General features: G+C 47.0%; 3 protein-coding genes across 6 annotated transcripts in view; 1 reads left to right on the top strand and 2 right to left on the bottom strand.

Annotated features, from left to right (window-relative positions):
* The window catches only part of CNPY3 (canopy FGF signaling regulator 3), a 17,558-nt gene extending 17,187 nt beyond the window's left edge, over positions 1 to 371 (bottom strand). The window contains exon 1 of one of the 2 annotated variants that reach the window (XM_066587762.1): positions 315 to 371. The gene's annotated coding sequence lies outside the window, so the exon portion shown is untranslated. Of the gene's footprint in view, positions 1 to 292 lie in introns of both variants that reach the window. The other variant, XM_066587763.1, reaches the window with a different exon arrangement.
* A 42,160-nt stretch (positions 372 to 42,531) lies between these two features.
* Positions 42,532 to 54,044, bottom strand: RPL7L1 (ribosomal protein L7 like 1). The gene is made up of 7 exons (XM_066586434.1): positions 53,948 to 54,044; positions 52,056 to 52,161; positions 49,075 to 49,238; positions 47,248 to 47,385; positions 45,835 to 45,944; positions 44,005 to 44,215; positions 42,532 to 43,155 (listed from the first exon to the last, which is right to left on the bottom strand). Exons 1-6 carry the CDS (start codon positions 53,956 to 53,958, stop codon positions 44,007 to 44,009), a joined length of 738 nt encoding a protein of 245 aa, XP_066442531.1. The 5' UTR covers positions 53,959 to 54,044; the 3' UTR covers positions 42,532 to 43,155; positions 44,005 to 44,006.
* A 9,724-nt stretch (positions 54,045 to 63,768) lies between these two features.
* Positions 63,769 to 72,089, top strand: part of MAPK8 (mitogen-activated protein kinase 8) — a 47,606-nt gene continuing 39,285 nt past the window's right edge. For all 3 annotated transcript variants that reach the window (XM_066588080.1, XM_066588082.1, XM_066588081.1), the window contains exons 1-2: positions 63,769 to 63,962; positions 70,951 to 71,131. In XM_066588080.1, coding sequence (XP_066444177.1) covers positions 71,010 to 71,131 — 122 coding nt within the window. In that variant the 5' untranslated portion in view covers positions 63,769 to 63,962; positions 70,951 to 71,009. The remainder of the gene's footprint in view (positions 63,963 to 70,950; positions 71,132 to 72,089) is intronic.

Raw genomic sequence — 72,089 nt, 5'->3', positions numbered from 1 at the left:
TCCATGCTGCACAGTGGGGGGCGCTGTTAGCTCTCCGGTGTGATTAACCCCTGTGTGGCATTCAGCAGTCAGCGGGCCCCACCGGTCATCTGTTGATAGGTCATCAGTAGTTCGGTCCCGGACATCAGGATCCGGTACACCGAGGCGTCAGCCGTGCTGCAGTACCACACAGCGCTGGAGGAGTACTGCACGGCCCCGATACACAGCGCCCACTAGTGAGGAGACCGGAGAACAGTACATCCCCCGTATAACACAGCACGAGCGCCCAGCGACCGGTAACGGCAAAACGTACACATATAAACACTCCACCTCACCCGTCCCGCTGATCCTCTCCGGTAACTTCCGCTTTCTGGTGTCACGTGGCGCCGCAGCCAATCACAGAGCTCGCCGTGTTGTCCTGTCACGTGACACCGCTTCTGTTTTTCAGCGCGGTAAACTAGGTGTCATTGAGTGTAATATGCTCCTCGGGTGTTCGGACAGTCCTGCCGCTCCGTATAACGGGGGTCCTCGTGATAGAATCCTGCGAGAGGCGCCGTGTTTGTACGGAGTCCGAGGCGTTGTGTGGAGGAGACCAGAACTCTGACATGGGTCTAAAAAAAACTGCCGTAGTTACCCCTAGCAACCAATCACAGCGCAGCTTTCAGTTTGTATTCTGCTGAGGTAAAATGAAAGCTGCGCTCTGATTGGTTGCTAGGGGTAAGTACGGCAGTTTTTCTTTACGGCACCTTAGAGAACACTGTTTTCTTTGGATGTGGGGAAAATCCAAAATAATTTGGTGATGCGGCATAATTAGTTTCATCAGTTCTATTTACCTGCGCAATTACAGGGGAACCTGGAACACGCTGCATGTTATTCTGCATAACAGAGCTGCTCACGTAAAACACGCGTGTGAACGCGCCCACTGACATCCGTGGCTTCTATCTCAGGCATATTGTGCTCAAAAAATGTTTGTGCGCAAATACACGTGTGTGAATCCAGCCTAACGTTTATTATATATATGGGGGAGGAGATAGAGGAAGCCCCACCCCTCGGGAATCCCGCCATTGTTTGGGGGTTTTGTTTCTACAGCGCTCACCATTCGGTAAACATACCCTGATACCTTTCGGATCTGATCGGCACGATTACGCCGCCCGCACACGGGTGGATCCGGAGCAGTTACCGCCCATAGCATGCTATGGAAAATCACTTCATTGTCCACACGCGGAAATCTGTTGTAATTTTCGGCTCGCGGAGGGAAAATCGCTGCATGTTCTATTTCGGCGCGGATGGCTTCCGTTGAAGTCAATGGAAGCCGGACAGTCTGTGGAATCCGCGTCATCGCCTAGCGACGGCACCGCGTCATCAGTATTGCGCATGTGCGGCGACCAGCACCTCTGCATTACTGATAGGTATGCAGGGGGCACCGGCCGGGCACCAGATCGGATTGTGCTGCGAAATCCGCCCCGGCCGTGTACATTCAGGCTTACTGCGATACCGAGTTTATAGAGGTTTTTTAATTTTTTTACTACTTTTGCACGATAAAAACATGTTTTTAATGAAAACTAATTGAATCTGCATCGCCGCGTTCTACGGCCGCTCTCACACGGGCATATTGTCACGCAATGCCAGTTGCCAATTGATTTCTATTGGGCATTTTTGCACATATTACTTGTACAAAGCAATCGCCGCCGGCTCTGTCTTGGTGCCTATTACGCCCGCATACACGCCAAGTACATATGTCCATGTGAGGCACACCAGCTCACCCGGTCGTGTGTGCCCGGCCTTAGGGCTTATTTACACGAGCGTATATCAGCTGGCAGTTCCCTCACTGCCTCTCTGCTCCATCCGGCGTTTGCAATAGGAGGGGGCGGAGCTAAGCACCGCTCTGCCCCACCCATTCCTATTGCTGGGGAGGGGAGGGAGCTTAGCTCCGCCTCCACCCCGCCCACTCCCATTGCAAACTGCTTAGATGGAAGCGTATATCAGCCGGCCGTGAATATACGCCCGTGTAAATAAGCCCTCAGACCCAGAGCATTTACATTTTCCCGCAGCGGAGCTCTGTGAGGGCTTGTTTTTTTGAGGAAGAATTGTAGTTTTTGATACAATTTTGATGCACGTGTGATTTATGGATTGCTTTTTTATTGCATTTTTTTGAAGACAGATCAAAAGAAAAATAGCATTTTCCAGCCTTTAACGACATTTTCCAGCCTTTAACGACACGCAAAAATTAGCATTTTCCAGCCCTTAATGACACGGCCTATTTTGGTGTTGAGGACCAAACGATTTTTGGTATTTTTTCATCTCCATATTTCAACAGCCATAACTTTTTTATTTTTCCCTCGATACGGTTGTTTTTTGCGTGGCGAACTGTAGTTTTTATTGGTACCATTTTTGGGTACATAGAGTACATTGTAAAACTTTTATTATTTTTTTTATGATCGTCGGGAGAGAAAACGCATCAATTCTGCCATAGATTTTTGGGGGGGTTTTTTAGAGCGTTAATTATGCAGCATAAATGACACACTACATTTTTTCTACGATACCAAAATTCGTATTTTTTTTTAGGTTTTTCCACAATAAAAGCCCTTTTTTTGGAAATTATTATTTTTTTCTAAATCACTGCATTCAAAGTCCTGTAACTTTTTTTATTTTTCCATGTATGGAGCTCTGTGGGGGCTTATTTTTTGCGAGACAAGCTGTAGTTTTTATTGGTACCATTTTGAGGTACACATGTTTTTTTATAATTCGTTTTATTGCATTTTTTTGGGGTGCAAAATGCTAAAAATTAGCATTTTGCCTCAGTTTTTAAGCTTTTTTTTTAACGCTTTTTGCCGTGCAGGAGAAAAAGCATGTTCAATGTATTGTACGCGTTGTTACAGACACGTCGATACCAAATACCGTATATACCGGCGTATAAGGCGACGGGGCGTATAAGACGACCCCCCAACTGTCACCTTATACGCCGGTATACAGTGGAGAAAAAAAAAAAATCATTACTCACCTCCCCCGGCGTTCTGTCGCGCTCCGGCAGGATGTCGCTCGCTCCTCGTCCCCGGCGCATTTCTGAATGCGGGGCTTGAAATCCCCGCTTCCAGAAAGCTAATACACACGCCGTCAGCCATGACATCATTGAATGGCTGTGATTGGCTAAAACACACGTGGCTTCAGCCAATCACACTATTCAATGACATCATTGAATGGGTGTGATTGCTAACACGTGCGCCTTCAGCCAAACACAGCCATTCAATGCTGTCATGGCTGCCGGCGTGTGTACTAGCTTTCTGGAAGCGGGGATTTCAAGCCCCGCATTCAGAAAGCAATGCTGCGCCGGGGACGAGGAGCGAGCGACATCCTGCCGGAGCGCGACAGAACGCCGGGGGAGGTGAGTAATGAAATTTTTTTTTTTACACTTTTTTTTTTTTGTATTACCGGCGCATAAGACGACCCCCGACTTCAGACCCGATTTTTCGGGGTTCAAAAGTCGTCTTATACGCCGGTATATACGGGTATGTGGAATTTTTTTTCATGTTAATATAAGAAAAAGCATAAAAAAAGGGTTTTTTAACTTTTTTTTTACATTTTTATTTTTTGATCTTTATTTTTCTCTTTTTTTTTTACACCATCTGTGTCCCTCTGAGGGACTTACACAGCAGGACTGCAGATCGCTACGATAAGGCATGGCAGGACTTCTCTCCTGCCATGCCTTATTGCTTATTACAGCGATCTTAGGCCATGGCAATACAGGACACCGGTATGCGGCGTCCTGTTGCCATAGCAACCAGCCGGGCTCTCACGATGTTATCGCGAGAGCCTGCTGGAGTCACAGGGGGAGCGCGCTCCCTCTGTTAACCACCTTCCCTGCCGCGATCTACTTAGATTGCGGCAGGGAAGGGGGTAACGGCGGGTGGGTGCGACTCTGATGCCCCCCGCTGTCGCAGTGGGACGCCGGCTATCACTGACAGCCGGCTCCCGCTGCGGGATAGCGCGAGATCTGCTATAATCTCGCGCTATCCGTATGACGTAAGGGTACGTCATTTTGCGGGAAGTACCCCGCTCCCATGACGTACCCTTACATCATGGGGTGGAAAGCGGTTAACCCCTTCGTGACGCAGCCTTTTTTTTTTCCATTTTCGTTTTTTTCTCCCCCCTTAAAAAAAATCATATCCTTTATTTATCCATCGATGTAGCTGCATTATGGCTTGTGTTTTTTTTCGGGGCGAGTTGTATTTTTCAATGATGCTATTTAGGCCTTAGTCAGACGGGCGTTTTTAGCCGCGATTTGCGCATGCGTCCGGCGATTTTATAAAACCATTGCTTTGCAATGGTATCGGACACATGAGCGCTTTTTATGCGCTCGTCCGATAAATTATAGAACAGAAATCGCAGATCGCACCTATCTGCGATTCCTGTTCTCTTCTCTATATGCGCTCAATGGGCCCGGCGGCAGCAGCGCCGACCCCATTGAGAACATATAGAAGACAAATCCTTCTTCTCTGCCACAGCTGTAACAGCTGTGACAGAGAAGAACGATGTTTGCCCATTGAATTCAATGGAGCCGGCAATACAGCCGCTCCATTGAAAGCAATGGGCTGCCGGCGTGCGCGGGGTGAATTGTCGGGAAGGGGTTAAATATATAAGCCCTTCCTGGCAATTCATCCTAAAATGTGTTAAAATAAAAAAAAATTGTATACTCACCTTTCCGCTGCAGCCGGAGTCCAGCCGCGGCCGCTGTCAGTTCTCCTGAACTGCTTCTCGGCACTATTCAGCCGGCGGGGCTTTAAAATCCCTGCCTGCTGAATGATCTGCCTCTGATTGGTCACAGCCCTGACCAATCAGAGGCTGAAAACACTCACACACCCATTCATGAATTCATGAATGGGTGAGTGACTGCTGCCTCTCAGCGCTGAGCCAATCAGGGGCAGGTCTGACTCACATCCATTCATGAATTCATGAATGGGTGTGAGTGAGACATGCCTCTGATTGGCTCAGCGCTGAGCCAATCAGGGGGCAGGTCTGACTCACACCCCCTTCACACCCACTGCAGGACGGCCGCGCGGAGCTCCGGCTGCCGGGAGAAGGTGAGTATATATATATTTTTTATTTTTACACATTTTAGGATGAATTGCAGGGAAGGGCTTATATATTTAAGCCCTTACCGACAATTCATCCCGGGCTCGCCCGCAGCGCATTGCTTTAAATGGAGCCGGCTCTATTGCCGTCTCCATTGAATGCAATGCGCTGGACAGCTCCGGCCCGTTTCTAATGAAACGCGGCTAGGAGCAGATTTTCGGGCGCTTTGCGGGCAACTTGCGCTCACCGGTCACGCGATTTGCGGATGCGCATCCGTCATGCGATCCGCAAATCGCGTGAAAAAACGCCCGTGTGACTAAGGCCTTAATGTACCATAAAATGTACTGAAACTTTTTAAAAAGTCCAAGTGGAGTGAAATGAAAAAAAAACAACATTCCGCCATTTTTCAGTGCGTCTTGTTTCTACGGCGCACAAACGGCAACAAAAGCGACATGATAACTTCATTCTACGGGTCGGTACGATTACTGCGATACCAAACTTGTATAGGTTTTTTTTACTATACTACTCTTTTTTTTTCAAAGACATTTAATTTATTCGTATTATTTTCTGCGGTCATTTTGATCGCGCAATAACTTTTTAATTTTTTCGTCGACGTAGTTCAGTGAGGGCTCATTTTTTGCGGGATGTTCTGTAGTTACCATTAGTATCAGTTCAGAATATATACCACTTTTTAATCGCTTTTTATTGCGTTTTTTCTGGGAGACAGGGTGACTGAAAAAGTGCATTTCTGGCGTTCTGTCTTTTTTTTTTCGGACGACGTTCACCGTGCGGGGTAAATAATGTGCTACTTTGATAGATCGGACTTTTACGGACGCGGCGATACCAAATATGTATTTTTATTTTATTATTTAGACTTTTATTTATAGATATGGCAAAAGGGGGGAATTTAAATTTTTATTACTTTTTTTTTTTACAATTAAAAAAACTTTATTGCTCTTTTTTTTCACTTTCCTTTTAAGCCCCCTGGGGGACTTTAACATGCGATGCTTTGATCGCTCCTGCAGTATGACGTAATGCTATAGCATTACGTCATACTGCATTTTGACAGGCAGTCTATCAAGCCACCCCACCTGGATGGCTTGATAGGCAGTCTCTTACGGCAGCCCTGGGGCCTTTCTGAAGGCCCCTGGCAGCCATGACACCTGCACGGCTCCCCAGATCTCACCACGGGGGGGGGGGGGGCGTACGGGACCCCCATGTTCGGGGGCTTGAAAGCTGTCAGAATAGACAGCGGCATTTAAATGGTTAATAGCCGCGATCGGCCGATCGTGGTTATTGCCCGCGGGTGTCAGCTGTAGTAAATAGCTGACGCCCGCGCTGTATGCAGAGGGGTCGCCCTGTATCTCTCTGCATACATACCCCCACGCTCCAGGACGTAAATGTACGTCCTGGACCGGGAAGGGGTTACAATTCTTTTTACAGTGTTCCCCATGCACGATAAATAACAGGAGGTAATTGTTTGGCTCGCTGCGAATCAGTTACTACCTATTATGTGTGGCTGTTTAATTTTTTTTGTATTTTATCCATTTGAAATGAGTTTTTGTGGGGAAATTTTTGTAATTTTTTTCTTAAACTGATTTTTTTTAACGGATCTTTATTGAACTTTTTAGATTGTATTTTTGAGTCCCTGAACGGGACCTGAAGATGCAATTATTCGATCGCTGGAATAGTTACTGCATTCCCTATGTAGTGCATTCTACTAAGCCTGTTAGAGCGACCCATTAGACTCCGCTGGAGGCCGGCCTCACTTGTTATATTGACCCTGCAGTATAATCTGCAGGCAGCATGCTTTATAAAGCAAGACGAAATTAGCTGATTGCGGCAAATGTAGATTCCAGCCCGACGAATGGCGCAAAAATAAAAAAGAGTGCGGCAGCACAACCAAAAACCTGTAATAAAATATAACTTTTATTAGATATGTCTTAAAAACAAGAAATCCACCAGATATATATGCAATTATATCAGAAAAAAACGTTCTGGCTCTGATACTAGCAGTCACACAGGGATATTGTACATGCAGAAAACCCCTAGCTGATCACTTTCTCGTAGCGCTGGGCGATTTTGCCTAAAATTAAAATGTCATTTTTCCCACTTTATGGATGATGTCTGGATAATCTTAATTTTTTTAATGCTAAATGAAAGAATATTAAGAAATAATTCAATTAGTTGTTTTCTTTATATAAATAACTTTAAAAGGCTTATATCAAAACCTGGTTATGTTATGTCCACCGGGGGGCGTCTGACTGCTGGGACAGATCCTGCCACGCTTGTGTGACACTGTTCCATTCATTTCAATGGCAATGTTGTCATTGAAACGATTGAAGTGGCCGTATGTATGTGTGATCACCGCTTCATTCATGCAGAGACTGTTGGGACCCCCATTCTTGGGATTGTGGAGATCCCAGCGGTCAGATTCACACCGATTATAAAGTTACCCCATTAGTGACAAAGCCTGTTTGCGCCTTAATGACCAATTAATTTTCTTACTTTTCTTCATTATTGCATTCCTGGAGCCATAACTCTTTAATTTTTCCATCAGCGTAGCCGTATGAGGGCTTGTACTAGCAGTGATCGATAGCCTGCCCTGGATGGGGGTACACACAGACATAGCTGTAACCACTGATAGGACTATTAAACCCACAATGAGGAGAGGGATAAATGAATATAACTTTACACTTACTGGAACTTTTCTAACAAACTATATATGACACTGCTCAGCTCAAACCGACCAATAGGTACCTGCATGACGCAGCGGCCACACCCACCTCTGTAAGCTCCTCCTGCTCTGAAAATGCAGTGCAGTCTGCAAACTGCATTTTATAGTGTGAGGGGTTTCCTTTAGGGTGCATTCAGACGACTGTATATCGGCCGCGTTTTCACGCCGGGTGCCGATGTACGGCGTCCCTCTCTGCAGGGGGAGGAGGCTGGAAGATCCAGGAGCAGTGCTCTGAGCTCCCGCCTCCTCTCCACCTCCTCTCCGCCCCTCTGCACCATTTGCAATGATGGGGGGGCTGAGCTAATTCCCAGAATTTAGTCCCACCCCACCTCCTCTCATTACAAATAGTGGAGAGGGGGCGGGAGCTCAGAGCACTGCTCCTGGATCTTATAGCCTCCTCCTCCTGCAGAGAGAGACGCCATATATCGGCTGGGCGTGAATACCCGGCTGATATACGGTCGTCTGAATAAGCCCTTAAAGGGATTGTCCAGGATTAAAAAACAGGAATACTTTCTATCAAAAATAATGCCACACCCCCACAAGGTTTTGTCTGGTACTGCAGTTCAGCCCCGTTTACTTTTGTGAAGCCTAACTGCAATACCAGACAGAACCCATGGGCAGATGTGGCACAGTAATTATGTATGTGTGTGTGTGTATGTATATATATATATATATATATATATATACCCTGTTTCCCTGAAAATAAGACATACCCAGAAAATAAGACATAGCATGATTTTCCAGAATTTTTGAGGATGCAAAATGATTTTTCAGGCTTTTTTAGGATGCTTGAAATATAATCCCTACTCCAAAATTAAGCCCTGCTAACAGTTAATTAAAAAAGTCAATTTAAATAGTGTCCAGGCAGCTATACATGTACAAAAGTTAAACCCTTTTGAACAAAAATTAATATAAGACACTGTCTTATTTTCGGGGAAACACGGTGTGTGTATATATATATATACATACATATACACACACACACACCGATAGTCCCCAACCTGCGAACGTTTCAGTTACGAACAATCTGTCCTGCACAGTATGATGTAATGCCATGGCATGGGAGCCTTCTGAAAGGGCTTGATGGGCGCTCTGCATAGGCAGCCCTGGGGCCTTTCAGAAGGACCTTGCTGCCTAGCAGCCACACAGCGTACTGCGATCTTTTCGCGGGACACTGTACAGGCCCCCCAAACGTCGGGTGCAGGCTGTTTCTTACAGAAGACACCTGGCGGCAGCAGTTCAGACGAGCGGCGCGGCTCATTGGAACTGTTAACACTTTAAATACCGCTGCCTATTCTGACAGCATTTAAAGTGTTAACAGTCTTGACGAGCGGCGCGGCTCGTCGGAACTGCTGCTGCCAGGTGTCTGCTGTAAGAACAGCTGGCACCCAACGTTAGATGGAGCGGGACCCACATGCGATTTCCTCCATACACCCTTTGTTCGGACATACGAATAAATGTACTTGCGAACAGGTTCCTAGAACAGAACCTGTTGGCAAGTAGGGGAGTGTCTGTATATATATGTGTGTGTGGGTATATATATATATCTATATATATACACACACATACATAATATCCTATATACTTTGCTAATAAAACAAGAGCAGGCCTCCTCTAATACATCAATCTGTCTGCTCTGTATATTTAGAGGTGTGATGTATTCTGCGACATGTTTCCACAATGGCGGCTCCTGTTATCAGCAGGTCAAAGATGATGAGCTTGACGGTGATAATCTTCATCACTAGTAGAAGGACGACATTCTGCATCATGTGGTGACCTAAATGTGAGAAATAAACACATTTATATGGACAAGTCTCCTGTACTTCCATTGTGAAATTAACCAGACCCATCAATGCTGGGAATAGCCTATTAACCCCTTGAGTGGTGGGTTTCCTACCACCCTGTCGTGCCCACCAGGCCAGGTTTTTTAAAATGGTCTAATCATTGAATTTCAACTAATTTTGCAGTTGCGTCTCAAGAGCCATAACTTTTTCATTTTTCCATTGACATGGCCATATGAGGGCTTGTTTTTTGCGGGACAAGTTGTGATTTTTTAAACAGGGGGGGAGGAAAAAAAGAAATGGGGTAAAAAGAAAAAAAGGGGCCATGTCATTAAGGGGTTAAATAATGCATTAACTTCCTTCTCTGGGTCATTACAACGCATGGATACCACATGTGTGATTGTATTTTAGATTTTTTTTACAAAGTAAAGGGAGACAAGTGTTTTTATAATTTTTTTTAGAATTTTTTAACTTTTTTTTTTTTTTTTTTTTTTTGTCCCTTTAGGGGACTTCCACAGGGACCCATCAGGACCCCTGATCACATTCCGGGGGTCCGATGCTGACAGCCCTTTACATGCTGCGGTGACAGCCCTTTACATGCTGCAGTCACATAGCCTGCCGCATGTAAAGGGTTAACACAGCAGAGATCGGAGGTTTTCTCTGATCTCTGCTGTAAGAGCTGGTACCTAGCTGTCCTCTGACAGCTAACAACCAGCTCTCCCTGCCACAGAGACCATCGGCTTGCTTCTGACAAGCCGATGGTCTCTATGGCAACCTGTAAACAAAGCAGGAGATTGCCGACATATCGGCAATATCTTCTGCTGGTTTTTCAGAGCCCTTGCTTTGTTCTCTGTGGGTCTGTGCAGGCAGAGCACAATGCTACAGCTTGTGGCATTGTGCTCTGCAGCTCCCATAGTGATACATAGCCCGGAAATCTTCCGGGCTATGTCGCTATGAGCAGTGGAGCTCGTCCCGGAAAATTTCCGGGCGTGCCACTCAAGGGGTTAATAGTACTGTGGGTGGCGGCATTAGAACTCTGAATGGCAGCACTAATGGCTCCCGCACACTTGCGTTTTTACGCAAAAGTCAATAGGACTTTCTAATGTTAAAAACGCATCGCACAGAAATCGCAATGCGTTTTTATAACATTAGAAAGTCTTATTGACTTTCGCGGAAAAAAAAATGTGAGAGAAAAATGTAAGTGTGCTGGAGCCCAAAAGGGGCGTCCCGGGCGTTTAGTATTGGTGTATGGTAGTATCCTCGGATGCTACCTCATTAGAATACATAGACTCCACACTGAATATCCGCAGCAATAATTGACATGTTGCGGAGTTACAATCTATACCACATCCCGGGGTTAGCCAGCCATGTGGATGAGATTTGTCAAAAAATCTCGTCCACACAGGGCGGACAATCCGTGGCAGCAAAGCTGGTATTAGGGTGATTTTTCGTGATCACGATTTTAACATTACAAGTCCCATAGACCCCTGCAGGAAAAAAACGCTGCGAATTCCGCAGTGAAGACAAACTGTAGTGGGGAGTCACCCTTAGCATGGATTCCCGGGATGCAGCATGTCATTGCTTTTTTTTTTTCTCTCTATGAGAGAGCCGGCCACAACAGAAAAGCATCCGGCGAAGCAGCTTCAAACCCCGCAGCACTGAGCACTGCGCTTATCCCGCCGAAATCATGCGTTTTTTCGCTGCAACAAAACCGCAAGATTTCCGTGGTGAAAGCGCCCCGTGGGAACTCAGCCTAAGTGCTGTGGATTTTCCATGTGAGACTAAGAGACTGCAGTCATGATTTGGCCATGTGATTGGTCCAGACGGCAGTGTCTGATAGCGGAAGAGGGAAGCAGGGACCATGCGGTATATGCTGCAGGTATGTACTGCATATAATCATGTATAAGCTAGACATCCTGTATATAGTGATATGGCCCATGCTGGTAAAGCCTGGGGATGTCCTGTATATAATTATATATGTACAGCTGGTATAAGCTAGACATCCTGTATATAGTGATATGGCCCATGCTGGTAAAGCCTGGGGATGTCCTGTATATAATTATATATGTACAGCTGGTATAAGCTAGACATCCTGTATATAGTGATATGGCCCATGCTGGTATAACCTGGGTATCTCATGTATATAATTATATATATGTACAGCTAGTATAAGTTATACATCCTGTATATAGTGATATGGACCATGCTGGTATAACCTGGGTATCTCATGTATATAATTATATATATGTACAGCTAGTATAAGTTATACATCCTGTATATAGTGATATGGACCATGCTGGTATAACCTGGGTATCACATGTATATAATTATATATATGTACAGCTAGTATAAGTTATACATCCTGTATATAGTGATATGGACCATGCTGGTATAACCTGGGTATCTCATGTATATAATTATATATATGTACAGCTAGTATAAGTTATACATCCTGTATATAGTGATATGGACCATGCTGGTATAACCTGGGCATCTCATGTATATAATTATATATATGTACAGCTAGTATAAGTTATACATCCTGTATATAGTGATATGCAGCATGCTGGTATAACCTGGGCATTTCCTGTGTACAGCTGGTATAAATTATACATCTCCTGTATATAGTGATATGGACCATGCTGACATAACCTGGGCATCTCCTGTGTACAGCTGGTATATATTATACATCTTTTGTATGTCCTGTATATAAACTTATTTATACAACTGGTATAAGTTAAACATTCTGTATATAGTGATACCGACTATATTAAATATGGGTGCGTGGGGGGGGGGGTGCTAAACTTTAGCGCCCGGGCTCCTGAGCCTTTAGCTATGCCCCTGTGGAGCAGCATGGCATAGCACCTTTTTTGTGTTTTTCTCATAGCCTATTTTAGGACTTGGAAACACCAGAAAAAAAAACATGTTTTCAATGTGAAAAGTTAAAAAAAAATAAGCCACCAAAAATTCCATGAAAAATGCTTGCAATGCATGGCGTTTCTGTCATAGGCTTTTTTTAAAAAAAACACTGCAAAAATAGTGTACATGAAGGAGCCTGTAAGTGAGTTTCCACCACAAAACTTCCTGATGCATATGACCATAAACTTATAGGCCCAGTGTAGACAGGGAGGTGTAGTGTACTAATACTAGAGGCTATGTGCTGGCCTGCAGAGGGATGCCTTCTGGCTTGGGTATAAGGGCGCATTCACACAAGTGAAAATAGTTTTTAACCACGACTGCTGCAGTTTTACAGTTAATTTACTGACTACACGATTTTTAACCCTTTCCAATCCACTGTCTGACGTCTGAAGACATTATGATTTAAGGCTGTACAGCTCTGATGTTGGAAGACGTCCGTTGGGGTTCTCTTACTGTATATTGCCAACCTCTCCGCTGTCGAAGCCTATCCAACGTGTCACCTCATGCAGTACTGGCTTTAGCCAGCAGATAGCACCATTGTATAATGGCAGAAAAAGAGTAAGCCCCCTAGGAAAACCAGGATACCAATTGGATTGGAAAGGGTTAAAGGTGAGACGTAAAGTAAATGAGTGCTTAAAAACATTTCTTGTAAATATATCCTAACATGTGTGAGCAGCTTTAGCTTGGCTCGCTAGAAGGGGCTGTGGGCACTAAAAGAGCCTAGAATACCATGATCGCTAAATACAGCCCCGTGTATGGCCAAAGGTCATGCCAGGCAGAGTTCTTTCACAGGCAGTCGGTCAGGGCAGGCAGAAGACGAAAGATGTGGGCAGAAAGCAATCCAGATCAATACCAAAGTGATTCAGAGCAGAGTAACACCTTAGTAAGTGCAGGGGCCTAAAGGACCTTATTGCTGGGACCCAGAGCAATGGGAAGAGGCCAGCAGACGGGCACACACATGGTCAGCAGGAGAGAGATGCAACAGCAGAGGCTCAGAAAGGAACGCTGTTCACAGAGGCTGGAAGGTGAGTGCGGTGTTACCATGCTGTAGGCAAGACGTATATCTGTAATCAGGGGCTTGGCTATAGCGGTGCAGAGCTAACAGTCTCACCCAGGCAGTACTGCCTAACAGAGCCTAATGGTCTATGGCACAAGGTAGGGGAGGAACCCTATAACACAATTAGCATTGGGGCCTAGGAGCTTCAAATTACATTTCATTGGGTGATGATATACACTATAAACAGAAAAATCATATCCCAAATCATTCCGCAGTTTAAATAATAGCAAGCGTATTTGCTCTGGAGAATAATTCATTACTTACCCAACTCTACAGAAAGTTTCTCTTTATTGCAGGACTGATGATCAATTCCCCCTACGATGAATAAATATTTGACACTGTTTTAAATTAATCATTTTAACAATTGCAATTGTATAGGTGACCAAGTTGTAGGGGCCCCAGAAAGTAGTTTGCATGCATGCACAGAGGCTTAGCATACATTGGGGGGGTACTATTGTATCTTGACGCCTCCCGGAGCTAGGGGTTTGACAGGGCTTGCATGGAGGAACGGCCCTAGCTCCGGATTGGCTGTGGAGTGTAGATTGGGTTCCCAGCTTCCCCACATGCCACATTTGTGCCTCACCGCCCAGCTCCGTAGATTGGTTTCCCCGCTTCCCCACATGCCGCAGGTGTGTCTCGCGTCCCACCTCCGCCGCTCACACTTTCCCCGCTGCTGTCCTCTTCCTGCTGTCACTCTCTGCGGCTCCCTCACATCACTTCTGCCTGGCATCCTGGCTCCACCGCTCACACTTTCCCGGAGGCTGCTGTCCAGCTCTGGTGTCACACTAGTCCCTGGCCGCGTCGCATCTCCGCTTTCAGCGCCACTGTCACAGTCCCTGGGGGAGGGTTTGCATCAGATGCCCCAGTGCATAGTGTCACCGTCGATCCTCCCCCCAGCACTCTTGGGCCTGGGAGCGGAGGTGGGTGGACCACAGCTGCACAAACTATAGCGGCGGCCCGGGGAGCTGAGGTAGCGCCTTCAATGACAGCGGCGCAGCAGGAGTAGGGAGATTATATGTGAGGCCGAGCGCTGGGATCAGGCAGGAGAACTCGTGCTGTTGCCACCTCGGCTCTCAGTGTCCTCCCTGCCGCTGTATGAGCCAATCAGAAGCTAGGGGTTTCACAGGGGGCATTAACCCCAGCAAAGCCAGATCAGCCCCTAGCTTCCGGTGGCGTCAAGACACAACAGGACCCGTTGGTGGCTCAGTGTGTCATACAGGCAGACAATGTTTCTGTATGACACTGGTTGGACAGCTGCCAAGCAGCGTCAGATACAGGTTAAATCTGGCTTTTCCCTTCAGGGCAGTGTCCTCTCTGTGGCCAGAAAGTACCTGAGCTTCTCTTAGGCACCAGTGCACTACTGAGGGAACCATGTAGTCCCTGCACCACCTGTGCCGAGAGAAAACAAGGTACATTCAAGTAAATTGCAGGAGTTTTCCACTATAGAAAGTGATGGCTTATTGCTGGGATATGCCATCACTTCCTACGGGTGGAAATCTGACATCCAGGACCCTAAAAGTTCCTAACAATGAACGGGCTGGTCGCAGCACTATTAAAGCTTACTAGTTTTTTGGGATTAAAAATGGATTACCTGAGATAACTTCATGATTTCCCAGCATGTCATCATGCCCTGTTTCGGCTACAAAGCACGTCAAGGCATCTGGAGATTTGTCAGTAGGAGAAGATGATAAGAAATGGAGAGTTTCTGGAGTTACAACATGACTTATTTGTCCACCAAGATCCTGTATGTGTAATGAAGGTAGAAGAAGAGATTTGATGGTCTCATTGAAATTTGGTGAGCGATTGAGACTACTCAGGTGTCCACCTACTGACGGAATGAAAACCTTATCAATACTTGATGGAATGGAGAACTCCCAAGACCTGAGAAGTGTATTTGGCAGAGAAGACCAGTAGATAGCTGTAGGGCTTTTACTTGATGAACGAGTTTGAAAATTCTTCGAGAAAGGAGATAAACTATGATTTAGGACTAGTGGAATATATGCTCTTGTAACTCCATACTGAAGAAGGTACTGACGGTTGCTGGATATCCAGATTGTAGCTGCATTCAGTCTTGAAGAATGCAAAATGTTGGACTGATTACTAGTTAGGAACCACACGGTTCCAGCCACATCATATACTCCTTGAACGAAACAGAGAAAACTGGACTGATTTTGGCTGTCATCCCGAAGACTCCACACCAAGGTGATAGAAGATGGAACAGGTAATGACCAACACCCTGGAAAAGAAGAGAACTCTCAAAGAACTATGCATTGTCATCAGCAGGACTAATTCTACTAGAGGTAATACAATCAATCACAAGATCAATACACTTCATACTATTCAGAGGCATAGATAGGAGACTGGTGGTGCAACTTTTATGGATGCTGGGTGCCTACAAGCCATTCTGTCTTGGCCAAGGTAGATATAAGGCAGGATAGTGCTCTGAAGCTTTGCCATGGGTGAAGAAAAGCCTAGCCATTCCTATGATATTACTAACCTCTGATAGTAACCAGTAGTAGTAGAATGATTGAGTTGGAGGTTTCAACATGAAACATCTCTCACCATCGGAAGATGCCACCTGCTGCACACTGATGAGGGCAATCACCCCGAAACAGCTGTCTGTGTATGGTTTATCTTTTCCTTCTGGAGAAGACACTGGCTTTGGTTTATATTCTCAGTCTTTGTTACAAGGCTTTTTAAAAAGGTCAGACATTACCTTACAGGAATGTTACCTTTTAATAGGTGGCGCTGTAGAGGCATTCTTCCATCTGCCATTTGCATGGATAAATTACCAAAATGCTTTTTTTTAAAAACAGCACATAATAGGTATTAGCACGTTTATAACGACCCAGATAATTAAAATATTTTATTTATCGCACATGGTGAACGATGTAAAAATAATTTACTACAATAATGCCAGAATTGCTATTTTTTTTTTGTTCGCCTCCCAAAGAACACAATAATGAGCAAACCAAATTCACATGTACCTCAAAGTGGTACCAGTAAATACTACAACTCTTTCTGCAAAAAACAAGCCCTCACAGAGCTCAGCTGCTGGAAATATGAGGATGTTATGGGTCTTAGAATTCTGTTACACGGGCATATTTGCTCAGTGTTTTGCGCATGCAAAATTTGCATGCACAATACGCAGTGAATAGAACCTATTGATTTTAATGGAATTGTTCGCAAGTACATTTTGTTCGCACAAAAAATACAGCATGCACTACTGTGTTTCCCCGAAAATAGGTCCTACCCAGATAGTAAGACCTATTGGGTTTTCGGGGGAGGCTTGAAATATAAGGCCTTCCCCAAAAATAGGACCTAGCTAAAGTGCCCAGTAAAAAAAAATCCATACTCACCTGGTCTGCGGCGTCCCGATGGTCTCCGGCGGCGCTGCAGCAGCGCTGCGTCCTCTTCTCACAGCTGATCTTCTCCTGGTGACGGGGCTTTGAATACCCTGCCTCCAGCAAAGCGAGCGCTGTGATTGGCTGATCGAGCGCGGGCAGCTAGTCACAGCCAGTGCTCGATGAGCCAGTCACAGCCATTGAGTGAATTACATCACTCAATGGCTATGATTGGCTGATCGAGCACCGGCTGTGATTGGCTGCCGCTGCTCGATTAGCCAATCACAGTGCTCGCTTTGCTGGAGGTGGGGTATTCAAAGCTTCGTCACTAGCAGAAGATCAGCTGTAAGACAAGGAGGATGCAGCGCCGCCGCGGACACCATCAGGAGGCATCTGGATGCCATGGACCAGGTGATTATAAGCCCCCCAAAAAATAAGACACTGTGCCCTTTTTGGGGCAAAAATTAACATAAGACAGTGTCTTATTTTCGGGGAAACACAGTATTTTCTTGCACATTTGCACAGAGAAATAGCACATATTGAACTAATTAACTTTGCTGCCAACTGCAAATGTGCTCAATGGCACACGCAAAAAATACAGTAAAACATATACAGGCATGTGCAAAAATGCAACGCCCATCACACATACGCAGCGCAAAAGTGCCCATAATGCTGTTACGCCCCTGTGACACCAACCTAAGAATGCAGTGATACAGATTCAATTGTTTTTCTTCAAAAACATGTTTTTATTGTGCCACAGTAGTAAAAAAAAAAAGTTAAAATCTCTATAAATGTAGTATCGCATTAATCGTGCTGATCAGATAATTAAGTTATCAGGTTATTTCTACCGAATGGTGAAGGATGTAAAAACAAAACACCAAAACAATGTTGGAATTTCTGGGGCGTTCCATCTCCCATCCAAGAAAGTGTACTAAAAGTTCTACAACATATTATATGTACCCTGGAGTGGGGCCATCAAAATATACAACTCAGCCCCCAAAAATAAGCCCTCCTACGATTATGTCACTGAGTTATGGCTCCTGCAATGCAACATTAAAAAATGCTTGGCCCTTAAGGCAAAAAATTGACTGGTCAATAAGGGGTTAATATAAGATAAAACATGAAAAAACATACATACTTTTTACACTCTGCTCATTATGTACTACAAAATCATACCATAACACACATCCCCAAACCCACACAAAAAACAACTTGCAAACAGCAGCCCAAGGGCTCCTTCAGGTGAAAGTATCTGCGTGCACAGAGAATAGAGCCCATTGATTTCAATAGGTTTGTTCTTAGTTCCGTATTTTGTGCGCACTTGACGCGCTCTTGGAAATAATAGGACCTGCTCTATTTTCCTGCATACATACACACAAAGGGCCCCTTATAAGTGTATGGGAGGTTCGAAAAACGCAAGAACATGCACAATATGCTGCGCAATTCCGTGAAAAAGAGAACACATCTGGACCGCATTAGCCTTTTAAATCAGGGCAGCGGTGAACTGCATGTGAGCAGGCCCTGTGTGCGCAAAAAGTGCTGTATTATGCACCTATAGAGCGCAAATCAAACTCGTTCACTGCACAAATACCTTGCCCTGAAGCGTGCGCAATTGTGTATGCAGCCCTCTGAAGCCACCTGGATTCACATGGTTGTATGTGAATTCTGCTTGAAAAACTTTGGCGCAACTCCCATTGGGCAGTTCACAGATACCTGTCCGCGTACTGGACGGTTTCCATGGATAATTCGCATTCCACATCCTCTCCGCTTTTGTGAAGATGGATGAGAATAAGATATGCAGCAAATGTTTTCAATGTAGGCTCTAATGGGGCTGTATGTGGTCCGTGGGTGCATGGACAGCACATGGCCCAACTATACAACTATGTGAAGGGGTCCTTACAGCCAAAAAAAGTTATAGTGCTTCGGAGAGGTGAAAGTGTATCCTAAATAGGTCCTAGATGAAGGTCAGACATGACTCTACATACTGATCCTGTTATTAGGGAACACAACCTCAGCATACGATCCATAGAATAAACTCTTCATACAAGGACGCCTCCAGTCAGTCCTCTGTAACCCGCCACTCACACCATATGCTGAATAGGCACAGTCCAACGTCATCAGTCAGTAATATGTGAGGACATACACTGCTGATGGGTTCCAGAGAGTTATTTTAGTAATCTACTTACCACCTATTCCAACAATCAGAATGGGATAGAAGCAGGACATGATGTACAGGACAAGGTCTACAGCCCGTGCCCTCATGAGAGCGCCAACAATTGTTTCTGCACATATTCTCTGCCGTTAGCCCACACACATCTGGAGAGGAACCTGCCACACAAACCACACTTATTGTTGCTACATAGTAACTAGAATTGTAAGAAAGAACTTTTATTGTGTGAGATAGATAGATAGATAGATAGATAGATAGATAGATAGATAGATAGATAGATAGATAGGAGATGGATAGATAGATAGATAGATAGATAGATAGATAGATAGATAGATAGATAGATAGGAGATGGATGAATAGATAGATAGATAGATGTGAGATAGATAGATAGATAGATAGATAGATAGATAGATAGATAGATAGATAGATAGATAGATAGATATGAGATAGATAGATATGAGATGGATAGATATGAGATAGATAGATAGATAGTAGATAGATAGATATGAGATAGATAGATATGAGATAGATAGATATGAGATGGATAGATATGAGATAGATAGATAGATAGATAGATAGATAGGAGAGAGATAGATAGTAGATAGATAGATATTAGATAGATAGATATGAGATAGATAGATAGATATGAGATAGATAAATAGTAGATAGATAGATATGAGATAGATAGATAAATATATAGGAGATAGTAGATAGATAGATAGATAGATAGATATGAGATAGATAGATAGATAGATAGATAGATAGATAGATAGGAGATAGTAGATAGATAGATAGGAGATAGATAGATAGATAGATAGATAGATAGATAGATAGATAGATAGATAGATAGATAGATAGGAGATAGATAGATAGATAGATATGAGATAGATAGATAGATAGATAAATAGGAGATAGATAGATAGATAGGAGACAGATAGATAGATATTAGATAGATAGATAGATAGATAGATATTAGATATATAGATATGAGATAGATAGATATTAGATAGATAGATAGATATGAGATAGTAGATAGATAGATAGATAGATAGATAGATAGGAGACAGATAGATAGATAGGAGATAGATAGATAGAAGATAGATAGATAGATAGTAGATAGATATATATGAGATAGATATGAGATAGATAGATAGATAGATAGATAGATAGATAGGAGATAGATAAAGTACTGTTGTACCTTGCCGACACCGGAAGCTAAAGGTGTGGCAGCATTTTGCAGGAGGGAACGCCCCTGTCACACCCCTAGCTTCCGATTGGGTAGTACTGCGGCAGGGAGGTCACTGGTCCCGCTGCTGAAGCCGGGACTGCTGTCATGTGGCTCACCACTGCCACTGCTGAAGCTGGGACCGCTGTCACTGATCTCCTCCCGCTCAGCCTGCGGCCGCTGCTGTAGCCAGGACCGCTGTCATGTAGCTCACCGCTGCTGAAGCCAGAACCGCTGTCACTGAGCTCCCCACTGCTCTCCTCGGTGGACTGGCACCTCCACTTCTGTCCCCCCGGTTGGCCACTGCAAATGTTCTCCAGGCCGCACTACTAATGTGGGCTCCACCGATGCACACTGCAGCCAGGAGCGCTATCACTGGGGTCTCCACTGCTCTCCCCACCATACTCTCATCTCCGGTACTGGTCCCCCTGTGGTGGGGACCGCTGTGAGTATGCTTCACGCTCCTCTCCCCGCCACACAGCCATGGACAACAGCTGTCGCCCGACATGATGGTAGGCTGCCTGGGACAGAGATCTGCCTTGTATGGAGAGTTAGGGTTAGTTTCAGTGTTAGGCTTACATTATTAGGTGTAAACAGCTAATAACGTAAGCCTAAAGGCTTATTCAGACGACCGTATATCGGCCGGGTATTCATGCCGGCTGATATACATCGTTCCCCTCTGCAGGGGGAAAAAATTGTGTAAAGGACAGCTCTCCAACCCACTAAAAAACTTGATGGAATGGAAAATACCAACAATGAGGCAAAAAGGACTTACCCGCTGTAGGTGGGAAAGCCCAAGAGTGGGCCATCCACCTCACACCTCCATGTCCTAGAATGCATGTAGATCAAACTTGTGGAAGTCCACGTCTTGGTTTCTTTACCCCTGTACTGAAAGGGAGGGGAGCCAGCCACAACCTGTCGCACCCGTGGTGGGGGATGCGGCCATTAAACAAAAAGTATAAAATGAAAGAAAAAAGGCCCAGCGCTCCAAGAAACAGTCCAGCTAGAACAAGCTGAAGATCAATTTGGAATCTTTAATATAGATTATGTAGACGCGTTTCGTCGTGCTACCGCGACTTCATTAAGTACATAATAACATAACACAAAGCACAGAATATAAAAGTAGTATGTGGGACTTACATTGATGACACAGCCAATGAGAGGCGGCGATTGGTACTGACACATGGACAACGTGGTGGTCTGATGGAGCGACCCAGGTCAATCCAGTCATGGGAAGAACTTCCGGAACACGGAACTCGAGATGCGACGTGTATCCGGCGGAGAGCCCAGCCATGGCGTGTGTCCTGTGATGTGTAACGTCACATGGCAGACTTGTAAGCTCCCGGAAGTGGTATCCCATATTAACGTAAACACGCACTGTTGGAACGCATGTGGGCCAGGAAATGGAACGCATGTGTCAGACCTTCTCAATATACTAATGGTTTATTCAAAAACCATTGTAATATATAGGGAAAAAGCTAAACGCTTCTACTATCAATCGCCTGAGAACACTTTAAACAGCCAATAAAACAAATCAAGGCCTTGTAATCTAATTGTGCCAAAAAAGGACTAAAAACGTGCACTCTTCATACTAAAATACAAAAATATATATGCACATTAAGACCGAATAAATACATAAATAAGTACAATGATAATAAAAACTTATTAAATATCATATCCTCTAGATCATAGAAAATTCATGAAGCAACATTAGTTCATGTTAATAACAATAAATCCCATGATAAATACAGTTAGGGCCAGAAATATTTGGACAGTGACACAAGTTTTGTTATTTTAGCTGTTTACAAAAACATGTTCAGAAATACAATTATATATATAATATGGGCTGAAACGCACACTCCCAGCTGCAATATGAGAGTTTCCACATCCAAATCGGAGAAAGGGTTTAGGAATCATAGCTCTGTAATGCATAGCCTCCTCTTTTTCAAAGGACCAAAAGTAATTGGACAATGGACTCTAAGGGCTGCAATTAACTCAGAAGGCGTCTCCCTCGTTAACCTGTAATCAATTAAGTAGTTAAAAGGTCTGGGGTTGATTCCAGGTGTGTGGTTTTGGATTTGGAAGCTGTTGCTGTGACCAGACAACATGCGGTCAAAGGAACTCTCAATTGAGGTGAAGCAGAACATCCTGAGGCTGAAAAAAAAGAAAAAATCCATCAGAGAGATAGCAGACATGCTTGGAGTAGCAAAATCAACAGTCGGGTACATTCTGAGAAAAAAGGAATTCACTGGTGAGCTTGGGAACTCAAAAAGGCCTGGGCGTCCACGGAAGACAACGGTGGTGGATGATCGCCGCATACTTTCTTTGGTGAAGAAGAACCCGTTCACAACATCAACTGAAGTCCAGAACACTCTCAGGGAAGTAGGTGTATCTGTCTCTAAGTCAACAGTAAAGAGAAGACTCCATGAAAGTAAATACAAAGGGTTCACATCTAGATGCAAACCATTCATCAATTCCAAAAATAGACAGGCCAGAGTTAAATTTGCCGAAAAACACCTCAAGAAGCCAGCCCAGTTCTGGAAAAGTATTCTATGGACAGATCAACCTGTACCAGAATGATGGGAAGAAAAAAGTTTGGAGAAGAAAGGGAACGGCACATGATCCAAGGCACACCGCATCCTCTGTAAAACATGGTGGAGGCAACGTGATGGCATGGGCATGCATGGCTTTCAATGGCACTGGGTCACTTGTGTTTATTGATGACATAACAGCAGACAAGAGTAGCTGGATGAATTCTGAAGTGTACCGGGATATACTTTCAGCCCAGATTCAGCCAAATGCTGCAAAGTTGATCGGACGGCGCTTCACAGTACAGATGGACAATGACCCCAAGCATACAGCCAAAGCTACCCAGGAGTTCATGAGTGCAAAAAAGTGGAACATTCTGCAATGGCCAAGTCAATCACCAGATCTTAACCCAATTGAGCATGCATTTCACTTGCTCAAATCCAGACTTCAGACGGAAAGACCCACAAACAAGCAAGACCTGAAGGCTGCGGCTGTAAAGGCCTGGCAAAGCATTAAGAAGGAGGAAACCCAGCGTTTGGTGATGTCCATGGGTTCCAGACTTAAGGCAGTGATTGCCTCCAAAGGATTCGCAACAAAATATTGAAAAAAATATATTTTGTTTGGGTTATGTTTATTTGTCCAATTACTTTTGAGCTCCTAAAATGTGGAGTGTTTGTAACGAAATGTGTACAATTCCTACATTTTCTATCAGATATTTTTGTTCAACCCTTTAAATTAAACGTTACAATCTGCACTTGAATTCTATTGTAGAGGCTTCATTTCAAATCCAATGCGGTGGCATGCAGAGCCCAACTCGCGAAAATTGTGTTACTGTCCAAATATTTCTGGCCCTAACTGTACATCAATAGCTACAATTACAATTTATTTTAAAATTTCTCCAAAACTTCATTGGGCTGCATTCCTACGAACGTATATTGGCTCGGTTTTCACGCCGAGCCGATATACGTCGTCCTCATCTGCAGGGGGGTAGGATGGAAGAGCTCCCGCCACCTCTCTGCCTTCTCTCCACCCCTCTGCACTATTTGCAATGAAAGGAGGCGAGACGGGGGTGGGGTTAAATTCTGAGAATTAGCCCCGCCCCTGTCCCGCCTCTCCCCATTGCAAATAGTGCAGAGGGGTGGAGAGAAGGCAGAGAGGTGGCGGGAGCTCAGAGCACTGCTCCTGGCTCTTCCATCCTCCCCCCCCCCCACTGCACACGAGGACAACGTATATCGATCGGCGTGAAAACCAAGCCGATATACGTTTGTGTGACTTCACCCTTAAGACCATGGGGCGTTAACGTATTTAATTTAAAAATCCAATACATCTCCTTGACACATAATTTTCTTACTGAACGAGTGGAGATTAGAGATGAGCGAGTATACTCCCTAAGGCACATTACTCAAGCGAGCAGTGCCTTAGCCGAGTATCTTCCCGCTTGTCTCTAAAGATTCGGGGGGCGGCGGGGGGCGGGGAGTGGCGGGGGAGAGCGGGGAGGAACGGAGGGGAGATCTCTCTCCCTCCCCGTTCCCCGCCGCAACTCACCTGTCACCCGCGCCAGCCCCCGAATCTTTTGGGATGAGCGGGGAGATACTCGGCTAAGGCACTACTCGCTCGAGTAATGTGCCTTAGCGAGTATACTCGCTCATCTCTAGGGGAGATGCATTCGAGTGGGGTAACTATTAATCCTGAAGGGTCGCAATCATGATGCGTACTAAAATGTCTTGAAACGTTGTGTTTAGCGAATCCTTTCTTTATATTGCTCTTATGTCTGGAGACCCTAGCTCTCAACATATTGATGGTTCTACCGATATATCTTTTTTTACACGGACATTCCAATAAATAGATTACATATTTAGTTCTACACGTGAGGTGTTGTTTAATTTGAATTGTTTCTTTGTCTTCTGTTTCTATTTCAACTGTAGCATTAGCAATATGTGCACAGCTTTTGCATCGTTTAGTGCCGCATTTAAAAACACCCTTCCTACGGTGTCCCTCTGTGCAGGGGGAGGAGGCTGGAAGAGCCGGTAGCAGTGCACTGAGCTCCCGCCCCCTCTCTGCCCCCTGCCTCTATTTGCAATGAGAGGGGGCGGGCGGGGTGGAGCTAAGTCACGGGACTTCGCCCCGCCCCCTCCCATTGCAAATAGAGGCAGGAGGCGGGAGCTGAGAGCCCTGCTCCTGGCTCTTCCAGCCTCCTCCCCCTGCACAGAGGGACGCCGTATATCAGCTGGGCGTGAATACCCAGACGATATACGGTCGTCTGAATGCGCCCTTAGGTTGTATGTACCCAAAAATCGTACCAATAAAAGTCACCTCACAAAAAACAAGCCGTCACGCCTCCAGCTTTACGGAAAAATGAGAAAGTTGTGGGTCTCATACTACAGAGACAGGATCCATTTTTTTAAAGTTTCTTTTCTATTTTGTAAGTGATAATTCATTAAAAAGAACTGAATACATTTATTATGGCCACATTTGTACGAAGTCACAGAATAAGGTTACCATGTCAGCGCTGAGAAGTGTGACAAGATGTGGGGTAGCCGGAGCTATGCTAACCTTACACTACTAACCCCACATGGGTGTAGATCTACTGGGCACCTAGGATGAGTGGGATTAACAATTGCCTCTTCCTTTCCCCTCCACGGCTTGTCTCACATGTAACGTGTAATTGCTGCGGCACATAATCGGCACTTTTGCTGTTTTGATATGCAGCACTTAATGTCTGATTGTGGTTTGATTTTATTCTGCAAGGTTAAAAAGACTCTGTCGCCATGTTCTTGCAGCCCTCACTGAGAGCACTATGTATGTATCTGTGCAGTAGTTTCTGAGAAACTTGCATTTAATTAGTAGCACCCAGACACAGAACATGAGCTAGCAAACTAAAACCTTCGGGCAGACCCCTGAAAGGGGGAGGGGCTTATCCCCATACACTTCGCGCATGGAAGCTGTCTCTTAGTGGTTATGCGCTCGTTGCTTCACTACTGACTTCATTTAGGGCATCGGGCCTCCTACTCAGCGCTCGCACTGCTTTCTCCAAACAGCGCTACAAGCACTCCTATTACCGCTGCTTCCGTGTGTTTACCTTCCGGTGCGCTGAACGCTTCTGACAGACCTTCTCTCTGCCCAGTCAGAGGGGACAAAGCTTAGCACGGCCATCGCACCGCTTGAGCAAGAGGAGTAGCGTAGCGCCATTCATCCCTTTTACAAGTGGCTATATCATGAAATAGCCTTAAATTCAATGAGGACAACTTCTATTTCTGCCCTTGGAGGGAACCCATAAAGAACATGTTGTGACCCCCATCATTCACACGGGCTGCAGACGAACAGATCTGTGACTGTACAACGTGCAACAGAACTGTGATGCTGTGAACCGTCTGATCCAGGTTGGAAATTGGACCTAAACTCACATAGGCTCTTACTGCAGTTTTTGATGTGGTTATTCCAGAAACTCACAACCATGTGATAGGGGTGGGCACGGAGGCTCTAGGACCCTGTTGTACCACCTCTAGCTTAGATATAAGATTTGATATGGGTTTGCATGGAGGCTCTAGTACCACCTCTAGCTTGGATCCAAGATGTGATACGGGTGGGCATGGGGGCCCTAGTACCCTGTTGTACCGTCTCTAGTTTAGATACAAGATGTGATACGAGTGGGTACACAGGCTCTAGGACCCTGTTGTACCGCCTCTATCTTAGATACAAGATGTGATACGGGTGGGCATGGGGATTCTAGTACCCTGTTGTACCGCCTCTAGCTAGGATACAAGATGTGATACCGGCGGGCATGGAGGCCATAGTACTCAGTTGTACCACCTATAGCTTAGATACAAGATGTGATACGGGCGGGCATGGAGGCTCTAGTATCCTGTTGTACCACCTCTAGCTTGGAAACAAGATGTGATACAGACAGGCATGGAGGCTCTAGTACCCTGTTGTACCACCTCTAGCTTGGATACAAGATGTGATACAGACAGGCATGGAGGCTCTAGAACGTTGTCGTACCACCGCTAGCTTGGATACAAGATGTGATACTGCACACATGGAGGCTCTAGTACCCTGTTTAAATATATATAAGTACATCGCTGTTTGTTCTATTGTCGCCCATTTTCACAGACATGAATAGCGCATGTAACGCCCTGAATGTTGCGGTTACAGACACATCCGTGTGAATGCGGCCTTACTTCGTATAGCGGTGCAGTACTTTGTCATCATATGACAGTAATAAGTGGACACTATGGGGGGATTTATTAGTATTAGCACACTGTCAGGCCACAGACCCTCATTATTAACCCCCTCAGTTATTTGGGTCTTGAACACTTAGCAGTTTTTTTCAGTCTTTCCATAATTTCTTTCTTTGTGCCATAATTATTTAATTATTTCATCGACGTAGCTTATCATGCCCCAATCACTAATAATGCCCCCCTTGTGCCCCCAGTATTATTAAGGCTTCCTCTTGTGCTCCTTTTGCCACAATGCCACAAGTATATCTTGGGGGGTTAGGGTGGTTTTACATGTGCCGACTGCTGGGCACATAACCGTCTGGCAGCCGTCCCAAGATGTATTGTTCCTGTACGTTCACACGACAGTCAAACAGTGGATGGAGGTGGAGCGCCGCTGATTTCTTCTGGCCGTCCGGCACAATCAGGTGGGTGCGGGGCCCAGATCACAGGGCACAATCTGGTGGCTGCGGGGCCCAGATCACAGGGCACAATCTGGTGGCTGCGGGGCGTAGATCACAGGAGGGTCCGGCACAATCTGGTGGGTGCGGGGCCCAGATCACAGGGCACAATCTGGTGGGTGCGGGGGCCAGATCACCAGGCACAATCTGGTGGGTGCGGGGGCCAGATCACCAGGCACAATCTGGCGGGTGGGGATGTGGTGATAGACTGCAGCGGAGACAACAGTATTATGTATAGTTTTATATCCACCATCGTGAGAGCGGCTCATCTGCCCCATAAGTGACTGCTGGGACCCCATTGTAATTGTGTATAGTTATAGCCATCAGTGTGGCCGGCGCAGTATCAATTATGGCTGTAACCCTTTCAAAAAGAAAAAAAAAAAACAACCAAATGCATCAGATTTTAATAAATTTGGCGCAAATCACTCCAAATATCCCCTTTACTTAGATTGGCATTATATATACCAGTTTTAGTAAATGCGCACCATTGTTTGCCAGTACCGGTCATTGCTGAGTGGCGCTCCCTGCCAAATTCTGTTATCGGGCCGCGGCTTCTTGTTGCACCCTGTAGATAACCCTTTTTTAGTGTGTTTGAATTTTCATACGAGACCCCTGTGTCTTCTGTACTCAGTTGTTCTTCTTGTCGCAGTCTTTAATCGTTTTCAGAAAGCAAGTTGTGTAGATATGAGGACACAGTGTTAGCGCCCCCATCAGAGATTGAACCCCATAACACGTGTAATGTGACTGGGGACAGGAGATGACGTTACAACATCACTATGGGTGAAGATATATGTTCTCTGGTCTATATGGCGCCCCCTATATTCCTTGCCCCGCAGCAGCTGCCGCCGTGTCTTTGGGAGATGATACACTTGATACTACTGGAATATCGGGCGGCAGCGATTGCTCCCATCATGGCCGCCGTTTAAGGAGAAATCCAGACAAAAGACAAACACCGCCATGTAGATTATAGAATTCTTTATTTATTAGAAGAGCAATAAGCAACATTGTAATGAAATATTACCGGCCCTTTAATAAATGACACAATGATCACAGTGACTCTCAGGTCGGCCCGGTGGAGACCACAGAACTTGCTGCAATCCTTCTGACCAGTCCACCAATGTCCTGAGATGAGAGCCACCGGACCCAAAGATCCAGAGGAAGGCGAAAAAACTCCCCGGAGAGTTCTACCTCAGGGGGCCAAAAAATTCCTTCCTGACCCCAGATGTGGCGATCGGCTGTGACCCTGGATCCAATCTGTCCTGCTGCATATTGCTGTATAGATGGAATTATAGGCTCAGGAGAGCCGATGATGTAAAGAAATATACAACCTGCTCCGAAGAGCTTACAATCTAATGTACAATAGACTACATGCTCCTAAGAGCTTACAATATAACATACAATAGGCACTCTGCTCCGAAGAGCTTACAATCTAATGTACAATACACACTCGGCTCCTAAGAGCTTACAATCTAATGTACAATAGACTACATGCTCCTAAGAGCTTACAATATAACATACAATAGGCACTCTGCTCCGAAGAGCTTACAATCTAATGTACAATACACACTCGGCTCCTAAGAGCTTACAATCTAATGTACAATAGACTACATGCTCCTAAGAGCTTACAATCTACGGTAATATACAATGGACTACCTGCTCGTAAGAGCTTACAATCTAATATACAATAGGCACTCTGTTACGAAGAGCTTACAATCTATTGTACAATAGACACTCGGCTCCTAAGAGCTTACAATCTAATGTACAATAGACACTCTGCTCCGAAGAGCTTACTATCTAATGTACAATAGACACTCTGCTCATAAGAGCTTACAATCTAATATACAATAGGCACTCTGCTCCGAAGAGCTTACAATCTAATGTACAATAGACACTCTGCTCCGAAGAGCTTACAATCTAATATACAATAGACAATCTGCTCCGAAGAGCTTACAATCTAATGTAGAATAGAAAAGTAAGAGTTCCAGCAAACTGTTACCGCACGTCCCCCGCTAACCTCCCTCAGTCTACTGTAACGCTGCGATAATTCAGTTTACAGTCTAGTGTAAATGCTGCCATCATCCAGTCAACAGTCCAATATCAAGCCGTAGCCAAAAAAGTGCAGGTCCCAAAAAGCAAAGAAAGTGATGCGGATGACAGAGGGGGACCGTCGCAAGAAAAGGCTAGTACCACCAAAAAGCAAAGAAAGGGATGCCAACGGAAACAAAAGAGCGTCACCAGAAAGGGCCAGCCCCGCCCCAAAAGCAAAGAAAGGGATGCGGATGGAAGCGGGGCACCATCGCCAGAGAGGGCCAGTCCCGCCAAAAGCACAGAAAGGGATGCGGAGGACAGTGGGGGGCCGTCACCAGAAAGGTCCGGTACCGCCAAAAAACAACAAAAAGGGATACAGACAGAAGCGGTGCACTGTTGCAAACAAAAGGAGGTCGCGCCAAAAAGCAAAGTAAGATATGTGGTCGGAAGCGGGGGGCTGTCACCATAAAGGGCAGGTCCCGCCAAAAAGCAAAGAAAGGGATGAGGACGACAGTGGGGGATCGTTGCAAGAAAGGGACGGTCCCTTCCAAAAGCAAAGAAAGGGAATGCGTCGGAAGCAGGGCACCGTCGCCAGAGAGGGCCAGTCCCGCCAAAATCAAAGAAAGGGAAACGGACGGAAGTGTAGGACCGTCACCAGAAAAGGCCAATTCCAACAAAAAACAAAGAAAGTGATGCGGAAGGAAGTGGGGCACCATCGCCAGAGAGGGCCGGTCCCGCCAAAAGCACAGAAAGGGATGCGGAGGACAGTGGGGGACCGTCACCAGCAAGGTCCGGTACTGCCAAAAAACAACAAAAAGGGATACAGACAGAAGCGGTGCACTGTTGCAAACAAAAGGAGGTCGTGCCAAAAAGCAAAGTAAGGTATGTGGTCGGAAGCGGGGGGCTGTCACCATAAAGGGCAGGTCCCGCCAAAAAGCAAAGAAAGGGATGAGGACGACAGTGGGGGATCGTTGCAAGAAAGGGACGGTCCCTTCCAAAAGCAAAGAAAGGGAATGCGTCGGAAGCAGGGCACCGTCGCCAGAGAGGGCCAGTCCCGCCAAAATCAAAGAAAGGGAAACGGACGGAAGCGGAGGACCGTCACCAGAAAAGGCCAATTCCACCAAAAAACAAAGAAAGTGATGCGGAAGGAAGTGGGGCACGGTCGCCAGAGAGGGCCGGTCCCACCAAAAAACAAAGAAAGTGATGCGGACGGAAGCTGGGGACCATCGCAAAAATGAGCCGATCCCACCAAAAAGCAAAGAAAGGGATGCGGACGGAAGCTGGGGACAGTCGACAGAGCGGGCCAGTCCCACCAAAAAACAAGGAAAGGGATACAGACAGAAGAAGGGCACCATCGCCAAACAAGGACAGGTCCCACCAAAAAGCAAAGAAAGTGATGCGGATGACAGCACAAGAAAGGGACAGTTCCTTCCAAAAGCAAAGAAAGGGATGCGGAGGGAAGCGGGGGACCAACGCCAGAGAGGGCCGGTCCCACCAAAAAGCAAAAAAAGGGATGTGGACGACAGCAGGGGACCATCGCCAGAAAGGACTGATTCCACCTAAAAACAAAGAAAGGTATGTGGACGGAAGCTGGGGACTATCGCCAAAAAATGGTAGGTCCCGCCAAAAAGCAAAGAAAAGGAAATGGACGGAAGCAGGGCACCATCACCAAACAAGGGCAGGTCCCACCAAAAAGCAAAGAAAGGGATGCTGACGGAAGCTGGGCACCATGGCCAAACAAAGGCAGGTCCCATCAAAAAGCAAAGAAAGGGATGCGGACAGAAGCGGGACACCGTTGCCAAACAAAGGACGGTCACACCAAAAAGCAAAGAAAGGGATGCGGACAATAGCAGGAAACCGTCGCAAGAAAGGGACGGTTCTTTCCAAAAGCAAAGAAAGGGATGCGACGGAAGAAGGGCACCATCGCCAAAGAGTGCCGATCCCACCAAAAAACAAAGAAAGTGATGCAGACGGAAGCGGTGGACTGTCGCCAAAAAATGGCAGCCCCGCCAAAAAGCAAAGAAAGGGATGCGGACGACAGTAGGGGACCATAGCCAGAAAGGGCCGATCCCACCAAAAAACAAAGAAAGTGATGCAGACGGACGTTGGGGACCATCGCTAAAATGAGGCGGTCCCATCAAAAAGCAAAGAAAACGATGCAGGCGGAAGCAGGGCACTTCCGCCAAACAAGGGCCGGGCCCGCTAAAAAGCAAAGAAAGGGATGTGTCCGAAAGCAGGGCACCATCGCCAGAATAGGCTGGTCCCACCAAAAAACAAAGAAAGTGATGCAGACGGAAGTGGAGCACCGTCGTCAGAAAGGGGCGATCCCACCAAAAAAACAAAGAAAGGGATGCGGACGAATGAGAGGGGCCGTCGCATGAAAGGGACAGTCACTTCCAAAAGCAAAGAAAGGAATGCGCCGGAAGCAGGGCACCGTCACCAAAGAGGGACGATCCCGCCAAAAAGCAAAGGAAGTGATGCGGACGGAAGCTGGGCACCATTGCCAGAAAAGGCCAGTCCCGCCAAAAAGCAAAGAAAGTGATGCGGACGACAGAGGATGACTGTCGCAAGAAAGGGACAGTCCCTTCCAAGAGCAAAGAAAGGGATGCGCTGGAAGCAGGGCACTGTTACCAGACAGGGCCGATCCTGCCAAAAAAGAAAAGAAAGTGATGCGGACAAAAGTGGGGGACCGTCGCCAGAAAAGGCCGATCCCACCAAAAAACAAAGAAAGGGATGCAGACGGAAGCTGGGGACCATCGCCAGAGAGGGCCAGTTCCACCAATAAACAAAGAAAGTCATGCAGACGGAAGATTGGCACCATTGCCAAAAAATGGTAGGTCCCACCAAAAAGCAAAGAATGGGATATGGACAGAAGCAGGGCACCGTCACCAGAAAGGGCCCACCCGCCAAAAAGCAAAGAAAGGGAATAGGACGGAACTTGGGGACCGTCGATAGAGAGGAGTGGTCCCATTAAAAAAACAAAGAAAGGGATGCGGACGGAAGCAGGGCACCATCGCCAAACAAGGGCAGGTCCCACCAAAAAACAAAGAAAGGGATGCGGACAGAAGCAGGGCACTGTCGCCAAACAAGCGCTGTACGCACTAAATAGCAAAGAAAAGGATGTGCTCGAAAGCAGGGCACCATCGCCAGAAAAGGCTGGTCCCGCCAAAAGCAAAGAAAGGGATGCGGACGGAAGCTGGGGACCATCACCAAACAATTGCAAGTCCCACCAAAAAGCAAAGAAAGTGATACAGACGGAAGCTGGGGACCATCGCTAGAAAAGGACGGTCTTGCCCAAAAGCAAAGAAAGGGATGCAGACAATAGCAGGGCACCATCTACAAAAAATGGCAGCCCCACCAAAAAACAAAAAAAGGGATGCGGACGACAGCAGGGGACCATCGCCAGAAAGGGCCGATCCCACCAAAAAACAAAGAAAGTGATGCAGACGGAAGCTGGGGACCAACGCCAAAATGAGCCAGTCCCACCAAAAGGCAAAGAAAGGGATGCGGACAGAAGCAGGGCACTGTCGCCAAACAATAGCCGGACCCGCTTAAAAGCGAAGAAAGAAATGTGCCCAAAAGAGGGGCACCATCGCCCAAAAAGGTTGGTCCCGCCAAAAAGCAAAGAAAGTGATGTGGACGACAGCGGGGGACCGTCGCAATAAAAGGGACGGTTCCTTCCAAAAGCAAAGAAAGTGATGATGACGGAAGTGGGGCACTGTCGCCAGAAAGGGACGATCCCACCAAAAAACAAAGAAAGGGATGCTGATGGAAGCTGGGGACCATCGCTAGAAAAGGATGGTCCCGCCAAAAAGCAAAGAAAGGGATACACACGGAAGCGGGAAACTGTCGTTAGAAAGGGCCAGTCCCACCAAAAAGCAAAGAAAGGGATGCGGACAAAAGCAGGGGACCATCGGCAGAGAGGGACGGTCCCACCACAAAACAAAGAAAGTGATGCGGACGGAAGATGGGCTCGATTGCCAGAAAGGGCCAGTCCCGCCAAAAAGCAAAGAAAGTGATGCGGACGACAGAGGGGGACCGTCGCAAGAAAGGGACAGTCTCTTCCAAAAGCAAAGAAAGGGATGCTTCGAAGGCAGGGCAGAGTCGCCAGAGAGGGCCAATCCCGCCAAAAAGCAAAGAAAGGGGTACGGACGAAAGTGGGGGACCGTCGCCAGAAAGGGCCGGTCCTGCTAAAAAGCAAAGAAAGGGAATGCAGACGGAAGCGGTGGATGGTCACCAAAAATCGGCAGGTCCCACCAAAAAGCAAAGAAAGGGATACGGACGGAAGCAGGGCACCATCGCCAAACAAGGGCAGGTCCCGCCAAAAAGCAAAGAAAGGGATGTGGATGGAAACGGGGGACCGTCGATAGAGAGGGCAGGTCCCACCAAAAAACAAAGAAAGGGATGCGGACGGAAGAAGGACACCATCGCCAAACAAGGGCAGGTCCCACCAAAAAGCAAAAAAAGGGATGCGGACGAAAGTGGGACACCGTTGCAAACCAAAGGCCGGTCCCGCCCAAAAGCAAAGCAAGGGATGCGGAAGACAGCAGGGTACCTTTGCAAGAAAGTGACGGTTCCTTCCAAAAGCAAAGAAAGGAATGCGGACAACAGCAGGGGACCATAGCCAGAAAGGGACGATCCCACCAAAAAACAAAGAACGTGATGCAGACGTAAGTTGGGGACCATCGCCAAAATGAGCCGGTCCCAACAAAAAGCAAAGAAAGTGATGCGGACGACAGCGGGGGACCGTCGCAAGAAATGAACGGTTCCTTCCAAAAGCAAAGAAATGGATGCGGAGGGAAGCGCGGGACCATCGCTAGAGAGGGGCGGTCCCACCAAAAGACAAAGAAACTGATGCAGACAGAAGCGGGGCGCCGTCGCCAGAAAGGGCCGGTCCTGCTAAAAATCAAAGAAAGGGATACGGACGGAAGTGGTGGACCATCACCAAACAATTGCAAGTCCCATCAAAAAGCAAAGAAAGTGATGCGGACGACAGCAGGGGTCCATCGCCAGAAAGGGGCGGTCGCACCAAAAAACAAAGAAAGTGATAAGCTGGGGACCATCGGCAGAAAAGAACCGTCCTGCCCAAAAGCAAAGAAAGGGATGCAGACGGAAGCAGGGCACCGTATCCAAAAAATGGCAGGCCCTGCCAAAAAGCAAAGAAAGGGATGCAGACGACAGCAGGGGACCATCGCCAGAAAGGGCCGACCCCACCAAAAAACAAAGAAACTGATGCGAACGGAAGCTGGAGACCATCGCCAAAATGGGCTGGTCCCACCAAAAAGCATAGAAAAGGATGCGGACGGAAGCAGTACATCATCGCCAAACAAGGGCCGATCCCACTAAAAAGCAAAGAAAGGGATGTGCCCGAAAGTGGTGCACCATCGCCAGAAATGGATGATTCCACCAAAAAGGAAAGAAAGGGATGTGAACGACAGCAGGGTACCATTGCCAGAAAGGGCCGATCCCACCAAAAAACACAGAAAGTGATGCAGGCGGAAGCTGGGGACCATCGCCAAAATGAGCCGGTCCCACCAAAAAGCAAAGAAAGGGATGCGCACGGAAGCAGGGCACTGTCGCCAAACAAGGGCCAGGCCTGCTTAAAAGCGAAGAAAGGGACGTGCCCAAAAGCAGGCACCATCGCCAGAAAAGGCTGGTCCCACCAAAAAGCAAAGAAAGTAATGCGGACGGAAGCTGGGGACTGTCACAAGAACGTTTCCCATGATATCTAACAATCACCTGCTCAGTATATAAGCATGAAAACACAATCAGTCTAAACGGTTATCTGTCACTTATCTGTGAGCGCCCACCAGAGCGTCCAGAAGCTCCTCTCGAACAGGAATGATGTACGCAGCCAACGCGAGGAGAAGTTATGGGATGTAGCAGAGGCCGCAGAGCGCACGTGACTGCTGTAGTGCCGATGCTGCAGGAACTACCTGTGTGGACGGGTTCTATCTGCACCTAGAACTGCAGACAGCTGTGACTTCACAAGATCTCCATGGAAACCCCTGCGACCACACATACAAACACCTCCACATGCGGACAGGACCGGCCGGAGGCCCCTCAAACCGGGGATTTCACACATAATACGTGAATCTGCACTGAAAGTTTGCACCAAAATCCACAGCAAATTCTGCACATGATTTTTATGAGGATTTTGGTGCAGATTTAATTCGTATTAAAATGAAGAAAATCTGCCTTAAAATATCCACTACATCCATACATGCTGGGAAGGTGAAAATCCGCAGCGAGACTCCAATCCACGGCAGACTTCTTCCGCTATTAGTGCATTTTACTGCACAATCAAATTGATGCAACCAGCACACAATAAGTTAACCCGGACTTCCTCCAATATTTGGCTAGAAGTACTAATGTAGCGCCCCCTATGTAGACCAGCGTTATGCAGCTTATGTCTCCATACTTGGGGAGGGGTCTGTAATAGGATTTCTTCCAGAAACCTAAAAAATACAAGACTGAGAGATTTCACAAGATCAGATCCGCATGACACTGCAGGTACAGAGTCAGTGCAATGCATTCCTGTAGGCCGACGCTGCAAGGAATATCACAGCGCAATGTAGCATATATATGTGATAATCACTCTGGAGTTACCTCTCTCCTGCCCACAATGTTGGCGCTTTCAGGGTCCTCCACCGCTCTCCTGCCCACAATGTTGGCGCTTTCAGGGTCCTCCACTGCTCTCCTGCCCACAATGTTGGCGCTTTCAGGGTCCTCCACCGCTCTCCTGCCCTCTGATGTTGGCGCTTCCAGAGTCCTCCACAAGTCTCTTACCCGCAATGTCGGCGCTTCCAGGGTCCTCCACCGCTCTTCTGCCCCCCGATGTCAGCGCCACGAGGGTCCTCCACCGCTCTCCTGCCCCCCGATGTCAGCGCCACGAGGGTCCTCCACCGCTCTCCTGCCCCCCGATGTCGCCGCTATCATGCTCCTCCACTGCTCTTCTGCCCACAATGTCGGCGCTTTCAGGGTCCTCCACCGCTCTCCTGCCCCCTGATGTCGGCGCTTCCAGGGTCCTCCACAAGTCTCTTACCTGCAATGGCGGCGCTATCAGGGTCCTCCACCTCTCTCCTGCCCACAATGTTGGCACTACCAGGGTCCTCCACCCTTCTCTGGGATCAAAACTGTCTAAAAGCAATTCTGTCCTTGTTGCCCATAGCAACCAATCACAGCGCAGCTCTGACTTCTGAGACTGCTCTAGTAAAATGACATCTGCGATCTGATTGGTTGGTATGGGCAACAAGGCCAGTTTGTCATCTAGATAGATTAGATAAAAGAGGGCCTCTGTGCTTCCTGTTCTGGCGCTGACATGTCCGCACCACACGTGGCGTCTGCGTGCATGCTGTAGCCGTGACAGGTCCGCACCACACGTGACCTCTGCATCCATGCTGTAGCCGTGACATGTCCGCACCCTGCCCTATATCTGATTTGATATGCTGTATCCTCCCTGTATATGCACTTTGGATTTGTTTTTACATTTACCATATACTTATATTTGTGTATTTTAGGCCCCCTGAGAAGAGCCATGGCCGTCGTTGGCTTGATGATCAGATACATAATTGATCAGAGTACCTGACCAAATTTGTGGTGTCACTTTGGAATCCGCATATATACATCTATAATATCCGTCTCTTATCAGCAACTGAGCGAGCTCCCGGCGGCATGAATGCACTCTGTGGCTATATCATATATGAGGCAGGACTAGTTTCAGCCCTTAGGTGGCTATTGGTAGTCCCTTCAACATGTATGGAATATATGTGATTCTGTTCAATAAGGCCTCATGTCCATGGGGAAAAGAAGAATTAAAATCCGCAGCGGATTTTAACTCTTCTCCCGCACACGGATCCGCACCCCATAGGGATGCATTGACCACTCGCGGGTAGATAAATACCCGCGGATGGTCAATAAAAGTGAATTAAAAAAAATATGGAGCATGAAAAAAAATGGACATGCTCCATTTTCATGCGGGTCTCCCGCACGGACATATCCCGCAGGCTTCTATTGAAGCCTATGGAAGCCGTCCGGATCCGCGGGAGACCTAAAATAAGAATAACTTACCGCAGTGGTCTTCTCTTCTTCGCGGCCGGATCTTCTTTCTTCGGCCCGGTGGATGTGCCCAGCGCATGCGCGCGGCACGCCGCCGACGTGCCGAGACATCCGCCGGCCGAAGAAAGAAGATCCGGCCGCGGAGAAGAGAAGATCTGCACGGGCCCCTGCGGGTAAGTTTATTCTTATTTTCAGCGCTCATGTCCGCGGGGCAGGAGGGACCCGCTACGGATTCTCCATGGAGAATCCGTAGCGGGCCTGATTTTCCCCGTGGACATGAAGCCCAAAAGTACAAAACGATGACATTTATGAAGCGTACCTTCTATTACTTCCTTGTCCCGCACAGATGATGGATTATTATAAAACTAGGGAGTTAGTAGTATTGCAACAATTGACAATTTTGTTTGTGACAGATGTGACCCATTCGGATTTGCAGAACAACATAATAGTCTATCCATATAGCACACACATAGGAAGGGCAATTACTAGGCCTATCTGGAACGGTGATTCGGCCCGCGGGCCTTGTGTTTGACATGTGCGCATTATATGTAACCCAAAATGATGTCATTACAAAATACAACTTGTCCCGCAAAAAAACAAGTCCTCATACGGCTATGTCGACGGAAAAATTAAAATGTTATGGCTCTAGGAATGCGACGATGGAAAAAAAACTGAAAAATTGGTTACTAAGAGGGTAAGAGACCTAGTTACAGCAGTAGCACTTCATTTTAAGGACTTTTTCACACGAGTATTGCGAATTTCATGGGCGAAAATTGCATCAATGAGAAAAAGCCCATCGCACGGCCAGATGCGGCATATAGATGCCACAGCCTGGGCTGGGCTTTGGCCGGGAGAAATCTTCGAAAAGACTTCTACTGGCTCAATAGGGCCAGCTGACATGGTTTAGCAGCACTAGCCGCTGCTAAACTCCCTACCCCTCCCTTCGCCAGAAGCTTATGGGAGCCACCAGCTGATCACAACCGAAAGATAAGACAAGACCTATCTTTTCCAGCCGTGTCAAAACATCGGCAGGCGTATTTGGCCGCTTATATCCTATCTTGGCCGGCCGTTTTTACCCAGCTAATAATCGGACATGTGAATGAATACATTGGAATCCAATGCTTCACGTGGTCGTGATTATTTATCGTGGCTAAATTACCCACGTAAAAACGTTTGTGCGAATAAGGCAGAAGGGTACATTCAGACGACCGTATATCAGTTGGGTTTTCAAGCCCAGCCGATATACGGCGTCCCTCTCTGCAAGGGGAGGAGGCTGGAAGAGCCGGGAGCAGTGCACTGAGCTTCCGCCTCCTCCCCACCCCCTCTCCGCTATTTGCAATGGGAGGGGGCGGGGCGTAGCTCCACCCCCATCCCACTCTCTCCCATTGCAAATAGTGGTGAGGAGTGGAGAGGGGGTGGAGAGGAGGCAGAGCTCAGTACACTTCTCCCGGATTTTCCAGCTTCCTCCCCCTCACCGTATATCGGCTGGGCGTGAAACCCCAGCCCATATACAATCGTCTGAATGTGCCCTTAGGCTGTATTCACAAGGTGCATGGCCTCATGTCCACGGGCTTTAAATCCACAGCATTTCTCCCGCACGCGGATCCGCGCCCCATAGGGATGCATTAGACACCCGCAGGTAGTTAAATACCTGCGGATGTCATTTTTCCCGTCAGGCGCGGATCCGCGTGCGGGAAAAAAAATGGACATGCTCCATTTTCGTGCGGGTCTCTGTACCAGAATTAAACTCATCTGCTCTGGACGATGCGGTTCTTCCCTTCTTCGCGGCCGGATCTTCTTTCTTCGGCCCGGCGGATGTGCCTTGCGCATGCGCGTGGCATGCCGCCGGGCCAAAGAAAGAAGATCCGGACGCGAAGGAAGGAAGATCCGCATCATCCGGAGCAGGTGAGTTTATTCTGATTTTTAGGCCTCATGTCCGCGGGGCAGGAGGAACCCGCTACGGATTCTACATGAAGAATCCGCGGCGGGCCCGATTTTCCCCGTGGACATGAGGCCTAAGTCAGTGGAAAGCTGTCTGTTTTATCTGTGGTTTCCCGATTTACATTCGTTTTTCGCACACATGAAGACAAATATTGTAGGTGGTTCCAATAGTAAAATACTCTAAAACCAGGTGGCACTCACATGTGAAGCATTCCGCAAGGACAGTGCAATGTGGTTTTTTTTTTTTAATGCTCCTATAGAAAATAATGGGCGATTCTTGAAGAAGAATTGCCAAAAAAATAGGACATGCAGCGATTTTTCAAACTCAGACCAAGTGAAAAATTGCGCGTATGAATTAACTCTTTTAAATGAATGTGTTCTTTTTCCATGCAAATTCTGTCCGTCTCAGAATAGGACAAAACCTGCGAGGGCCAAAAATATAATCGCTCGTATGAAGAGTCTAAAACCTCCATCTTTAATGGTTTGATAGAAGACAGAGAAGCATTGGAGCGCTAGTTCCTGCGCCACAGGGATTGTTTCCTCGTGGAAGAAGGGGCCGGACACTTTCCTGCAGGATATAGCGCAAAACGCACACACCGCGGGGGAGTCGGTCATCCGCTCCTTGTATACAGGTGGGTTTCCCTCCCCCACATTCTGACACTACGTTTGTTGCCCGAAAGGTGGAAGGCGGCTTCACTAAACACTGAAGACTCCATTAAGCCATCGGCTTCCATTACAGTTTGCATCCAGTCGCAGCAAGACCGGCGCGGCGCTGTGTTGTCCAGTTTCATGTCTGTAACTATTACAATCGGTAGGAATATCACAAACATTTGCGCAGAATCTTTCACACAGTTGGCGGCGGGACGTCCAATTCTTTGTGGGAGACTAACACAGACGCTCTGCTCACGTTTACTGGTGGACAGACGGACAATTTTCACTTACTAATGTAATCATTTTCCTTACTATTGGAGAACCACTTATGTAGTGTGCGCCCGCTGGGGGGATCCTCACCAAACTGTGTTCAAAGAAGATGCTGCCCACGAATAACAGACTGGTGGACATGATCATCAAGGACACAAAACACTCTTCGGTTTTCGTTGGCTGCCATTTTGTCTCATATTCCCCTAGTGACGATTACGGCAGAATAAAACTTCTTGGGCCTCATTTAGTAAATCTGTCTACCATAAGACGTCCTTAAAGACATCGCATGGTGCTCACTAGGTTTCCCATTGAAGTCAATATGCGCAATACATGAAATTAATGATGAGATTTGATGCATCCGGACCCAAAGTCTTACAAGACTAAAAGGAAAATAAAGAGCATGGCTATAAGAATGACACTCCACAGGTAACCTCTGCTAATGTACAGTAAATGGGTACCCTACACCAATCAAAATAGGATCCTTCAACATGCAGAATACCAAACACACGCTAATTCGACCTGCGAGTGATCGCGGAAATGAATTGCGAATGGTCGCATATACGTGTGCGTTGGTGTACACATATAGACAGCTCGCAAGCAGGGAATGACATCAGAACCCTTTCCTTCCTGACGCCATAATTTTGAAGCGCTCTGCTCCATTTTGGGGAGTTTTAGCGCACCTAAATCACCTATCACGGTAAAAAACGCTGTAACATGCTTTGAAAACGCCACACGAAAATGCAGTAAAATGCCGCGGTTTTACACTGCACTATCTCAATGAATGTTTAAGAGGAGCCCAAGGACTCCTTCATACTGACGAGGGCGAGATCGAGCCGCGATTTACAGCCCAATATTGCCCTCGCAATTTTTCTTAAGACCCCTGGATGCAAGGAGTTCCACAGGGAACAGGCTGGCATCCCTGCGGGGGCTCCATCTCCGCCACGGCAGTCACAGATATCCTTCCATTGTTTTTAATGGGGTCGGCGCTGCTGCTGCTGCTGGCCCCATTGAAGGCAATGGGCGATATTGCAAACAGAAAGGACATGCTGCGACGCATTTCCTGCATTGCAACGCTGTGCCATGCAGGAAAACATCGCATATGTGAATGAATCTATTCAAAAGACTTGGGTTCATATTTGTGCGTCTCGCATGATTTCCTCGCCAGTGTGGAGCCCCAAGTCAGCCAAAGAGTACCATTGGGGAGACAAAATACCTGGTGGTTCAGCGCAGCGCTCCAGAAACAATTCGGTTTAATTTCTCCCTAATTGGTGATTAAGACAACCAGCATTAAAATGACACATTTCGGGGTGAGACCACCAATGCTGCTTCATGAAATGCATATTTGAATGCCGTTGTCTTAATACCAATAAAAGAGAAATTAAACCTAATCATTCTAGTAATGCGATTGCTTCTGGAGCGCGGCGCCGAACCACCATTTTTTTGCCTCTCTGTTCACTTACGCCCACTTTTGTGCAGCAGTATCTGGTCCGTAATACCCTGTACACTTTTAACCTTTATGGCCCTTGGCTTTTCTTTGGGCCACTTCTACATGGGTTTTGCTACACCTATTTTTTTCTATTCTGCATCTAGAGTAGCATTGCCCTGTGACATGATCATTGGGCACAGTAGCAGGTTTGATAGGATGCCTCATTGAGAACTCCGAAACTTGGGTTCTTCTCCATCCCGGTTCGGCCATGTCTCATTTTGCACATCTTTTAAATGGTCGCCTAGATGACCTCCTCAGTTATTTGCACTGCCATAATGCCAACATCCAGCAAACCTTCTTGGCATCCAATGTCCTAAACTTTTTGGCCCACTTACCAGTCATCATTGGTATGTTCCATGAATGTAAGGTGCTTAGCTCCTCCAATTCATTTCATTGGCTATTACTTTGCCTTTTGCATGTATTACTATACAGCTAGTGGCTTCTGGTGCATTTTGATGTACCCTTTATCATATATTAAAATGGCACAGCCATATACATCTATTTGTGACTAAAGATACTATTGTTTTTATAGTCTGGTGCCAGCAGTGCCCACATCCACACTTTTTGTCCTGTGACGTTATTACTGGAATATAATTTAGAAAAGTGCAGCCTTCAGAGTTTGCATAACATTTTTTATTTCCTTATAATATATACAAATCCGTCCAATAGACTTCTGCATAGAAGCTTCCATTTATAGAAAAAAAATATCAAATAATCAAAAATTCCTGCTGTGACTCGTCCCATCACATTTATGTACACAATGAAAGTCCTCTAGATCGTAGTCCATGGCCATGCTAGTCAATGGAGTAAAGATTCTGACATTTTACTTTGATCTCTGTTAAGATGCAAATGCAGCACAAAACCCTGGAGTAGTGCAGCGTGCTGCGCCGTTCCATCTTGGAAAACTTCGGGGGGTTTGGCAGAAGATTGACAGACTCCATGGTGGTCAATGGGGTTTGTCTGGTGGGCTTTAGGGTCCGGCTTGTGCCAGATTCGGGGCTTCCAGTATTTTTGTTGTTCAGTTTGTATAACAGAGCTGAACAGCAGAAATGATGCCAGAAAACAATAGCAGGTGTGAAAGGGGGAACAGTCTGATGTCCGGAGGGCTCCTCCTGCCGTTCGGTCTCTGCAGCAATCCATCATGGATTAGCACTTAAATCTTCCAATTAATTGTTGAGTCACTTTAAGGGCGCTGGTGGTCCACAAGCGTGCGCTTCTGAACGACTGGGGGCAACCTGAAATAAGAACATACGTTACATGATTAGCAGTGGAGCTCGTCCCGGAAAATTTCCGGGCGTGCCACTCAAGGGGTTAAAGGGGTCCTCAGGGGACATAATAGCCTGCAGTATTAAATAACATTACAAATCCTTTGCGCTCCACCCACTAGCTTGATAGTCTCTGCTGAACTTCACTTCCAGGAACTGGGCCAAGTGAGAGTTGTGGCTATTCAATAGCTGAAGGAAGCCAGTGAGGAACTTTTCAAACATTGAGGCCGCCTGCAGACGAGCGGAAATCCCGCCGCGGGATTTCCGCCGCTGAAAGTCTGCATAGGAGTGCATTACAATACGCACTCCTATGCAGACGGCCGTGGTTTGACCGCGCGAAATCTCGCGCGGCAAACAAACCGCGGCATGTTCTAATTTTCTGCGGGGCACGCACTCACCTGGCCGCCGGCTCCGGTCTGCGCATGCGCCGGCTGCGCGGCAGCCGGCACATCAAAGAGCCGGGGCCGCCAGGCGCGGGTGAGTACGCGCTCGTCCCTGCAGGCTCTGGGGTCGGATCGCGCGGCGAGATTTCTCGCTGCCGGATCCGACCCGCTCGTCTGCAGGCGGCCTTATTCAGGGATTATACTGACTGGCATTATGAAGTCCAGAAGGAATCCCCTCCCCCAAAGGGCCCAAAATGGCTTCTGCCTCAGTGGGGTTTTTTTGCCTTCCTCTGGATCAACAAGAGGGTGATGGATAGAGGCTGAATGGGATGGACATGGTCTTCTTTCAGCCTAACACAGTATGCATGCATGTATATGTACCAGGGGTCAGTGCAGTAAAAGGTGGATACTTTATTACTACCCAACAGCACCTCACCTTTAGTTAAGCTTTCGTATAAGCTGGTTAATGCCAACACCTCGGTTCCCAGGATCGCCAACTTCAGTTAAATAGCCTTTCCTATTAACCCCTGCATGACGGGATATAGACAACCGGAAGGGGCATAAGAACTTGTTCACTGCTCTAAAGTTACTTCCTGCTGCATGCAATTCATGAATCACATCTTCTAAGCAGATAATTCCAAGCTGCCCTAAGACGGAAGGGAAGAAAGAAGGGGAAAAAGGTCAATACACAAGAGGAGTCATTGGTACACAAGAAGTTTACCACAGGTTTGGTCATGGTAAACTTCTGAAAGGGACTAGAAAAGTGAAGCTGCTCTCCAAGACAACGTTGTGGAGTCGGGCAGCCAAACCTTAAGTGATAAATTTACGGTATTAGTTTTTGATAAATGAGGGCTTAGATGAAGAGAACATATTTAAAGGACGCATCAAACCTTCCTACAATCCTATGAAAAGAAATCTGGTATAATTCAATGTAGAATTAGTTGCATATTTAGAATATCTATGTAGATACATTTAATTCTTTTTATAAGCTTGATGCGGTACATTTCTACCGACTCCAACAAAATGGGACTTAGGGCCCTTCCACATGGAGCGCAGTGGGGCGCACAAGTACCGGTAGCCGTCCCACCGATCATTGCTCAGTGAATGGGGAGAACGCTCCAGCCGCCACCGACAGTAAATAGGCAGTCCTTCATACATGGATGGCCCGTTTAATTATTACTTGCATGATCCGAACGTCAAACCAATTATTGATCATTATTCAGATCATGCAGGCATTTACCTGGAACGATCATACTTTAGACCAGGGGACCCCAACCACCGATCCGCAGACCGGGCCGTTGTGGGTTTTTTCCCAGTCCGCGGCGCCGCCGGCCGCTCACCACATTAGCAGTGAATACTGGCAGCGCTACTAGTGGCACTGATCTCGCCGCACACTGTCTCCAACTTGGTTCCGCGAGAGCAGAGGGGGGAGGTGTCTGGCGGCACACTGACGTCACAGCGTGCACCAGGATCAGCGCCGCTAGCAGTGCAGAGCGGAGGAGTAGTAGCACTTGCACGAGGAGGAAGAGTATATGGGTATATGGGTCTCATGAAGGGGGGGGGGCGCCATTACTACTGAGGCTGATGCAGGGGACACGATCGGCCCCAGCAGTAATAGCATTACTACTGAAGCCACTGAACCACCACTCCCATATGACCAAAGCCCCGCCCCATTGGGCCATGGAAAATTGGTCGTGCTTGAAGCTGGTCTCTGGTGCATAAAAGGTTGGGGCCCACTGCTTTAGATCCAGTGAGAATCTTGGTCAACATTTAGTATGAACGCCAAGTGAAATAGATGGGAATATTAGTGCAAACCTACACCTGCTCAGACATGTTTGATTTTCTGTCATTGTGCAAAACACCCCAAATTCATGGATATGCATGCAACTTTTAATAAATTTTGCACAAATCACTCCAAATACCTCCTTTATTTAGACTGGTTTGAGATTGGCAACGTTTATAAAGATTTGCCTATCGGTCTAGATCATGATACACACTGGTGGAATATGCCACCAATGGGACCAACCACTGAGACTCGAGAGAAGAACAGTAGCGCTAGGAAAGCCCCGCGCCACTTCGTGTCCTGACGGCTGTGTTCGGCTTTCTTTGCGAACCATTGAGCCACAAGAGACAAAGAGGCGGCGGGGCTTTCCAGGCACTTCATTTTGACGTTACAGACAATACTGGCATATTTGAGCAGGAGACCACCAATGTCTATCCTGGAGATACCCCTCTTATTGTTTGCATACAAAATCCAGACACTTACCTAACTGTTCTTCGATCATATTGTTGTCAGTGAGGGGCACCCTTTTGCCGTTCACCATCCCTTGCCCACGCTTTAAGATGAGCTCTCGTACAGACTTCAAGTTTGGGAAACTGCAAAATAAAACTGGGTCAACTACTATCATCCAAGTCTATACATATACATCCGATAATCCAGCAAAGAATTGCAATACAATCCGATATTTCAGAAGAGACTTAAACAAGGAACGGCTCTGATCAGAAAAACGTATAGTCTGAGATTTTGCATTAAAGGGACTTAGAGTACAAATTAGTATTTGCTGCAGTAAATGCAATGCTATCCATACCCACCCTGTCCTGTCTGTACCATTTTCAGCGACAGTCACGTGACCACATCAATGCTCCAGGTCATTGGTAGTCCATAGCCACGACCACCTCATGCATGTGCCACCGCCTCATGTGTTTGGCAGCTCATTATCTACCTCTCCGGGCTTAAATTCTAGACATTTAACATGCGCTAGTATATCTCAAACAGCTGCGCGGAGGGGAGGACCGTAGCGCCACACAGTGACCTGTCACATCGATGATCATATGACTGGGCATCCATATACAAGCGAGTATAAATAAGATTTCATTTACTGCAGCAAATGAACATAGTCCTCCACGATTTCATAGTGTACAAAGTACCATGCACCCAGGACAAACTTACATACTGCAGTGTTAACTGTAAAGAAAGGGGTGGGGTGTGTGTGTCACCCTTTTCAGGGCAGGTTTTCCGTTTTAACCATCAAGGCTGACCGCGCATGGTTTCCTGCTTTCCAATTTACTTATAATACGACTTTGCCATTTTCCTTGCTGCACCATCCAATTGGTTCATATCGTGCAGTTTTTTTTTCTGGCATCTGGACGAAATTGTGGTTTATAGGACTATCGATGTGATTTTTTATACGTTTTCATCAAGGGTTAAGTTTTATGCCAGTATGGTTCAAAGTTATGTGTATATGCCATTACATCCTTGCGGAAACCAGAAAAAAAAGGAAACGGCGCTCAGGACTATGGACTGCCGGGATTCATTTCTTTGTAGTAGTTGGAGCTCCTTATCCTTTCCATAGCCCTACACTTACATTCCATGATTCTACCGTTGTGGAATATACAATGTCGCTTGATTATTTTATCATTATGGTGATGGAAAGCCTGACGTTACCATTAGAATAAACTACATTTGTCACTTAAACTTGAGTCATATATGATAGACTTGGACTCTAAGTTGGAGCCTTAGAAAATTGAGGAGTCAGAGGTCTGGCTTACCGACTCTACAGCCCTGCTAGCTGCTAACGGCTTCAGCAGTCCACCTTCTATACAGTATGTTAGACTTGGTTTGGAAAAACACTAAAATGTTTTTCATGCTATTTTGTGGTCAGCATACACAACTACTCACCCCCACGCCACATAAGGCTCAATGACTTGTATCATCTTCACAGACTCTGGGGTCAGCTTCACAAACACTCCCGAGAAGATCTTTCCCAGTCTGAAGTTCTTCAGGATACGCAGCACCTCCTGGTTCACCCCCTGAATGCTGAGACGAGAGAAAAGATAAAGCTATGTGAGGGTCCAATGCCAGGAAGTCACAGATCACTAGAGAGCAGTCTATACAACACATCTATAAGATTAGGAGTAGCACAAGAAAAGGAGGTCAAGAAAAAAAACTGAGCTGGCCAATCAGGGAGCAGGCATAGTAGTGCAACACTGCAAATGCACTTTTAAGATTAAGTAGTCTGAAGGTTGTGTTGGCCTTCCTGGACGGCTGAACATGGGATCCAGAACAAGCAGATTGGAGGGATGGCAAAGAACTACAGGTAATATACATCCCACCGCATCTCATCTCAAAACTGGAGGGTCACTAATTCTTGTGGCTACCTTCCCTGTCAACTGGTCACTCCGTGTCTTCTCGGATGTCCCCTGGCAAATAATCAGAGAGATGATCCCCCTCCCTATCTGCCTGATGGATAAGGCCTCTTTCACGTGGGCGACAGATATGGCCACGAGAAAATAAGTCGCAGCGCTATCGCACCTGTGTTCTGTGCGATATTGCTGCGTCTTCTCTCGGCGATGTTGTGATTTTGTGGCAATACAAAATCGTACTCATTTGCTGGGATTTTCAGAGGGGAAAGGAGGGGCTTGAAATATAAGCCTTAGCTGCATTTATAACACACACCACCCAACAGCACTGTCCGCTCCGCCGTTCTGCTCCTCCTGAAGCTCTGGCATAGTTGTCTGCAGTCTTCACCCAGCGCTTCCTGGTCAGGGGATTCAAAAATCCCACCTAAAGGACGTGCTGGATATGATTGGTTAATTGAGCGCTGCAGTTGTTTGCTGAGCTGCAGCGCTTGAAAACCAATCACAGCCATTCAATGCGATCGATTTTGTTTTCCCCTCACAATGTAGCAGCGAACAAATCCCTAATGTGAAGGAACCCATTGGCAAGCATGGGCTTTATGTACATGTGATTTGTAGCACTGTCACATCATGAGAGAATTGCTTGATTTTGTCGCCCGCATGAAAGCGGCCTAAAGACCAGTTGAAGATGCAACCAGCTTCTCCTCCTATTGCTAGGACACTCTTTAAAGGGCCACTCCGGTGATATTTTTCTCATTCATTATGTAGCTTGCCCCCCAGTATACAAGTCGGCTAGTGTTACCTTTGTTAGTTATTCCTTTCTATCTTGAGACTACTGGCCTTCTCCTCCTCAGGTGGTCATGTGATCTCAGTTCTGACCAGCTCAGATTTACTTGGGTTTATGTGTTCAGTTTCTCAGTTTGTGTGACGCTCTTACATGATCTCTACCACAAACTGTCTAGAAGGGGACACAAGCACTCCTCTGACAGTTACTGATAATCAAACAGCTCCTGGCACAGTTATAATAGAGGAGATCACAGCTCATCCTCCCACCTGTATACTTATGGTCTGGAGCTTATTTAGGATGGAGATGTTATCCCTGCAGCAGGGATGGTACAATCTGTAGCTACTCATGTGATGCATCATGTGATTGAGGTGAAAGTAAAAATCTCAGCATCAAGATGGTGCCTGATAAGTATCAGACAGGAGGCTGCACTGCATGGAAGTGACTGCACTATACAGAAGAAACTTCTAGAATGTGACAGGCAATCAGCTGAGGGGGCAGGGATGAAAGTAAAAAAAAAATAAAATAAAAGGGCTTTTGGTAGCCCCTATAGTTGCTAACAGATAATTATTAATGGCAACGTACTCTGTAATTCGCACTACAAAAGCAAGCTTCTCATTGGATATGTTGGGGATTTTCTTCCTGTAGATCTGCATCCTACGTATCCTGGAGTCATCTCTCATCTTTCTTCTGGAGTCTCTCACAAAACTTTCAAGACGTTTAAATGTTATCTGTTTTCCTGGTGTAGCCTGTAAAAGACAGGGGAAAAAAATAAAAATACATGAGATGAACAGTAGATTTTGAAATCCAAAACCCAACAAGAAAAAGCTGTAATAAATTTAAAGGGACCCCGAGAGAATACAAAATCCAGAAACAGCACCACTCTTGTCCGCAGGCTGTGTCTGGTATTGTACTCCAACTTATGTCACTGAGGTTACAATTAGTAAAAGAGCGCCGAGGTGCGCAGAACGGGCAAGGCGTTTACTATGGTGTTTGCTGTGAAGTAATCAGCATGGATGCCAACCAAGAACAGGGGCGGCCTGGCACGGCACTGAGGCAACAATCTGACATTTTACCACTCATTAAAACACAGTACGGGAAGATTGTAAAGGTACCGCGGCACGGAGTAGACGCAGATGGTGATAGGGAAATGTCATTAGCAGCACCGTTGAGAGGTTTATCGTGGATCGCATTGTAAAAACTTGACGATGGGTTCCCTTTAACTCCTTCCGGCTGTAGGACGTACAGTTACGTCCTGCGAGGTCGAGCTATGTATAAAAAGAGAGATCGCTGGGTGACCTCTCTTCATACAGTGAAGGCTGTTGATTACAGCTGACACGCACAGCTGATCGGCACTATTAACCCTTTAAATGCCCCGAATGATATTCGGGGGTCCTGTCTGCCCCCCTCCCCGCGATGAGATCGCAGGGAGCCATGGCAGCTGGGGGCCTTCTGAAAGGCCTCAGGGCTGCCTTAGCAGACTGCCTATCAAGCCATGCCCATGGGGTGGCTTCATAGACTGCCTGCCCAATCGAAGTATGATGTAATGCTTACATTGCATCTCAAAATCTCATAGCAGGGGTGCCGATGAAAGTACAGAAGGAGGCCCTCTGTAAAACCAATCAAGGTGCCAGGGTCATAATTAACCCTTTAATGCCACAGGACAAAAGCTTACATCCTGGCAGGGTGGCATTTAATGCAACAGGACGTAGACTTACATCCAGCCTCCCGCTGCAACAACTGGGATTGGAGAGAACAGCGATCCCCACTGTTAATCCCTTACATGCCACGGTCACTATAGATCACAGCGTGTAAAGGGTTCCCTCTGTGACATCATTGGCCCTTTACTATGTAATCACGGAGGGCTGACGGGCCTGCCATCGTTAGTGATCACTATTGTGAGCGATAATGCACTGCAATACAGAAGTACTACAATGTATTATCATAGCATTTCTGGTTCAAGTCCCCTACAGGACCATTTAAAAAAAAACAACAAAAAAAAACAAAAACACATATAATCCCCCTTCCCTTTTTGCACATTTTTCCCCTCTTTGTATAAAAAAATATTTAATAAAAAGGTTTAAAAAAAAAAACAAAACACGTTTGGTATTATCATATCCGTGACGACCTGTACAATAAACTGAATACACTGTTTATCCTGCATGGCGAAAACTGTAATAAAAAAAAACAAACACAACCGGAGCCAAATGTACCTCAAAAATGGTACCAATGAAAAACTACAGCTCATTGCACAAAAAACAAGCCGTCTAAAAGCTCAGCTGATGGAAGAATACAAATGTTCTGGGACTTTGAATGCAGCGATACAAAAAAATAAAATTTACAAAAAGGGATTTTTAGAGTTCAAAAACCTAAAAATAATAAATAAAATTACAATTATGATGATGTCATAATCGTACCAAGTCGCAGTAAAAGTTTACCTCATTTATGCTGTATGATTAAGGCTGTCTGCACAAGGACGGGCCGGATTCTGACCCTGTGCCGGCCGGTGACCCTGCATACCTGTCCGCAGTCTTTCAATCTGTGCTGTGGATGTGCCGGCTGTCACACATACGCAGTACAGATTATACAGCACAGTCGCTAGGTTATGACGCAGAACCCGCGACCTTTCCACAATGATGATTGCAGAAGGGCCGCGGGTCAGACAGCTTCCATTGTCCATACGAAAACTGCACAGAATCGCCGCATGCTGAGATTTCTCCTCCGCAAGCTGAAAAATCGCAGGCGATTTCTACTCATGTAGAGGAAATAGTCTCTTGCTATTGCAGGTTATGGCGATATTGGCTGCGGAATCTGGAGGCGGACGCCTGCTTCGGATTCCCCAATGCAAACCCACCAGTGTGCAGGTGGCCTGAAGGAAAAAAATAAACATCCACCACAATGGCAGAAGGGACACTTTTTCTCTTCTCCCTCCACAAAAAAATTAAAATATACATGTAATGTATTGTGACATTATATGTACAAAACACACACCACCAACAACTACAGTTTGCCACGCACAGAATAAGCCCTCATAGAGCTGTAACAATGGAAAAATTAAAAACCTATAGCTTCTGAAAAGTGGAGATGAAAATCCCCTAAATATCACTGCGTCTTTAGGACCAAAACAGGCCGTCCATGCCATCTGTGATGCCAAGGTCATAGCTTTTGTGTTGGCATCATACAGAGAGATGTGGCAAGTATCCACTTCCCATGCCGCAGTGTGTGATAAGGTTAATGAGTGGCTGAGAGAAAAGTCAAGACTAAAAGGAGCTTGGGCACATTGGTGGGCAGTATATCAGCGCCAGGCAGCTCCTGCCAAGGCAAGTAAGACTGTGAAATGCATTACAAGGGGCCTGGATGACCACGATGAGAAGGAAGTCTTCCCCCTACACAAGTCATCAGCCGTTCTACGTCTCTCTAGAGGTCATAGCAGACATGGAGAAGGGTCGCCGAGCCACAGATTTATTCGGATAGACCCAATTCCATTACTTCTTTGGAAGCTTGTGTTTCTCATCAGTACCGTTGGCGCCCCATGTGGCCCCTGCGGTCATGCCCGGGTCACTCACCTTTCTCTTTGCCTCTAGAGCTCTCTTGGCTTCTGCTGCTTTAAGTCCCTGGTATTTCTTCCTTCTCTTCAGCAGATTCTCCGGGACTCGCGGAAGTTTCCGGGGTCTAAAAACAAGGAAAGAAGTGCATTAAGGAAGAGTCGACAACTTGTCATTAAGTGTTCTGAAATCCCATCAGCCGCGCTGCGGACCCCCGTTACAGGTACTGAGGGGGAAACACATTCAGGGGTCACATTTTACAGGGACTTTCCGCTGGCATGTGATGCTGAAGGAAATCTGCCTCTTCATTCTCCATCAGAGGGCAGAGCCCAAATGATCAGGAAGTAGTCCTATCCCAGGACATGTGATCACAAGATGGACATCCCCTTTAATCCTGACATGTCCTGCACATTTCTGCTTAAAGGGAACCTGTCAGTAACTTTAGCTTTCCCAAGATGCCCCTGTGACAACCGGCCGTTTCAGCTCTGGACACGTGCAGTGAAGCTGGTCCTCCGCCCCGATGCCGCTCTCCGCTAAGTTGGAGCGTCTTATCTAGCGAATGAAAATCACGCCGGCACAACACGATGAAACAAAACGATCGGTCCCAATGGTTTCGTTGTGACTAGCGGGATTCTCGCACGTTAATACTACGCACAAGATAGGCACGACCTTTATTACCGCTGGTTTTTTTATTTAACCCACGCACAACACAGAGAAATTAATTTGAATGGTGAAAAGAAGAAAAAAAATAAAATTCTGACTGGTTCATGCGGTGATCCACTCCATAGCGGCCAGCGTATTCGCACATGCGGCCGTCTGAAGCCGCCCTTAACACGACGACCACCTGGCATTTTACCAAGCAGGCGTAGACTTTATATCCAGCGTTTTCCCATAAGCCTCAGCGTTCCTTCACACTTGCGATCGCGATATCGCTGTGTTTTTTAACGCGAATGTCAATGGGACTTTCTAATGTTAAAAACGCATCGCGCAAAGAAATATATATATATATATAATCGCTAGTTTGTATCACTTCGTGATTTTCGTGCGCTGCGTTTTTAACATTAGAAAGTCCTATTGACATTCGCGTTACAAAACAGCGATATCGCGATCGCAAGTGTGAAGACAACCTAACTGAAATGAATGGCGCGCTGACCGCTCGTGTACACCAGCGCTTCATTCAGAGTAGCTTAAGGGAAGGAGCAAACACCCCCCTTCTCGACAGGATACGGGAGTCCCATTCTCGGCGGTGAGACCCCCAAACAGCGGGTTGTCCACAGGATGGGGGTCACGTGTAGTTGGGTACTGCTGTTCAGCCGCTTCCCCCACATACATGAACGTGCGGCTGAGGCGAACGGTTGGGTTTGTGAAGGTAGACCGCCGCCATACCCGTCTCCCTGTGTTCTACCTCCCGGGAAACTGAAGGGTCAGCCGTGGAAATTCATAGCCCCCCTGCGACTTCTCTGACATCACCTGTTGGGGTGAAAGCCCCCCCACTTCCTAAACATCAGAGGGCTTGGACCACTAATTACTAAGGACGCTCTCACATACACAGCTTCTTACCGCGGCGTCCGTTCACACGCACATTCGTGTGATGGGCATTGCAGTTTTGCGCCCACCTGTGTATATTTTCTTGCTATTTTAGCGCACACATGCCCTGTGTATTGGTGCGCACAAAAAACACTTGATTTTAATGGCCAATTAAGTTTTATCTAGGCAAGCTGACACATAATGTGCGGCAAAATAGGACCTGCTGTCCTGATATGCAGTAACTGCCATGTTGTCCCTCTCCACCCCACACTAATCATCACGGTATATCCACGCCTGCCATGCCCACAGTCCGCCTCCCCCGTCCGGTAGCTGCCACGTTGTCACACACTGCGGATGGCTTCAGATTCCAGTCCCCAATCACTTACTCTGTCTCCATGCTGCTCCGCCGTTAAGCCTCGTATACCGGAAGTAGATTCACGCACTTCCGCCCATAAACACTTGCAGTCCGCCATGTTGGTGTCGGGCAATGCATCGCGGGATTACATAGCGTTGTTTACGAAATAGGCTAGCTGGTGTATGACGCATGCGCAGTAAAGACATGTCGCAACAACCAATCACTGTGAATCAGCCAACCCAAACAACCAATCAAGTTGTGAATCGAGCACAAGTGTTGTGGGATATAGATGCTGTAAAATGTAGGCAGGGTGCGCTTTACGGCTGACCTGTTCTCAGAACCATTGGCAGTGAGATAATATGACCTGAGGCTGGCCATTACTCACCTACACAGGCATCAACAATATATGTTATCTCTCATGAAAAGTGCACAATTGAGGTACTTTCATACCATTTTTCAGCCTTGCCATGTAAATGAGTTCCTCTCTTTTCTCTTCAGGGCTCTTTCACCTGAGCGTAAATACGCAGCGTATTGCCCCTTCACACGGCTGTGTCGGATTGCGCATGCGGGAGCCCGCAGCAGAACCCGACCCTCTGTCCAGCCGCCATCTGCACGTACCTGACATTTTCTACTTTTTCCTGTACTGCGTATGGTCCGCACGGCGAGCTGTCAGTTGTGCGCAGTACAGTTTTGTCTTTTTTCAAATTCTTGCTTTTCCTGCGTCGTTGCTAGGTGACGATACAGGTATCCGCAACCTTTCCGTGGGGGGTTTGCCGGTTTTATGGCTCCCATTGACTTCAGTGGAAGCCATCCGTGCGGGAACTGCACTGAAATAGAGCATGCTAGGATTTTTTCCTCCACAAGCGGAAAATCGCGATTGCTTTCCGCTCGTGGACAGTACAAACCACTTTTCCATAGCATGTGATGGGCAGTATTTGCTGCGGAATCCAGAGGTGCCTGCTCCAAATTCCGCAATGCAAATATGGCTGTGTTATGGGAATAACAATAATGACTTCTAGGGGCGGGAAGTACTGGTGTATCTTGTCTCCACTGGAACTAGTGGTGTAGACAAGGGTTGGCCTGGCTCAGTGACAGGGAAGGGGCAGGTGAAGCCCCCAGGACTAGTTTGGCTGCTTCCTGCAGCATCTAATCTAATGGCTGTAATCATTTACCCGTCTAGCTTGTGTTTCCCTCCACAGCAGCATCTCAGGGGCGCCGGAGATTGCAGGTAATCTCCTCCAGAAGTTCGTCTGCCGGAGATAGTAATGGGGAGATGGGTGGGGACGACACAGAGACTTGTAAGCACGGCGGTGTCAGCATGGCACAGCAGAGAGTGAAGCAATGACAGCTGCGGAGATGGTACGGTGGCATGAACAAAAGTGACAATGGAGCTGTGAGCCTGCCGGCAGGGAGAGTCACAGCAGGGACTGAAGCAATGACAGCTGTGGGATCGGCGCAGCAGATGACATGGTGAGGTCGGCAGGGAGACTGACAGCGGCGACAGGACAGCAGTGGAGCAGACGGGAGAAGACCAAGCGCCGGGGACACTGACAGGTGACGCGAGGGGAGGCAGAAATCTTGCAGCCCCGATGGGAGCTCAGCGGCCATAGTCACGGTATTAGTGTATCTTGACGCCACCAGGAAGTCCTGGTGGAGTTAAGATTGACAGGGTGGTCACACCCCCTGTAGCTGATAGGCTGCACAGCATCCAGGCACACTAGGTCCTGTGTGCAGGAAAATACATTGACCAGTCCGTGGTGCAAAGGCACAGCCGGCGCTGTCCTGCCTGCCTGCTGGCCACCGCGAATACAGCTCTGGGGCTGGGGCCCCTTCAGCGGCGCGGCCGCCCAAGCCGCTTCACCCCCCTGTGCCCTCTATCATCCCGACCCTGCTGTGCATTTTAACACAGATCCCATCGGGGAAGGGGTTTCAGCATCCACAATGGCTGCCTGCAGCGGGCGCCGGCAGGGTACAGACTGCGGCCAGTGGGAGAAGGGCTTAGAGGTGGCAGAATGCCCAACTGCAGCGGCCGCCGGCAGACAACGGAGCATGGCCCGTCCGGGAATGCATTTTGAGCTGACAGAATGGCCGCCTCAGCGGCCACCGGGAGCCAACGACGCACGGCTGGAGCAGGGACCATGAGCCTACGGAGGTGCGGGCCGTCAAGATACACTAATACCCATAGTCACTACGGGGAGCGGACAGTGGAAGAACCCTGACTGCAGCGGGAGGTGAGATGACCAGCGGGGGGGAAACGTGAGGTGGTCAATCGCCAGCTGTGGGCATACCATCAAACTCCACCAGGACAAACCCTTGTCTCCACCCCTAGTTTCGGTGGAGACAAGATACACCAGTAAAGGGGCAGGATTTTTTTTTTTTTTTACAAGGAGTGTACCTTTTGCCAATTAACTTTTGGAAAAGTCATAAACACAGAAGTTCATTTACGCTTTCTCTTTGTACTGTGGAAGTTTACTCCACTCAAGAAAACACATGTACGACACAACTGTGTGTTATTAGTTTAGTTAGATTGTGTTTTTCTAAATTTGTGATTTAGATAACAATCCAATCACATTGTATTAATAATCAATGGAGAAATTCACGTAATTCCAAAGAGTTCACTTATTTTTTTTTTTTTGCAATTGAGTGGCATGTTGTAGGTAGTAAGGGGAGTGGCATGCTCCTCTCTCCAAGGCTAATAATTCAATCCATTGACACTGCCCCTAGTGGTTATAACATGATATGGTAGTTTAACTCAGTATAAAATCCTGGCCAAATCTAAAGGCCTTAATTGAAGCCCAGAGCTACAGCAGTTCATCGAAAGGCTTAGCTGCACAAAGAGAAACTACCACCTTGGTGCTTACGTTATCATGTGCCATTTGATTGTTGGTGTATAATTTCCTGACGCTGAAAAATGTGGCCTTGTCCTTCATAAAACATGTTGGGTTATGGTTCACCAGTGTTAGTACCACTGTTTTAAAGGGACTTTATAGGACAAGGTATTAATGACCTATCGTCAAGAAAGGATGGAACTCCCACCAGTCAATTGATTGAAGAGTCCATAGTGTTTTGGTGCCGGGGATTAAGCTGCTATAACAGGCACAGCCACTATGAAATGTATAGCGCTGTGCCTAGTATGCAGTGAAGTGGCCATAGCACTCAACCGAGTGTTGTGGTAAATTCAGACAACGTCAACCAAGTCCCTGCAGCTCATCAGATAAATAAGAACAGACATTGACTGCTGCCTAATGAGGTGGCCAGGGCTAGTAGTCTTATGGTCTTCCATGTAACCCAAAGAAGAAAATGGAGACTGGCAGTGTTAATACCAGCTGTGGAGAGCTCTAGGGAAAAAGTTAATTCTGCCATACAAAAATTCATATAGTCTTGCGGTGGGTACACAATAGGCCATGGCCTAATACAGGGGTCCCCAACTCCAGTCCTCAGGGACCACCAACAGGTCATGTTTTCAGGATATCCTATGATGAGTACACCTGTGGCAATGTCTGAGGCACCAACAATAATTACATCACCTGTGCAACACTGAGGAAATCCTGAAAACATGACCTGTTGCCAATCCCTGAGGACTGGAGTTGGGGAACACAGGCCTAATAGACTTCAAATGCCAAGGTTTGTTTGAGACAATATAGTGCATCTCTCTGAAATAGATGTCGACATCTTCAACAATGCCCTCCCAGCTAGTCTTCATGGATGGTGCTAGGTCATGTAGATGTCAGAAAAGTAGGACATGGTGTGGGAACTCTACTCTTGTTTGATGAAATCTCGGTAATGCAGTGTGCTATAGATGCTGGGGGTGCCCGAGATGCCATGCCAGGGTGGTGCACTGTGGTGATACAGGGCAATCCACAGATTTGCCTTTATGATGTGGTGCACTTCTCTATGGCTGGCATCCTTGGTATGTTCATATGTGCAGACCATGTTTGTCAGCAGTCACCCCTCCACCAATCTTGGGTTAAGTTGAGTGGCTGCTCATTAGTCGGCACATGGACATTTAGCTCTCCCATATTGCAGTCTGGCTTTCTGCATGCTAGCAGGGTCTATGGTGATTGAGCCTGCCCTGCAGTTTATCAGGTGGTGCGTATTTGTCTTGTTATTCTGTGAGTTTTATTTCCAGGACCACTTGTAATGGAATGTAAGCACGCAATTATTTTTTTTTCAGGGTTTTCATTGGGCATCTTGGGTTTTAAATATGTTGGCGCTTATTTCTGTAGATATGCCATAAGTAAAAGTTAGCAATACTCCAAACACGTAGGATATTTTTGATGCTGTCATTTCTAAAATGGATTAAAAAAGGAGTAATTTCGAATCGCTGATGCAGGATTTTATCCATACTTTAAGTTTATACTTTGCTCGAAGGTCCACGAGCCAACTGTGTACCTCTACATTTGTGCCGGGAAGTTTGTATATCAAAGGTGGGAAAGTCAATGATCTGGTGAGCTCTACCGTTCTCTTTTTTTCATGTACCCATGTACTAGACAACAAACCTAAATAGGACATAAATGTAGAACAACCCCTTTAGGCAACAACCATGAACAGAGTCCTTGATAGGAAGTAACACATATACATACATAGGATAATGGATATGCCTCTTGGTAATGTTGGAAGAATCCCCACATCTAGTGCCGGCTTGGAAGCAGACTCGGGACTCGAAGGGTTGGAGTGTTCCTCTTAATTGGTGGAGCTGAAGAATTTGTCCAATTTATCTGTGATATTTTGAACTTTCTTTTCTTTTCCTTGGGAGGCGCCATGAATATACCCTGGCAAGAGCTGTGACATCTCAGAATGCTGGTATGAGCTTGATGGACAGTGTTTGCGACCACCTAAGTGAAAATGTATCCACTGCCTATTAGTATAAAGGAACGAGTTTCAAATAATATGAAGAGCTGCCATGCTGAAGAGTGTCTTGATATTAGTAGGTCATGTTCCACTCAAGATAATGAAATGAAATTGGTCCAGACTGTCGCCCTAAATATCCACAGTAGTAAGAAAAATTGTCCTTCTTAGTAGAGTCTTGGGGGCTTTTGGTCCTCTTCTCCCTTGTCCCCCTCATGGGGGTTGGATTTGGCTGCAAGGAACCTCTTGGTTACGGACATTGAGCTGTCATGTGTTATGGTCACTTTTAACGTACCGCTATTTGATTGTGTATTTGTGAGGCATGCAGCATTCTACGGCAATGTGCTGGGCAACTACTAGATATGTAAATTAGGCCTTTATAAGTGTTTCTGCAGTTTAGACAGTGGGTGGAGTGCAGAGAGATAGCGAGATATGGATGAGGTGGGTCAGTGCTCCCGCATACAGAAAGTTCTGTGGGGAAGGCTATCTGGACCTTCTCCCGCTTTTCAACTACCTATTCAGATTTGCAGAGGCCTGGAGGTGTCAAGCGATAAGAAACACCCCTCAAAAGGCCTCATTTTGGAAACTACACCCCTCAAGGATTTCATAAAGGAGTATATTAAGTGTTGGACCCTACAAGTGTTTTAGAAATGGGCTTTAAAAATGAATAATTACAATTTTAAAAAACCCCACAAAATTGGCCCCAAATTTTCACTTTCGCAAGGGGCAGTAGGGGAAGCAGTAGGATGGAAGCTGCTATTTGGGCACATGGCAGGGCTCAGAAGAGAAGGAGCATTATTTGACTTTTGGAGCACAGCTTTTGCTGGACTAATTCTTGAACACCATGCGGAGCCCCTGAAGTATCCAGAACAGTGGACCAAACCAAAAGTGACTCCTATTTTGGAAACTAGAGGCCTCAAGCAATTCCTCAAGGGGTGTAGTGAGTGTTTTAACCCCACAGGTGTTTAGTGGTGGTGGTTTACATTGGGCAGTAAAATAAAAAATTGTAATTTAAGAATAAAAAAACATTTATGGCAGATTTAGCCCTAATTTTGTTAATTTCATGAGGGGTCAAATGAGAAAAGCGCCACGAAATATGCTGCACAATTTTCCCTGACTACAGAAATATCCCTTATGGCTCCTGCACACTGGTGAGAGTGATATCATGGCCTGATATCACCCTCACGATGCTTTGGAAAAGGCCTGGATGCGAGGCGTTTTCACAGGGAAACAGCCTGGCATCCCTGCGGGGCTGGAGGAATCCCCTGCTGCAGCTGCCACAGCCGCGGCAGGAGATAGCGATCATCTCCCACTGATTTCAATGGGGCCGGCGCTGCTGACCCCATTGAAAACATGTGGAAAACCCTGGATGCACGAAAATCGCAAGTTCCTGCAATGCGATAAACAAGGAGGCTCCATAGGGAAACATGGGAGAGAACAAATAGCACATCGCAGAAAGGTAAAGCATGCTGTAATTTTTTTCTCTCGCTACATCACATCAGTGAAAACATCACTAATGCGAGGAAACCATTGGAAAGCACAGGTTTCGAAAACATGCGTTTTCTCGTGCTATCGCATCACAGGAAAATCGTGCGATTTTTGTCGCCTGTGTGAAAGCGGACTAAGCCTGTATTCACACAGGTGATTTTTCCACGCAAGTTCTGTCCAAATAGAACCCATTCATTAATTCACACAAACGTTTTTTCACTTAAACCGATAGTCCGATTTGGCGCCTCCAACACTTTTCCAGCCACAGAAGTTCATGCCCGTGTCTGAGTTCAAAGGAGTGCTTGATTGCGTTCAGTTCCAGCCCTCTGAGACAAGGCCAGAGGATCAAAGCTTCCTTAATCTATACTTAAAGGATACTAAGTATAAGGTGACCAAACGTCCCAATTTAGGAGGGACAGTCCCGTATTGGGACCCTGTATCACGCTTTCCGCCAGGACCTCAGCAAGACAGACATTTGTCCCGCTTTGGGATGTCTGGTCACCATTATAGGGATTACTAGCTGAGGTGCCGCAGCTCCCTGGCTGGTAATCACTCTGCAGCGCTGCAGGCCACATGCACAGTGTGTGCATCCTGAATCTTTGTCCCCTTCTCCCCTTATCTCTACTCTTTGGTTCTACAAGAGGAGAGAAGAAGGGAGAAGGCATTGCTGCGGACGCACACACTTCCGTCCGCCGGAAGCAGCGCTGAGAGGAGTGTCGATGTTGTGAAGACCAGGAAGACGTAAGTATATGGGTTTTAGAAGAGCGCTAATACTATTGGGGGGGTCACTATTATTCCTGGAGCTACTGTGGGGTATCGCTACAGTGGGGTGTCACTATTATTGCTGGGGCTACAGTGGGGTGTCACGATTGCTGCTGGGGATCACTATTATTGCTGGGGCTGGTATAGGGGAATGCTAATACTACTAGGGTACTGTGGGGGTCACTATTATTGCTGGGGCTGGTATAGGGGGCGATAATTCTACTGGGGCTACTGTGGGGGTCACTATGATTAATGGGGCTAATATATAAGACACTATTACTAGTGAGGCCACGCTGCACGTGCCAGCATACCTCAAGTTGACTTAGGATATGTTTACACGTGGCGAAATTCTGCGGAATGTCCACAGCATAAACTTCTGCAGCAAATTCTGCATTTAAAAAAACACATGCAGATGATTTCCAGTCAAAATCCGCACCAATGGTACACATTTTGACAGTTTTTTGGATGCAGTAAGGCTGCAGAATTTGCCCCCTGTCTTTTTTTTTAAACGGCCCTGTACTTTTAATAACGACAGTGGTAAAATCATACGTTGTGATAAGCACCGCCCCTATGCCCCGCTTTGACCCTAGGAAAATCTGGTCACCTTATCTAGTACTGCAGCTCAGCCCCATTGAAATAAATGAGCCTCAACTGCAGTACCTCACACAACCCACAGCCAAGAATAGCGCTGTTTGTAGAAGAAAGCGGCCATGTTTTTCTATTCTGACACAACTCCTATATTATCCAGCCTTTAAAAACTGATGATCTATCATCTGATCGGTGGGGGTTCGCTGCTTGCGATCCCCGCTGATCACTGACTGAAGGGGATGTGAGGCTTGTGTGAGCACTGCAGACTCTGCAATGTTCATATCTGAGGATAACACTGTGTTATATATAGCGGCAATTCTCTCATTCACTACAACGGGGCGAGCCTGTAGTACGCAGAATGGCTGCCATAAATACAGTCCTCAGTACTAACAGCATCGTGGGGATCAGTAGGGATCCCTAGCCGCAGACCTCCACTGATCAGATATTGATGGCCTATCCTGAGGCTAGATCATCAGTTTTTAAAGGCTTTCATAGCCCCTTTAATAAGACTGTAAATGCAAGGCATCCCAGAAATACTGATAAACTTGCTTTATCTACTGCTTCCTAGAAATCTTCCTGATAGCAAGTATATGAAGAAATGAAGGTGCGATGGGAACATCTGTAGCGCAGAAACAACGGGGAATTCAATACTAGCTGCGTATCAGTTTATTCTGTTTACCTGTTTGAATCTTTTGAGGGACCTTTCACTTGGGACGCAATTGGCCTGGGTTCCCACAGGACAGAAATCTTGCGGCTTGGCCACACCAAAAAGCCGCAAGATTTCCATGAGAGAGCCATAGCTTCAAAAGCCGCGGGTTTTGGAGCGATTCGGCTGCCGGCATTCCGTTGCGGCTTTCTCTCCCCATAGAGAGGAGTGAAGCCACGACGGAAAAAATAAGAATTGACATGCGCTGCTGTCACTTCCGCGACGCATTACTGGTTCTGCCTGGCTTTGCAGTGACGGATTTGCCGCCCTGTGGGGACGAGATTTTAGCAAAATCTTGTCCACATGGCTGGTTAGTCCCGGCAATAGGAGCCGCAGGCGGATTTGACGCGCAGAAATTCTGTATGGGGAATTTCCACGGCAAATCCGTCCCGTGTGATGCCAGCCTTAGTCCGCATGGGCATTTCCGCGTCACAATGTTATCCCCATGGGGCTTGAATTCCGCAGCTGTTGAAATCTACGCGTTTACTTCACAACCGCAAGATTACATTCGGCAGCGGAAAAACGTACTGTTGTGGAATTAGGAATGTCTTGTTGCGGATTTCCGTAATTAGATGGGGCTCACACAGCCGTATGCGCAATCCGCTACACAAGGCCGTGATCCCACGTACAGATACCTGCAGCCCGCACACAATGGAATTGCGCGCAGCCTGCTGGTATATCTGCGACCATATAGAACAATGGACAGTGTCGCGGCTATCCGTGGTAAAATAGAACATGCTGCGCTCTATTTTCCACTAGCGGATTACGCAATTCCGACCTGCTAATGTGAGTGGAATAGTGTAATCCAATGCATTTGATTGGTCCGTGTAGTACCGCGGATCGAATGCTCGCAAAATCCGAAATTCCTATCCGGTCGTGTGGGACCGGCCGTAGTCTGTGTTAAAAAAAAATGCTAGAAATGCTGCTAGCCGTTCTGCAGAAGGCATTCCGCCATTAAAAATGCAACAATATGCACACTAATTAACAAAATACGCGGCATCCTTTTCCGTCCCGTGTAAAAAGGCCTCTTGAGATGATTTTTATTATTCCGCGGCGGCGTTGCGTATGTGTCGTTGCCCAGTGCGTTGCGTATGGACAGCGTTGATTAGAGAATAGGGCTGTCCGTGCGCGATACACGGGGTAATAGAGAATGCTGCCATTTTTTTCACGCGTTTATCTACATTGTTTACACGCTAATATGAACGCATCGATAAAAATACATGTACTTCGGTTGACTCCATTCACCACATATCACGCGTGTGTAATACGCAGTGAAGGACCCCCAGAGGATGGAGCTCCCCTGTGCCTCTAGTACTAGGCTGCCATTAGCCTACTGACTCCTCTCATAGCCTCAGCAGTCATTAGACAAAGGCAGAGCCTACAAGCGGACACGTAGGCCTCGGTTACCGGGGCAACACAAAGAGCGGCACGTGACCAGTGACGACACGAGGACGCAGCAGGCGCACTGGGCGTGTGCGCAGACTTCCGGTTACGTCACGAATTCTCCTCCAAGACCGAGGCACCGGGAGCGCTATGAACCGGGGAGACCGAGCGGAGATGACGGGCCAGGACGAGTGACAGGGGACGGAGCGCACGGAGGACATTGCAGACAGCCTGACGGTGTAGGAGCTGCCCTGCGGGGCGCCACCAGCAGGTGAGGAGGGGAGGTACAGCACAATGGGCTGCGGACAATAACATCTGGGACCGGCCGCAGGGACGGACTAGGGGTTTGGTGACTGGAGGGCAGCGTGTCCGTATGACATGGGTCACCGCCGGCTCGCTCACACGGACGGGAGTGGATTGCGACTGCGTAAGTATACACGGTATTTACGTGACTGGACATCGCTGCCGTCCGTGGATTTTGACCGATTCTGCGGGTCTTTTTTGCGTGTAAAGACACCGTATATTTGCGCATGTGGAATAAAAGTACACAGAAGGGCCCGTGTATTCGCGCCGCCCTATTTCAGGGCGTAATATGGACCTAAACTGGACGTGGCACGCATTTTTATTTTTTGTCACGCGATTGAACATCGTATGCTAAATACACGGATGTGAGCAAACCTGCCGATCAATGGCGTCTGCTCACCGTGGATTATGTACGCCAAAGCGGTACGTGTGGGGGGTCCGCAGCGGGCAGCCCAGCCGGTGACCCTGTGTACGGCTAGTAACTGCTGCAGATGATCGCAGAGGCTCGCAGGCGGTCACAGGGCTTTTTTCCGTGCCATCGCCTAGCGATGACATGTCGCCTCGCATGCCTCTATTGGCTTCGATGGAGGCCGTTCGCGCGGATTCCGCGGTAGTGAAGAGCGTGGCACAAAATTTCTCCTGCCCTTGGAATACAAAGGAAAATACGAGACTGCGTGCCATTCAATGCCTGCGGTTTACCGCCGAATTCGCAATTCAAATCCGGTCGTGTGAGAGCGGTCTAATGGCGCCAATGAAGGAACCCTCGGTACAGTGATATGCGGACCGCTCTGTGCGTCTGCTTACTTTAGGGGGGCGAGGTAAACAATCGCGGGAAAACAACGCCCCCCTCTGCTGTATCCGACAGTATTGCGGCAGGATCGTCGCAGGTTGGCAGGAAGATCCGTGTTCTTGAGAGCATGGGGGCATCAGTGTGGAGGCCAAATGTACATCACAACCTGAAGCCCATCTGAATGACAACCCCTCCTGAACACCCCTTTAACCCCTTAGTGACCCCACCTATTTCAGCCAGCAAGACGCAACCATTTTTTTAAGGTATTTTCATCTCCACTTTTCAAAACACATAAGTTTATTTTTTTTTTGTCTTTTTTTTCTTTTTCCGTTTGAGGTCTTGTGTTTTGTGTGGCAAACTGTAGCTTTTATTAGTATCGGGTTTGCTGGAAATATAAGCCCTATCCTGAAAATAATCCCTAGTTACACTACATGGGGTTCAGGGGAAGCAATACTCACTTGGCCGGCGCCGTTTGGGCCCTTCGCACTGGTAAACCGGCGGGCTTCCGTGTAGTCGTCAATGCAGATGGAGCATCTCTTGCTGGCACGGGGCTTGAATACCCGCCTTCAGCAAGTGATTGGTCTGATTGGTTCATCGAGTGCCGCCTCTAATTGGTTCACAAGCACCACCACAGCCATTCATTGAATGACATAATTGAATGGCTCTGATTGGTTCATCAAGTGTCTGCTTTGTTTGGCTGAGGCTGCACTCCTGAACCAATCAGAGCAATCGCTTTATGGAGGTGGGTATTCAAGCCCCGTCACCAGCAAGAGATGCTCCGTCGGCATTGAGGACTATATGGAAGCTTTTCGTTGACCAGCGGGAGGGACTCAGACGGCGCCTGCTAGGTGAGTATAAGACACTCCTGAAAATAAGACCCTGTGCCTCTTTTGGGGCAAAAATTTATGACGGTCTTATTTTAAAAGAAACGTGGTACTGTCTTATTTATTTTTTTTAGTGCATATTATTGTATAACTTTCTATTCATTTTTTTTTTTTGAGGGCAGAAAGAAAAACACTTCAGCTATTTTCTTTTTTTTTTTTACAGCAAAAGGCTGCCTGTCCGCGGGCGATAGCTCATTGTGTTATCTGCGGCAGTGAACGTTTTCCATAGACTTACTATGGAAAGCGCAGGCCCAACGTCCATAAGCAAGATTCAAATCGCGATTTCCAGCGATTCTCCGCGGTGAGCCTATATCTGTCAGATAGGCTTAGCGCAGAGACCTGTCAGCTCTTCCCCGTGGCGGAATATCGCTAGCCATATTCCGTCACGGCCGAGGCGGTCTTCGGTCTTCATCGTACGGCATAAATAACGGGATAAATTGATACAATTATATCAAAGTTTTATTTATATATATATATATATATATATATATATATATATATATTTTATTTTTTTATTTATTTATTTATTTTTGCACTTTTTTTTCCCTCTACTTTTGCTCACGCCATCCACAGGAGGTAAGTTTACGTTCTGTTGCGTTAAGTGCACCCAGCTAGGACCTAAATTTGCTCCCCGTGGCATTAGGGGTTAATGGCCTCGTTCACACCATATTTTTGCATCCTGTTCAAAGGTATTTTATTTTTTGGTGCGGGGGCATTTAAAGCAGGATGCAGCAGAACACAAACATGGTTCAGGTTCTCTTGCTTCTGTCCTTGTCACTTCTGCACTGTTCCAGCTTATGACATGGGTGTGACTGCAAAAGGTTAATTTATTCCACTCGCTGGATCTTTCACACTCCTTCCGACTACATATTGATCATTAATCTTACCCTAAAACAATCAATGCAGCCACCCCAAATACTCCCCACCACCACTTTTGGTAAGGCCAGTAGACCTGCATACACACCCCTACTGTCCTTCAGCAGTCGAGGGTCTACCCTGTCCAAGGCTGTGAGGTCTACAGCCTGTGGGACTAAGCTCATTAACGTTTTCAGCTTTAATACAAAAAGATGCAGCGCTGACAAAACGCTAAGACAATAAAACTACAGAAGACGAGCAATCAGTACTAAAATAATGTAGACGTCCAAGTGAGAGAGAAAATATATATATTTTCTGTAAACCATGATGTTCCCCAAGTCACAAAATAACAGATATACTTCTGGCTCTGACACTGGCAGCTCCAGGTCTCCCTGTGACCTAATGTTCACAAGCTGCAGCATGGCATGTCGCAGGCAATGATCGATCTCAGTGGTCTGTGATTGGCTGCAGCAGCCTGTGACGTCCCATTCACCGGCTGCTGCAGCGGCCTGTAAACAAATGGTCAGGCGGCGTCATGGGGGAGGTCCGTTGTGGCTGGAGGAGCATGGCTTCTAAAAGAGCAAAGCGCTTAAAGTCTTTGTTCCCCTGAGATGCCAGTTGGGATGTATTTCAGCCTGGTTGGGCTCACAACTAGGGACCTACTTCTATTGTCCAACACGTTGGTTCAGTGCGTCAGTAAGGGCAAGTCCATGGCATATTCCGCAGCCCGTTTCCCTGTAATGCCCCCATTATCAGGTGATGCTCATCCGGTTTTCGTCTATAAACCCCTCTCCTCGGGATAAGAGTCCCCGGAGCTCCTTCTTGTGATTAAAGTTCTTGGCCGGCTCAAAGAGCTTACAGGATAAAGCCAAGTGACTCCTGAGGACAGCGACTCCAGACCAGCGTGTCGGCCGTGTTCACACCCGCACAGTGTCCACTCTCTTCTGTTTTAGAAGCAGAAAACCTCAATTTAATGCCTGTTTTTCCCCCTCCTACCGTAGCATTCTCGTAAAGTAAGTCAGTGCAGCGGGATAAGCTTCCCGTTTTATCCCCGGCACAGATGTGCAGTGTGAACGGGCCTCGGTGCGCCCCCTTGTAGTCGGCCCTGCAGCTCTATGGGCAGGACATGGAAGCGGAGGCTGACTGCTCACCTTGTTTTTGGGATATTTGGCATTTTGTTACAGCAAGCAGAGATTTTGAAGATGGCAAAGAATTGGAACACAAAGTGTATATTCTATTTGTAGAATCCCGAAATATTTAAAATTGCTTTTCTTCAATTTCCGTTAATGGCTGCGCCTCTCGCCGGCCCTCTTAGCATGCTATTAAGGCCAAAATTCTGAGCAATAATCGTTGTGTGTAACTGCTCTGACATTGTGCGGTTTTAGTTACCCCGTCGCTCATCGTTCTCTTTCAGTGTGCTGACGATGAGCCTTATCAGGGATTCACAGCAGGATACAGCTGATACTATTGTTTCAGCTGTATCCCGCTCCCTGATAACTGGTTGAGTATGAAGAACAGAGCGGTCCAGCTCTGTTCCTAATACCTGGCATGGAGCGCTCGGCTGTGTAACAGCCGGGCACTCGGAGTGGAGAACAGCTGGATGCAGAAGACAAGCGGGGACACCGCGCTTGTCTTCTGCATCCTCCATTGGCAGCGCAAGGTGATCGCTCATCTTGCGCTGTAAATGACACAACGATGATCGCTTAAAGGTCGCTTGAGTGATATCTTTTGAGTGATTGTGTCTAAATGGGCCTTTACATGACCGCTGTTAACGCTTATTTAGCCTGGCAATTGTTGGGAAAGTGTAAGCAGCCTGAGATTATTCTGGGTGAGTTACAAGTTGCTTTAAAAAAACCCAAACAAACCCCTCCACTATATCAGACATGTCTGTGCTTATTCCGTTACCATACGTCACTGAAATATAGAATATATATTTTTTTCTATTTTGATTACTTCTTACTTTTGGCCTCATGTCCATGGGCAGGTCGTATTCCGCCTGCGGGAGCCTACCCTGCCTCCATGATGGATCTTCTTTCTTACGCACAGCAGTCAGGTTTTTAAACCTACTGCTTTCCCACAGATGCGCTGGCCTGTCCAGTGTCAGCTGCGGGTGAGCCGCGGATCGGATGGCTTCTATTGATTTCAATGGAAGCGGTCAGCGCGGGATCCGCAGAAAAATGGAGCATGCTGCGATTTGGTTTTTTTGGACCGTAAGGTCCGCATGCTGTAAATAATTTGCGGGTGCCCTCGCATCCCCATGGGCGGCTTGATTTGCAGATCTCCCACGTGGGTGCCACAAATCAAATCTGCCCGTGGACATGAGGCCTTTGACTCCGGCTGTGTGATTGTTGGCTGACTTGTCATATGGCATCATGTTGACTGCTGAAGGGCTGCACACCTTGTAGACTCATTGGGGGAAAACCCTCTTAACCTTCGAGGCCTCGTGTGGCGCAGGAATGCAGTCCTAAGCTCTCACTCATGCGGTTCGATTCCCGCTTCGTTCAGGTAGCCGGCTCAAGGTTGACTCAACCTTCCATCCTTCTGAGTTACATGAAGGTGGACATAGCTGTAAACAGCCCATCAAGACATCTGTAATCAGGAGGTTGTCTGCTTTCAGGAACTAGAGGCTTTAGGGGTGCGCTTCTCTGTACTCATGGATTTTAGAAGTTGTACCTTATGGGGTTGATGGACTTGTATGTTCTCGGTACAACCCCTTCCTCATGCAGTGGCATAACCAGTAGTGAGGCACCCGCCTCTCCCGGTCCGGTGTGTCCTACAGTGCTGCTCGGGCCTCTGCTCTGGTGTTTACAGAGTGTTGCAGGTGACGCAACCAACGGCAGAGCTCTACCTGATGTCTGCAGCGCCTGTGACATCCTCTAAATAGGCAAATATGATGTTAGAGGGGAGCCCCGATGCAGAGGTGCGGGACATAGCTGGAGAGGTGAGTATATCATTCTTTATGTTACTGCGTGGGGAACGGGTCGTACCGAGACCCTACAAGTCAGACAAGCCCTTTAACCCTTTCCAATCCACTGTCTGACGTCTAAAGACATTCTGATTGTAGGCTGTACAGTTTCCGATATCGGAAGACGTCCGTCAGGGTATTCTTACTGTATATTACTGGCCGCTCGGTTGTCGGGGGGCCTCTCCAGCATTTTCAATACCACAGTACTGGTTATAGCCAGCAGGTGGCACCATTGTATAATGTCAGAAAGAGAAAAACCCCTAGGAAACCCTGAATCCAAAATTGGATTGCAAAGGGTTAACCCTTTCCAATCCAATTTGTATCCTGGTTTTCCTAGGGGGCTTACTCTTTTTCTGCTGTTATACAATGGCGCTATCTGCTGGCTAAAGCCAGTACTGCATGAGGTAACTCGTTGGATAGGCTCCGACAGCAGAGAGGCTGGCAATATACAGTAAGAGAACCCCGACGGACGTCTTCCAACATCAGAGCTGTACAGCCTTAAACCATAATGTCTTCAGAGGTCAGACAGTGGATTGGAAAGGGTTAAAATTCACAGCTCAAAACCAGACGTTTGGCCTTGTCCGATCTGCCGATGTTACGGAGATCTGTGCATGTAGACCTAGGAATAAGGGGTATGTATGAACTATTCACATTTTGTATCTTTTATTTTTAGGAGGTTTTGTGCATCTAATTTTCTGCCTGGATCGCAGTTTTAGCCATTTCGGCTGCCTGCACACAGGCGGGTCGCATTCGGAGCTAAACGCGGTGTCATATAATTGTTACCGTTGTTGTTAATTCTTTTGTTCACTATCAGTACCGTTTATTAAAGTTTATCATTTAGTGTTTCTGTACCCATCAGTGATCATCCTGCAGAGGTAACAAACATTAACATCCCTTGTGGTCATTACTTGTTCTATTCTTTTGAATGGGATCGTACACATAAGCGTTTTTTTTCCCCGCAACAAAAATCGCGGCGCATCTTATCTTTGGGCGTAGCCTTCCCATCGTCTATCGGTTTCAACGGGGCCAGCGGCAGCATCGCTCCGTGTGCTGGGTGCGGGTGGTGAGATGCGAGGTTTCCCTATTAAAAACAATGGGAGAATCTCCGTGATGCGAAGTGGTTTTGATACATAAATGCCTCACATCCGCAAGGAAATCGCATGTTGGCAAGTGATTTTGGGCAATGACTCGCGACCCAATATTGCACTTGCACATATGAATTGGCCAAAGAGCTCAAGGAGACAACCTACTGAAATGTGACTAGCGCTTGCCACCATGTGCGCCTGGTTCGGTGCAGGTATGTGACCGGGTGACCAGAAGGCTCTGCGCTGTAAGCCCAGTATGGTGGACTGTTAGCCAGCGACACATTCAGTATCCTCTCCTTTTAGATGAATTGTCATGTCCTGGAACTGCTTGTCACTTTATCTCACCGGACTGTTTCTTCTTCTCGTTTCTCCGCCAGCTTTTAACCAATAATCACACTGTTTGGATGAAGCCAGAGGGGTGACCGCTTGTGCAACCATGAGCCGAGGCAAGCGTGACAGCAACTTCTCAGTCTTTGAAATAGGAGACTCCACATTCACAGTGCTGAAGCGCTACCAAAATCTGAAGCCTATTGGGTCTGGAGCACAAGGAATAGTATGGTGAGGACGTTGGCCACTTACTGTTCCTCTTCATGTATCTCTGAATGTTAACCTGAGACCGTTTCTTCACTGCATATTTAATAGATCTTCTGACCAGTAGAGCAGAACGTGTGGCCGGTAGTTAAAGTGACCCGTCGGCAGCTTCTGCTGTATGTCTGTCAGCAGCTTTTCAGCATAAAAGTACTTTGAACATGCTATCCAATCGGATCTCCGTGTCTTGGGGCGGCACGCCAGCCCTACCCCGCCTGGATCATTTAGAGTGACGGCTCTCACCCTATACACACAGTGTTTCAGAAGAAGACCTACATAGGTGCAGTGTACGTGCCTGTCCCACGATCATGGTATCCATGGTTCGGTTAGCATCAACCTGGTGGCACGTTCCCTTGTACATGGTAAAGAGAATTTGCCATAAGCTGTATAGCAAAATAAATTTGATCAGCTAACACCACCTGATACAATTAACCCCTCAACACTGCAGGGCGTACATTTACGTCCTGCAGCCTCATTGTATGTATGAAGGGAGATTACTCAGCGATCTCCCTTCATACAACACGGGTGCTGGCTGTTTCTTACAGCTGACACCCGGCGACAATAGCTCTGATAACCCGCACAGCTTATCGGAGCTGTTAACCCTTTAAATGCCGCTGTCAATTCTGAGAGCGGCATTTAAATCCCCTGAACGATATTTGGGGGTTCCGTACGCCTTCCTGCAATGAGATCGCAGGGAGTCGTGTGTCATGGCAGCCAGGGGCCTTCTGTCTTGGCAGAATGCCTATCAAGCTATGCCCGTGGGGTGGCTTGAGACTGCCTGCCCTATCAGAGGAGAAGCGATTAAAGCATCGCAACATGTTGTCCCTTCTGCGGTTTAAAAAAAAAAAAATAAGAACAATGAAGTTTTTTTTACTTTTTTTATTAAAAAAACAAACAAAAAAACACCTATTGCCATATTTATAATAAA

The sequence above is a fragment of the Eleutherodactylus coqui genome, chromosome 13 (assembly GCF_035609145.1).
Source record: "Eleutherodactylus coqui strain aEleCoq1 chromosome 13, aEleCoq1.hap1, whole genome shotgun sequence".
In the NCBI taxonomy this organism is placed as follows: Eukaryota; Metazoa; Chordata; class Amphibia; order Anura; family Eleutherodactylidae; genus Eleutherodactylus; species Eleutherodactylus coqui.
The sequence above is the reverse complement of the archived record's forward strand: the minus strand, read 5'-3'. Positions and strand labels throughout refer to the sequence as shown.

What these genes read in the sequence shown, in the direction of transcription:
- RPL7L1 (XM_066586434.1), bottom strand. An exon ending in TTTGTAGTGCGAATTACAGA is followed by an intron (nt 47,386 to 49,074) that starts GTACGTTGCCAT and finishes CTCTCGTCTCAG; the next exon opens with CATTCAGGGGGTGAACCAGG. An exon ending in GAGCCTTATGTGGCGTGGGG is followed by an intron (nt 45,945 to 47,247) that starts GTGAGTAGTTGT and finishes TTTATTTTGCAG; the next exon opens with TTTCCCAAACTTGAAGTCTG.